General features: G+C 45.7%; 2 long non-coding RNA genes across 6 annotated transcripts; one reads left to right on the forward strand and one right to left on the reverse strand.

The window, feature by feature from the left end:
• Positions 1-19,407: 19,407 nt before the first annotated feature.
• Positions 19,408-50,738, reverse strand: LOC143839485 (uncharacterized). Of its 5 annotated transcripts, XR_013231728.1 has the most exons (8): positions 50,326-50,738; positions 37,463-37,510; positions 36,971-37,057; positions 34,755-34,886; positions 33,129-33,307; positions 24,225-24,329; positions 21,002-21,100; positions 19,408-19,941 (listed from the first exon to the last, which is right to left on the reverse strand). It is a non-coding gene; the product is annotated as an uncharacterized LOC143839485 (long non-coding RNA). The 5 variants fall into 5 exon arrangements; XR_013231725.1 differs by lacking the exon at positions 24,225-24,329 and having other exon boundaries at positions 50,326-50,731; XR_013231726.1 differs by lacking the exons at positions 21,002-21,100; positions 24,225-24,329 and having other exon boundaries at positions 50,326-50,720.
• On the forward strand, positions 29,529-30,713 carry LOC143840617 (uncharacterized). Its single transcript, XR_013232261.1, has 2 exons — positions 29,529-29,914; positions 30,487-30,713. It is a non-coding gene; the product is annotated as an uncharacterized LOC143840617 (long non-coding RNA).
• Positions 50,739-58,860: the final 8,122 nt, after the last annotated feature.

Consider the following 58,860-nt stretch of genomic DNA (forward strand, 5'->3'; position numbering starts at 1 on the left):
AGCTACAAAGCACTTTTGTATTATCACAAACTTTCCCTCGCTTTTGATTGGCCTGGAAATACCAGTCTGCCTTTCTAATTTTGTCCCTTGATGTTTCAGATTCTCTTCTAACCATACCTTTAAAAGTCTTTAATCTTTAAAGGTCTGAATTGTTTTATGCTTTGGATTTGACTGTGTTTCTTACAGTCTCTTTTGACATGTGGGGTGCAAGAAAGGATAATGGACCAATATTGCTCTTTTGTCTGCTTTATCAACCTACTAAGTGGTATTTGGTACTTTATTGCATTTGTTGTGATGTCTAACCCTTGGACACTCATTGGCTGAGCTGGTGAGGTAGTGGAGAATGTTCATGATGTGATTGTTCTGGCTGTTTTTTGAAGGCTTGCAGTTTGGTGAGGATTAAAACTTCACACGGACCTGCAGGACAGAGGTGGGAAAAGACTGAAAACTGGGACATTAAGATGGAGGCATCCAGAAGCAAAATGGCAGAATGGACTGAGAGAAATTTTGGGTGAAAGGAAAGGTTGCATCAGAGAAAGAGCAAAGCAGACAGAGGAAATGGGATTGAGAAAGGAGACAGTGTGGCTAATGGGGAAAATAATAAATGAGAACCTGATTGGAAGACAGATGGTTGAACATTATGGGAAGAGAATAACTTGTCTAAAATCAGAGGATCCATAGCTAAGCAGGAACTTTCTTGGGATCCCCAAGTCCTAACCTTTGCAGAGCTCACCAACTACATGAAAGACTCAGCTGACACTTTCTCAGGTTGCCATCCATCCACCTCAGGCACCCAATGAAGGGCCTCTGAAGATGTGATCAGGTAGGTTCATATGAGAGTAGGTGGTCCTTAAGGTATATGCCCCACCTTACTGTTCTAAACATGTAGCCAAGAGCCAAAACAGATGTTACACATGGCATGAGGTTGCCAGCGAGAAGGGCAGCCTTGTGTTTCCTCCCGCTACCTTGCCTATAACTTCTAAATCTATTCAGCACATAGTGAGTGTTATCAAGTAATCTCTTTTCTTCCCCTCCCCCCCATAATGAATAGTCAATGTTGGAGTGAATGGGCAGGAATTCTTAATATGATGATATTGTGTACTGGGTTCTTAGGGGACTGAGACAATGCAGAGTCAGAAGGCTGTCATTTATTTTAATTATTTATTTATTGAATTTATATGCTGCTTTCCCATACGGCTCAGGGTAGTTGACAACGTGGTTAAATCACAATACAAGAATGTAGCCCATACTAAAAGTTCATCTCGATAAAACTGGATTGACATTATTAATCCTTTAAAACACGTGAAAGCACTGAAAGCATTTAAGACCATAAATTAACAGGGTGACCGGACCTTAATTGACTCACTATCAATATACACATTGAGTGCACATACATCGCACATAAACACATTTGCATCTCGTATGAAAATGCCAGTGTACGTTCACTTCACAAATGAAACTGAGTGGGGACCGGTACCTGGATAAATGTGCCATTTCTGTCACACGTTCAGCAACATGTGTTAAATGTCATAGAACCATAGAATCATAGAGTTGGAAGGGGCTGTACAGGCCATCTAGCCCAACCCCCTGCTCAACACAGGATCAGCCCAAAGCATCCTAAAGCATCCAAGAAAATTGTGCATCCAACCTTTGCTTGAAGACTGCCAGTGAGGGGGAGCTCACCACCTCCTTAGGCAGCCTATTCCACTGCTGAACTACTCTGACTGTGAAAATCTTTTTCCTGATATCTAGCCTGTATTGTTGTACTTGTAGTTTAAACCCATTACTGCATGTCCTTTCCTCTGCAGCCAGCGGAAACAGCATCCTGCTCTCCTCCAAGTGACAACCTTTCAAATACTTAAAGAGGGCTATCATGTCCCCTCTCAACCTCCTTTTCTCCAGGCTGAATGTCGTATGATTATTACTCATAAAGAAAAACCCAGTGGACACAGACTAAACATGCATTCACTGAAAGTTGTGAACAAAGATATGTAGCAGGACAGGACACATGGTTATTTAAAAGGCATTCCTTTGTCACTGGGATTAGAAGATGTAATTTACTTCTTAGCACCTTTGTAAATCAGGCTGTTTATAATGACACTGAGATATAGATTTGTTGTCTTAATTTTATCATCGTCCCAGTAGTGCATCCCATTTCCAAATGAGCTCTCTTCTAGCACAGGTCTCTGGGTGCTCAAGTGGAGTCACTGAAAAACTAAGAAACTGGGATGGAATCTATTTGCATAAAGCTTAAGGTTGCAATCCTTGATAAGATAATTCAGGATTAAATGCCATTGATTTTTTTAATCACCAGGGCAATGAGACTCCTGCCAAAGGACCTGTATTTAGCACTAAGCTTTTTTTCTTCTTCTTCACAAGAACAGCTTATGGAGTACTGAACCAGAAAACAACAGCACCTCTCTCTCCTTTACACTTGCAAAACACCCAAACAGCAAAGACTCCTGCCTTGGAGGACATGTAGAAGAGGAGGTCTGCTGTGAATTTGGCTTCTCTAGCTTGCACAGGATCTAATCTATATACTCAGGCAGTCTTCAAGCAAAGGTTGGATGCACACTTTTCTTGGATGCTTTAGGATGCTTAGGGCTGATTCTGCGTTGAGCAGGGGGTTGGACTAGATGGCCTGTATGGCCCCTTCCAGCTCTATGATTCTACTCCTGAACTACCGGTTGAAATGACCAAAATTCAAAGTATATAAGACAGATCCTGTGCAAGTTACAGCAAATTCTTTACCATAGAGTTTAGGGGAAATTCCTAAAGCAGCACCCAGAAGTGACATCACACCCTTCCCAAACTTCATCTGCCCCTGGCACCAAACACAAAATGTCCCAGAAATTTCTGAGGCAGTGATGTGAACACTACAGTGCTCATGGGAATAGAGAACAGGCTCAGGCATTTGCTCTGTACTGCATGTTCACATCATGCAGATGATGTGATAATTGCACACCAGTATGGGGGGCAGGGCCAGAGCAGTTGTGCCTGATCTCCCTTCCTGCACAGTCAGTCAACGCATGGATGAGACAGGGATAGCATCTCTTTGGAAATGTGGGGTGAAATAGGGAAGAACAGGGCAATAGTACTAACATGTTACTCCGCCTACATTAGCTCCCTAGTAAGCAACCTCTGTCCCTGCCTAGGATAGATCAGGATAGCTCCATCTTATCAGATCTCGGAAGCTAAGCAGGGTGGGCCCTGGTCACTATTCAGAAGGAGAACACCAAGAAATACCAGGGTTGTGACATATTACTGGTGAATGCTTCTTGCCTTGGAAACTCTTTAGGATCACCCTTAGTTGGCCTTGATGATGTCTCTATTCTTTTGCATTTATTATGATGGCGTTCCATGTAGCCTAGATTTGCTGTGCTGATCTCGTGCAGAATGTTTACAATGCAAACATTCCAGCTGCTCATAGAACAGTTGGTTCCATCAGACATTTCAACTTGAGATAACAGCATGAGGGGAAGCATAAACCTTCTGACCTCATGCTGCTTTCCCACTCAGAATTAGCCCCCCCCCCCATTCACTGGCTACTTAAAAGCAAAGTAAAAAAAAAAAAAAACAAAGTAAAACAACAGAAAACACCGGAAGCTCCTTTAACAGAACTCCCAGCATCTGATGTCCGTATTGGTTACAACTGAGGTACTATTAAGAAGATTGTTGCATCCGTGTAACACCACCTCCTTGGACAGAGAACTTGTCTCTTACCTGCTATTAGACATAAAAACAGAGCACTTTTTCACTGTCTGCTTTAACTTTCGGCCCTCCATATGGTGAATCCTCTCGTGCTCAGGACCAGGAATGGGTCATCCATTTAACTTAGCCCTGTTGGCCAGGAACAAGCAATGTCACATCCCAGAAGCTGCACTAGTTAGAATCATAGAGTTTGTTTGTTTATTTATTATATTTATATGCCGCCCTCCCCAAAGGCTCAGGGCGGTTCATATAAAACAGAAACCATGCAGATAACTTAGATTAACAATAATGAATGAAGAGAAACAACAAACAACATGGAACAGTAGAAAAATCTGGGAAACATTAAATTAACTCCTACTGATAGCCCAGTGGGTGGGGCAGAGTTATGGTGCGATGTGATGACACGGGTCGACCTCAACCAAATGCCTGGTGGAGGAGCTCCCTTTTGCAGGTGCTGCGGAACTGTTTAAGTTGGAAGGGACCCCTAGGGTCATCTAGTCCAACTCCTTGCAAAATGCAGGGAATTCACAACTACCTGCCCACCCACAGTGACCCCAATTCCATGCCCAGATGATGCTCCCCCGAACCAGAATCCCTGGCCAGTCTGGCCTGGAAGAAATTGACCTTCTGACCCCAAGGGGGCAATCAGCATTTCCCTGGGCAGGCAAGAAAGGGCCAGAAGAGCCAAGCACAGACACAATCCCCTCTGCCCACCCACTCACAATCTGCCTAAACTCACAGTTATTGGACAATTCAACAGCAACAAGGATTGATTTCAGCTCACCAGTTGTTACCTCCACCCTCACTGCCACCCAAGTCAGCTAGTGAGCAGAGGCCCACTTTGGGCACAGCCGACAGGGCCTTAGCTGAGTGGCCCCTACAGTGTTGACTTTCAGTGTGGTTGGGTCGCTCAGCTTGGCTGGTTCATGGGCCACAAACTTCCCAGACTGCCCCTTAAGATCCTGCCCAGAACAGGATCCATTTGCTTTCTGTGCCTCTGCAGCATCTCCGCACTGGGGGACGTGGTGCCTGCTTCATTGCCACTTGTCAAGGCCCAGAGCTGGGTGAAAGTTTGAAGCATGCCATGCTAGATGAGTGATCCTAATTAGCAGCGACTGCTATTAAGGGAAAGCACGGGTGGTATTAAGGACTCCGTTTTCCATCAAGCTGTTCTCACTGTGCTTGATGGCTCGGTAATTATTACAGATAATTTATAGGCATTTCATAAACAAACAATTGGAAATGAATTGGAGAAGAAAGTTTGGGCACAGAGGGGGAAGAGGGCTTTCTTAAAAGGCATCACGTTTTGGTGCTTGCATCTCTCGGGCGGGGGCGGCTGTGCAAGATGCTTTTCTACTCTTGTTTTCTGTAAAATGTCTGGATTGTTTTGAAATGAGGAAGATGTTCTGCCAGGGTTGCAATCATCAATCTTTTCTTTCCCCTCCTTTTCTCAAGGAAATGTAATATTCTCATAAACCGAGGGGTGGTGGGTAGGGTGGGGGTAGGTAGGGACTGGGAATGAGGAAAACACAGGTTGTTTTGCCTGAAATTATACTTAAATCGCCTTCGTTCCAAAATACCTATTTGTCACAAAGGATGTTGAGTTACGTTGACAGCCCAGCTTCCCATTCTATCATTCCGAGCATTTGTGGAGAAATATTTCTTTGCTGCCGATATTCTGGGGGGTGCTTTTATTTTTATATTTATTTATGTTTCGCTCCAAGGGCAGCCGGTGATAAATAGCAGGGAAGATCAGATTTGGCAGTGCCTTGGCATCTCCCAAACCAGAACTGTCTTTTTACACGCGGGGAATGTCAGGAGGCAGCGCCCATTTTAAAACAGCCCCTTGCAGCATGCATGCTAATGTAATTCCGCATGACCTTAAAGAATCAGTGATGGGTCGGGAGGGACCTTGAACAGAGAGACTTGCATGGAAGGATTGCAGCTTAATCAACCAGGAGAGGAACTGAAGAGGAAGAATCGGTTTTTATACCCCGCTTTTTCACTACCCAAAGGAGTCTCAAAGTGGCTCACGGTCTTCTCCTCACAACAGACACGCTGTGAGATAGGTGGGGGCTGAGAGAGCTTTGACAGAACTGCTCTGTGAGAACAGCTCTAACAGGACTGTGACGAGCCCAAGGTCACCCAGCTGTCTGCATGTGGAAGAGCGGGGAATCAGACCTCACTTTTCTGAACAGAAGCCACTGATCTTAACTGCTCATATTTAGCATACAGTCTACAAGTACCCCGAGATCTCGTTGGCCGAGATTCAGGCCCAGATTTACATGAAAAGAGGCCCTAGGCTATGCCACTTATGTGGCCCTTTCATCTCCCATTTTTAAGTTTGTAATTTACATGAGAGATAATAAAATAATAAAATACATCATTAGTGTGATATATATCAATATGTTAAATGAAACATGTTGTGGTTGGTACTAACCTTTATAAAAAAAATGTGGAATATAGGCCCCTCTTGATCTTGAGGCCCTAGGCTGAAGCCTAGTTCGCCTATAGGAAAATCTGGCCCTGCACACATTGCTACACAGAAGTGCCCCCCCTCCCAATCCAATATACATATTTCTCATTTTTGTGACCCAAATGAAGCTGGGTGACCTTGGGCCACTCACAGTTCTCTCAGAACTCCCTCAGTCCCACCTACCTCACAAGGTGCCTGTTGTTGGGAGAGGAAGGGACGGAAACTGAAGGCCACTTTAAGAGCAGGAACATACCTTCATGTGGCTGTCTTTAGGGGAAGAGGTGTGCGGGCTGCAAATACACATATACCTCCAGGGATGTACTCTGCTGGGTGGTTAAAACATCACAGATCCAGATCTGATGAAGGGAAAGTTGACTCTTTAAAGCTTATTCCTCAAAAGTGCTCCTGGGCTCAAATGCAGAGGTATCACGGATCCCCTCTCACTAATGACGATTTCCTCTCCTCTCAGACGCGTTTGTTTTTAACGGCAAAAGCAGGCTTTTCAAAGGACAAGAAGAAGTTCTCTTCCTTGTATCCATTCCTCTATATTCTCTTTTTCAAGCTAGAAAGAGAACAGGGGGAGGGGTGGAAAACCAGTATTTCATCTCTCTACAGATACAAGTGTGGAGAAAAATGTTCCTTCTAATGCCTTCTCTACACTAATGCACACAGATGCACCAAAAACACTTCTTAAATTAGATTATTTTCTCCCAGAACTTTCCCCGTAATATTTCCTCAACTTTCTCTCTTCTTGCCATTTATTTAAAATATTTATACCCCTAATAGTAAAACTGGGAACCTTCCCTCTGAATGCTCTGGCCGCTTTCTTACACTCGTCTGTTCCTTCCCCCCCCCCCCCCCCCCATGGCAAAGCTAATTTTTTCCTCCTCCCCCTCTTCTCTGGAAAACCTTCTCCAACTGTCAAAATTGTGCTGCTTTTACAAGTGCAATTTTCAAACTAGACAGAGCATTGAAGGTTTCCTACCTCTCTGGCTATTTCCAGCCCTACAGTAAATGGAACCTGGGAGTTCTCTAGTGCTCGTAACAAGCTACACAAGAGAGCTGGGAGCCATAATGGGAAGCCAGCTAACACAGAAGCTCGCTGTGCATATTTAATATTAGCAGGAGTAGTCCAGGTGGAAATCTAGTATGACAGTCCCCTCTGACAGTCCCCTCTGCTTCCCACCATGCCCAAGCAAAGGGTGGTCTTTGCTCCATAGGAGGTGGGTGGGAGCTGCTGCTACCACTGCAAACCACAGGCTCAAACACTAGACAGGAAATGCACAAGCAGCAGTAGGAGCCTGCTTGTCTTTGTTCTCCCCTCCCTCAAACCGGGGCTGTGGGTGGCTGGGGCTGCTCTCAGAATGGGGCCCTGGGCAGCTCCCCCGCTGCCCATTGCTGCCCTGGAAGATCAGTAGGTTTTGAAACCCAAGAAGCAGAATATTTACAACTGCAAAGGCAAACTGAGTAATCAGTTGGATGGATCAACTGAAACTTGCTTTAGGATGCTTTTGGGCTGATCCTGTGTTGAGCAGGGGGTTGGACCAGATGGCCTGTATGGCCCCTTCCAACTCTGTGGTTCTATAAAACCGGCAGGGGAGGATTGACAACATGAATGAACTAAGCAACACATTTTGGGGGAAAGGCAATGACTTTTACTCTGAATGGACAACCAATCATTTTTTTTAGAACAACTATGCATTGTGATATCAAACATAATGCATCTCTAGTAACTCCTTGCAAGGGGAGCCATCCGGTGAATGGTTTAGGATTGCATCTGATTCCCGTGCCACAGTAACACGGAGATTTTCAGGACCACTTCTTCCACTATACCCCCCAAAGAGCATTAAGATCAGGTCACCAGCACTTACTCAGGGTTTCTGGTCCAAAAGAGGTAAAACTTGCTTCTACCAAGTGCTCTCCCTTGTAGAATGCTCTCCTTGGGGAGATCAAGATCCTCCAAGACCTCCAGCAGTTCTGGAGGGCCTGCAAGGCAGGGCTGTTCTGCCAGGCCTATGGTTGAGGCCAGGAAACTACCATTGGGGAACTGCTGACCTTCCTGCCCAAAAGCCCCACTTATGAAACAACAATCCACCCATTAAACCAACTCCCTCTCTGTAATGGTTTAGAGGAGGTGTCTTTTAATGATTTATACATTACTTAATTATGTAAACTATATTATTGCACATTTTAGATTATCATCACCCGCCCTGACATCACACACATAGCAGCATGTTAAGACATCAATTCTCCATGCTCATTCAAAGATGATTTACATATTAACAAATCAGTTCGTTCACCTGCTAATATTTATTGCTGGGAGTATATCACAGAGACTTGTACTGCCTTTCTCAACATTTTTACCACTGAGAACCGTCTGAAACATTTTCAGGCTTCAAGAAACCCCAGAAGTGGCACCATTGTGTCGAATACGGCTAGAGAAGCAGAGCTGTGCATATACTCACCCGGGGACCCTCCCCTTCCCAACCCCTCCATGTCCATCATTGGCCATGTTGGGAGAGGGGGCAGTCAACACGACCGAATTTGATCATATCAAGAAATGTTAAACAATTTTTAAAATATATACACAATTAACTCTCACCCATTCAGGAAACACTTCCATTGCCATCCATCCATCCATCCATCCATCCTCCATCCATCCTCCATCCATCCATCCATCCATCCATCCATCCATCCATCCATCCATCCATCCATCCGCTTCTATATCGACCTTCATGAAAGCCCATAAAACCCCTTAATTATACAAGAACTAAGAATAACACCAACCAAAAGCTGACGGCATAATTTCTTCCACCTGGTAACAGTTCTAGCCAAATCAGCATGGATGTTCCTATTGTTCTGTGCATCTGTGGCAGGTCATACATATGAGGAAGGATCCATAAATGTCATTTCAGGTCATCAAGAAGCCCCAGGGTTTCACGAACCCCTGGTTGAGACAGCCTGGACTAGTGTTCAACACTTGCTCATAGTCAACTCTTTCTTAAGTCAAATTAAGTCACCAAAAATCAACTATTTGTACTCCTTTGATGATAGCTCTTTCTACTTCTAGTGTCCACATGGTGCACCACCTTATCTGAACATTCTCTGTATTTGCTGGCAGGGGCTCATGGGAATTGTCGTCCATGTACATCTGGAGGGCCACCGTTTGCCTACCCCTGGTCTACTCTGTCAGGTAGCTGCCTTGTAGGATCTCATGTGGAGATCATTCACATCACATAACTGGAGAAGCTAGGGACTGACCACCCCTGAGCCGCACTCCCCTTTCATCCTTCCTTCTTATACCGCCCTCTTTGGGTGACATTTTCCTCACAATTTGTTTGCAAACTCATTGGGAAGAGAATCTCTTCCTCTCCCTCTTTTTCGCTTATGAAACTGTGACAATCTCTGCATTCATTCCTACCTTATCACAATGATGATGGTTTATCTTTCAAAATTTGACCTGGATGCCCTCAAAAAAGTTGCATCGTTTCTGTAGAAAGACCCAAATGTCTGCTGGGGAGAATGTAAGCAGGTGGGATCTTTCTATTATGGTTTGTGGCAATGCCCATCCTTCCAAGGGTTTTGGAGCAAAGTAGATATGGGGATTTGTAAGATCTGTAACGTAAAGTTAGAGCTAGATCCCAAATGGCTGTTATTGGATTTACCTTTCAGTGAGGATATTGATACACCAAAGTTTAAGGTCATTTCAGCTTTATTGGTGTTGGTACATTTGTGTACTGCAACAAACTGGAAGAGGAAAGGACCATTGGGGAGAGGAAAGGAATGATGTGTGTAAGTCACTTTGGGACTCTTCTGGGTAGTGAAAAGCAGAGTATTAAAAAACAGTTCTTCTCTTCTCTAAACTATTAAAGAATGTATTTGTTACTTTTAATCGGCGTGGTGCAATGGTCAACTATGGTGGGCTCTAATCTGGAGAGCCAGGTATGACTTCCCACTCCCCTACATGCAGCCAACTGGGTGATCTTGGGCTAGTCACAGTCCTATTAGAGCTGTGTCACAGATCTACTAGAGCTCTCTCAGCCCCACCTACCTCACAGGGTGTCTGCTGTGAGGAGAGGAAAGGAAAGGGGTTTGTAAGCCACTTTGGGACTCCTTCAGGTAGTGAAAAGCAAGGTATAAAAAAACAGTTCTTCTCTTCTCTCAACTATTAAAGAATTTTATTTAACCAACGTTCATGATGATAAAGCACAAGATTTGTGGCAACAGCTTTCTAAATGCCAGCATGCCAGTCTAGTGCAAAGTTCTACTTGTGTGTAGATTTAAAATGCCGCATTTAAACCCAACTTCCCGGACTGTTGCCTCATCCAACATGCTTCAGGGTTCCTCCACTGAACTTCTTTGCAGAACCAGCTTGTTAAATAAATGAATTCTGTGCTAAGAGCAAATCTGAGATCCAGGTCATGAGAGTCCTTGCCTTTTTCTTTTTTTAATATCGGGAAGAAATATTTTATGCACATTTAATAACATTTATTTGTTTTAATACTTCTCTCCCTCCGAAGTCTGTGCTCTGGGGACTTGTGTTAATGAAAGCATCTGTCTTCACAGATGTGGAGAGAGAATGGAAAGGCGGAGAAATGAAAGCTATACATATCCTCTAAGCTGCTAGCAGAATGCAAAGCATGCCACAGGTGGTGGGGCAGAAGGGTTCAACCCAGGGTGTGCACATGAATGGGTATGTGTGTGTATGGGGAAGAGACCTAGGAGCAGAGTTGATTTTTTTTTACCCCTCTGGCTTTTCTGAGATCACTGGAATGCAAAGCAGAAAATGTATCCTTGATACGCATTTCGTGGGCCCAGTGTTAGAGAATTACCTGAGCGCACATGAGAATGTTGACAGTCTTCAAGCAAAGGTTGGATGCACACTTTTCTTGCATGCTTTAGGATGCTTTGAGCTGATCCTGCGTTGAGCAGGGGGTTGGACTAGATGGCCTGTATGCACCCTTCCAACTCTATGATTCTGTGATTCTATGATTCTATGATTCTATGTTCTTCAAATGAAGATGAACAGGTCTGAAACCCACCAGAACAGAAGACACACACCCCTCTTGAGAACCACTTATGAGGCAGTCTGCAAGCAATACAGTATGTGCATGTCCCTTCTGAGGACCCAGCCCAAAGGGCTTCTTAGGATGTGATAAGACCTGGAATGAGGGCTCCCATTCCCCTGAGCAATCAAGAAACAAACAAAAATTGGGGTACACAGTACATGGAAAATACCAGATCCCCTGGATCATTGAACAGGCTATGCACACCTTGAAAAAGTCTCAGTGGATGTCCTAAATGAGTTCACTGTGGAGAATTATTCTGAGTCAATTTGTTATTTATTCCCTTGAGAACTTGGTAATATTACATTACTCCTCTTCGGTCCATTGTAGAAGCCAGCCTGTAAAACGGGGGACTGCTGGATCCTCATTTGGACTTTGGTTGGAAGGAACCTGTTGGACTTCTGCAGAACAGTTTTTTGTATTACGCTTGTTACACTGTTGTACACAAATTTACATGATTGTATGGCTCATCGGACCCATGTGCTGAACGGGGGTGGGAGATTGGAACTCCAATAGTACTGCCATCTGATGAATTTGTTAAGGGTTTTATATTATCTTTTATTGCTTTATTGTAAACTGCCACGAGACAGCATTGAAAGCAGTGGTATACAAATTCAAATATAAACAAACAAACAAATATTACTTATCATTGTCTTTAGGATGCTTTATAAATGATTATTTTGCACTTTTGGAGATGTTATTTACTGTAGTTTCAGAGCCACTATTAAACAGCCCCCCCTTCCCCCCCCGATATTCTCCTAACCAAGCATGGCAAATATCCATGGGGCAGCAGCAACCTAACTTGTGCCAGGCCTGCTGAACATCTGGAAGAAGTTCCTGACAGTTAGAGCAGTTCCTCAGGGGAACAGGCTTCCTTAGGAGATTTTAAGCAGAGGCTAGATAATCATCTGACAGAAATGCTGATTTTATGAACTCAGGCAGATTGTGAGTGGGTAGGCAGGAAGGGATGTGCCAGTGTTTGTCTCTCATGGTCCTTCCTTGCATACCCAGGGAATTGCTGATCGCCACTGTGGGATGGTAGGGGAATTTCCCTCCAGACCAAGCTGGATTTCGGAGATTTTTGGTCTGTGTGGGGGAATCACTTGGACATGAAATTGTGGTCAGTGTTAGTAGGCAGGTAGTTGTGAGTTCCTGCATTGTGCAGGGGGTTGGACTGGATGACCCTGGAGGTCCCTTCCAAACTCTATGATTCAAAGGAAGTTTTCAGAATAAGTAGTCAAATCATCCATACGTTGGTAGTGGCGAGCGATATCTTTCATTTTTCTCAGACCATCATTGAAAAACCTTTATTTGTGTGTGGAAAAAACAAATCACATTTCAAGGGCAGGACACATACTTCTTCCACACTGCAAGTCCTTGTAAGTTCTCTATTTAAATGCAACCCCTTCCCCCCCCCATACATTTTCCACTCTATTATGAACCGGGCAAGAGACAAGGGAAACATCAATACATTTCCTCGCATGCGACCTTGCCAGGGATCTTGATAATGAAGAACTTTTCTGGCCAATTCATCTTTTGGATCTCCAGCTGTGATAATATACATAATAATGCAGAGAGAGAGAGAGAACACTTTCCAAAACAATTATGGCTCAGCTCAGACTATTTATTATATATATATATATATAAGAGAGAGAAAGTGAGAGAGAGAGAGAGGGAGGGAGGGGGAGGGAGGGGATGAATCAGTCCCTAAAATGGCTCACTGGATAATTGACACAGTGAAAATCAGAAAAGGTGTAATGTTAGATTAGCAACCGTTCCCTGCAAAGGTTATCTGGGAGATAAGTTTTTGCCTCTGTGAAAGGAGAAGGGACTTCCGTAGCGAGAAAATCCTATTACGGGGGGGATGGATGGACAGCGAAAAACCTCTGGTTCCTGTTCTTGCACTGCCACAAACTAGATTAGAAACTTCATCTGATAATCTGAGCAGGATTGGTGGTCCGTGTGGAAACAGATAGCCCTGCTATTTATATGTCAGATCCCAAAACTACTTGATAGCTGGCGCATTTGTTTCAGAACAGAGGTAGAGTCTTCAGTCTGGATGCTGGATTTGGGCTGATTGTGATTTCCGAGCATTCTCCATGAGCAACCCCAACCCATTAAAATGCTCTCAAGTACCTGGTAAAATCTGCAGATCAAATACCATTTGTTTTGAGTAGCCACAAAGAATTATTTCTGTTATGGGAGCCACTTCCATGCAATTAAAAGCCCTGCCATTCTGATAGCATAGGAAAGCGAAGGTTGCATGATATGAATAATAGAATCAGAGAGTTGGAAGGGGACATACAGGCCATCTAGTCCAACCCCCTGCTCAACGCAGGATCAGCCCTAAGCATCCTAAAGCATCCAAGAAAAGTGTGTATCCAACCTTTGCTTGAAGACTGCCAGTGAGAGGGAGCTCACCACCTCCTTAGGCAGCCTATTCCACTGCTGAACTACTCTGAATGTGAATTTTTTTTTCCTGATATCTAGCCTATATCGTTGTAGTTTAAACCCATTACTGCATGTCCTCTCCTCTGCAGCCAACAGAAACAGCATCCTGCCCTCCTCTAAGTGACAACCTTTCAATTACTTAAAGAGGCCTATCATGTCCCCTCTCAACCTCCTTTTCTCCAGGCTGAACATTCCCAAGTCCCCCAACCTATCTTCATAGGGCTTGGTCCCTTGGCTCCAGATCATCTTCGTCGCTCTCCTCTGTACCCTTTCAATTTTATCTATGTCCTTGAAGTGAGGCCTCCAGAACTGCACACAGTACTCCAGGTGTGGTCTGACCAGTGCTGTATACAATGGGACTATGATATTGATGTGATGCCCCTGTTGATACAGCCCAAAATGGCATTTGCCTTTTTTACCGCTGCATCACACTGCCTGCTCATGTTTAGTTTACAATCCACAAGTACCCCAAGGTCTCGTTCACACACAGTGTTACCTAGAAGCGTATCCCCCATCCAGTAGGCATGCTTTTCATTTTTCTGACCCAGATGCAGATATGGAGAAATCTTGTCTCCTTTCCATGCTATCATCGCTTGTTCTTGGCACGGGCCCACACTGAAGCCGGTGCTGCACCCAGAAACGATAAACCTGAACTATACATTTATCGGTTCTGATAATGATAGATTCAAATGGGTAGCCAGCCGTCTTGGTCTGAAATGGCACAATAAAACCAGAGTCCAGTAGCACCTTTAAGACCAACAAAGATTTATTCAAGGCGAGTGCTTGCACTCGAAAGCTCACACCTTAAATAAATCTTTGTTGGTCTTAAAGGTATACTGGACTCTGGTTTTATTGTACCTTCTACCAAGTATCGCAATAGAATCCCCCTTTTAAAAGAGGACATTTGGTAACTCTATAGCATAGAAATTAGTCCAGAGTTACCATGAGTATCACTAGATGCAAAAAAATGCCAGTTACCAAGGACCCATCACCAATCTAGCATCCTACACCCTACAGTGACCAGGCTCCCCTGTAGTTGCATCCAGAGTGGTATGCTGTTCTTGGGGCTGGTTGCAGATTTTGGAGGTCCAAGGCCTCCCTCCTCTGCTCACCCTCAGGCCCTCTTCTCCCACTCTCTAACCCCCAAGTCCACCTGCCTCCCTCTAGCCCATGGGCCCTTTCCCTGCCTGCCTGCCAGCCCTTCTACCACCAATGTTCACAACCACTCACCCTGCCTGCAGCTTCTACCCCCGTGACATTAGCAATGCCAGCAGAGGAGTGGTCACAAGTGAGTAGGGAGTTCCTGCTGGCCACCCGTAGGGGGTGGGGTGAAGGGGATAGGGCGCTCAGATCAAGGTTGGGAAAGTGCTGGAGATTTGAGGGTGGAGCCTGGGGAAGGCAGGGACTTCAGTGGGCTACAACACGATGGAATCCATCCTCCAAAGTATCCCTTTTCTCCAGATCTCTTTAGTCGGGTGATCAGCTGTCATTCCAAGGGCTTCCCTAGAGGTTGGCACACCAGCTTGGTGTAGTGGGTAGGAGTGCAGACTTCGAATCTGGTGAACCGGGTTTGATTCTGCACTCCCCCACATGCAGCCAGCTGAGTGACCTTGGGCTCTGTTCTGACCGGGCAGTGATATCAGGGCTCTCTCAGCCTCACCCACCTCACAGGGTGTCTGCTGTGGGGAGAGGAAAGGGAAGGCGACTTCTTCTTCTTCTTCTTCTTCTTCTTCTTCTTCTTCTTCTTCTTCTTCTTCTTCTTCTTCTTCTTCTTCTTGCTTCCCTCTGTTGATCGTTGTCACGTGACCAGAGAAAGCTGAGAAGCCAGGCAGTTTTCATTAACGTTATTTAGCCTTTGAGGTTTTTGTCCTTTTTTAATGAGTTGTTGCCTCTGAAGCGATCCAAGGTTCGTGTTGCTTTTGTTAGCGCATTTGCTGTGTTTAGCATGTCTAGAGCCTCAATCAGTAATATGACGCCACTGGACCGGAGAAGTCCTTTACACTCGAAGAATGACTTGTCGAGTCCCCGCAGCTGTGTTTACTGTCCGACAGGCGTTGCCCACGAAAGGGAAACGGGCAAGCGACAGCTCTGGCACCAGCGGCAGCCGCATATGAAAGACAAGCTGTCATTAGGGCTGATATGCTTGAGATTCATAAATGCCGGGTCTCTGGATCGGGGCCAGGAGCAGTGCAGGGGTGAGGATAGTCAGAGCTGAACATGGCCGGTCACATTGTGTCTGACTGATCGAATGTCTGTAAAAAAAAAACCCTGTTTGCTCCGTCTCTTTACACACCCAACTGCAGCTGAAACTTGCCGATCAAGAATCTGGAACATCAGGAAGAGGCCTAGGGTGAGATCCTGCTGGCCACGTGTGGGATCTAGTAGAGGGGACTTAGCTAGGGTTGTCAGGCTGCCAACAGGGAATGGGGAAGAAGGGACGGAAGCTCTAGGGGAGTCTTTCTCAACCAGGGTTTTGTGAAACCCTGGGGTTTCTTGGCAGCCCTGGAAGGGTTTCTCAAATAAGTGGGAGTAAATATGGGTCATATGGCCACATTGACCCACCCATCCCTCCCAAAGGGGCCTGTGATGGGTCTGGAGGGGGTGCGGACAAGAGGGGCTCTGAGCAGGCGTGTCCACAGCTATATTCTGCACCATCATGCCCCTTCTGGGGTTTCTTGAAGCCTGAAGAATGTTTCAGGAGTTTCTCAACAGTAAAAAAGCGGAGAAACCTCTAGAGATTTGGGGGTGGAGACTGGGCAAGAGAAGGGCCTCAGTGGGGTACAGTGCCCTAGAGCAGTGGTCCCCAACCTTTTTATCACGAGGGACCGGTCAATACTGACAATTTTACTGAGGCCGGGGGGGGGGGGGGAAGGTAGCCTTTTGCCGAGGGAAGAAGAAGAGTTGCTTCTTATATGCCACTTTTCTCTACCAGAAGGAATCTCAAAGCAGCTTACATTTGCCTTCCCTTCCTCTCCCCACAACAGATACCCTGTGAGGTGGGTGAGGCTGAGAGAGCCCTGATATTAATGAAGAAGAGTTGGTTCTTATATGCCGCTTTTCTCTACCCGAAGGAGTCTCAAAGTGGCTTACATTCACCTTCCCTTTCCTCTCCCCACAACAGACACCCTGTGAGGTGGCTGAAGCTGAGAGAGCCCTGATATTACTGCTCAGTCAGAACAGCTTTATCAGTGCTGTGGCGAGCCCAAGTTCACCCAGCTGGCTGCATGTGGGGGAGTGGGGAATCAAACTTGCCAGATTAGAAGTCGGCACTCCTAACCACTACACCAAGCTGGTTCTCAGTAAACATCCCAATCCTGTACTCCCATGAAAGATGGGCCTCAGACACATGGAAGAATGGGAGACCTACTTCCTGTAAACCTCGTCTGCAGGAAACGGATGCAGATTCCCACCAGAAGAGGATTTTGTGATAAAGGGTACGTCATGTCCTTATCGGCTTTTTCAAATAAACCTCATGAAATCACAACGCAACACAGTTCTCGCCTGTCCAGGGCTATGGAATCGGTCTTCGCGATCCGTCCGGCATTAGACAGAAAGCACTCAAACCCTGGGAATCCGGCAGAATGTGGCTTATGTCAAAGGAAGGGATCAAGTAACGCCCCCGCAGTCGGCATTTCAGCATAAGTCGACCTCCAGCTGGCTGGAACGGATGCTTTGTCGCTAAGCTTTTGTGAGTCCACCCAGAGTGGGGCAGTGTTTGCTAAGCCAACTCAAATTCTGTGCTCTCTGCATCTGCAGCAGTGGAAAAGCGTTTCTCCCTGCATGTTAGAGGAGTCTTGCAAAATCTGGGCGGCGGGATTCTTTCATGAATCGCATTGGTTGCAGAATGGGTTCCCAGGACCCCTGGGCTTTGCAAAGCTCTTTCCAAAACCCCCTGAGTAAAAAGATGCTTCTTAAGAAACTGCTTGCTCAGCACTGGTAATGCTAAGGGCCCAGAAGGACATCAGGTATACTCCAAAGACAAGCAGGATGGGTGACACTTGGGTTGCCAGCTCTGGTTTGGGAAATACCTGGAGAGTTAGGGGGTGGAGCCTGAAGGGGTGGGCTTAGACGTCATCTTCCAAATTGGCCATGTTCTCCAGGTGAACTGATCTCTGTCACTTGAAGAACAGGTCTAATCCCCGGAGATCTCAAGACAGTGTGGGCAACACCAGTGATGCCAGCTGTTGGGATTGGCTACCATGGGCTAGGGCTGAAGTGCTAGAGAAGGTGGGCTAACTTTCCCCATGCCATTTCTCCAGTTGAAAATGCCTTTTGAGGGGGAAATGCAGGTTTTCATAGATACCTGTCTTTCCTCCTGCTGCGTCTCAAGCAGCTGGAGAAAGGTTTATTTTTAATGTAAGAAAGGTGAAGATGGACATTTTTTAAAATTTATCTAGCAATTTTTTCCTGCCCTTCCTCCAAAGACATCTGGGAGATGAGTATTTAGCATAGTTAGATTAGGAACTTTTCCAAATACTATCTTCCAGTGTCCTGATTGGCTCATTTGGAGACTTCCTGCTCCTTTGAGAACACTTCCTTCCTGCTTGCCTCCATGAACAGAAGAGACAGAATGAATGCGGAACAGAACAGTTAGATAGTCAGGACTTTCTCCCTTTCTCCTCCTCTTGTATACATAGTTGCTCTTCTAATATTTCATCCTACTCCTCTAATTTTTCATCATCACAACCTTCTGATCAAGATGGGTAGCCATGTTAGTCTGTCCGTAGTAGTAGAAAAGAGCCAGAGTCCACTAGAAACTTAAAGACTAACAAAATTTGTGGCAAGGGATGAGCTTTGTGAGTCATTGCACACTTCTTCAGATTCTTTGGTACCTGAAGAAATGACTCAAGAAAGCTCATAGCGTGCCACAGATCCTGTTAGTCTTTAAGGTGCTACCGAACAACCTTCTGAGGGAGGTTAGATTGACTGGCCAAGGTTACCAATGGAGATTCCAGGGCTGAGTAGAGGAGTTGAACCATGTGCAGCCCTCCAATGTCCCCAGACTCCACCCCCTTCAGGCATTTTCCCAAACCGGAGCTGGAAACCATAGGCCTGAGCCTAGGAAATGGGAAGCAACATCAGCTATGTTATGACATAACTTCCAGAAAACCTGGAAGTGATGTCCAATGGCTATAGGATAAAGCCTTAGAGTTTCTGATGATTCCTAGAGCTACCTAGGGGCACTTCCAGGTTTACCGTGAAAGTGGTATTGTGATGAAGTTGATGATATTGGTTGTTGTTTTTTTTTTAAAGATGTCTTCAGTGTTGGGCAAACAAGGCTGTTGACCTCCTGACCCAATCCCCACTCCAACATCACAGTTCCTATCAGCACAATATAGAACACCCCCCCATACACACACACACACACACACACACACACACACACATTTGACACTTACCAAGTTGAAAAAAATGGGGTTTGGAGCCTCCTAAAAGTTTTTCTTTTAGGAGCCTCTTGTGGCGTAGAGTGTTAAGGCAGCAGTCATGCTGTCTGAAGCTGTCTGCCCATGAGGCTGGGAGTTCAATCCCAGCAGCCTTCCATCCTTCCGAGGTCGGTAAATGAGTACCCAGCTTGCTGGGGGGTAAATGATAATGACCGGGGAAGGCACTGGCAAGGCCACCCTGTATTGAGTCTGCCATGAAAATGCTGGAGGGCGTCACCCCAAGGGTCAGACATGACGCGGTGCTTGCACAGGGGATACCTTTACCTTTACCTTTTAAAAAGTTTTTCTGATGAGCCCCGAATGATTCAAAAAGACCCAACTGCAGGGTTGTTTCCTTTTCCTCAGTCATCTGCAGAACTCCATTTACTCTGAAGACCAAATTTCGGTATGTACATACACACATTTCGATATAAATGTATAATATTATTCCATACGGGGCTCAGTTTGGCCTCCAGAATTGCCTCTTACATGGGCGCTGTGTTGTAAATACAATGTATTTTAAGCCTTACTGAGTCACATTTTATGTTTTCACAAACCTACGGTTTCGACGTTGCCGTGCCAGATTTAAACAGAATCCTCGGTCAGGCTTCTGTTGCGACCATCTGCCGCAGACAAGAGAGTTTTGAAAGCGCACTCTTCGCCTTCACTTTGCAAGGTCTCAGGAGTCTCTGAGGGAAAGCAGCGGTTGTCTTTATGAGTGAGGCCGCCACTTTTGGAAGGAGGCAATTTGGAACAGGCCTGGAGTCTTAAAGCTCCCACCCTTTAGCCTGAAGCTGACGGCTGTCCAGAGAGACTGAAAAGGGGAAGCAAAGAAGGGAAATAAGATGGAGAATCCAGCAGGCCGACTAGCTTTTCCTCTTTCATGACCATTTGAATTTCTGCATTTATTTATTTACATCCCCAGTGGGGACTCAAAGCATCTTAGCACCTGGTCCTCCCGTCTTCCATTAGCTCACAGCAACAACCCTGTGAGGCTGGTCATGTGAACACTATGCAATGGGTCACCCACTAAGGCTCCATGGCAGAAGCGGGGATTCAAACCCGGGCCTCACAGAATACCTGCCTGACACTAGGAGCTTGTGAGAGCCATGTTGCCACACTAGTCTTTTAAAAAATCTATTTCTTTTTACAACTGGGAAGTGTCTGTCATGAATGACCAACACGGACAGTTTTAGTTCTCCGATGTTTTTGTGAAATGCAACTGAACTCAAAGGGACTGATTAGCTGTTTTAGCAAAGAAGTATCATATGGCTAAATTTGGATATTATGCCACAGTTGACTAATTTGACACAATTTGCTTCTGCCTTATATCTCCACAGTTATGAGGGTTGTTGTTTTGTTTTGTTTTGTTTTGTTTTGTTTATATACCACCCACCCCAAAGGCTCAGTGAAGACATTCCCTGGCAGGGGCTCCTGGGAATTGTAGTCCATGGATATCTGGAGGGCCGCAGTTTGACTACCCTTGGTCTAAACAATACATGAAACCATTCATAGCACATATATAACTGTAACAATAGTATTAATAACTGATAATTATGTGCAAACAGGTCCAGAGCACATTGATGGAGTTCTGGGAGGGAGGCAGCAGGGGCCCTTCAGACGTTGCTGGTTATGCCTGGCCTCAATTGAATAAATCTTTGCTGGTCTTAAAGGTGCGATTGGACTTTTGTAATGATGCCATACAAGTCATGTTTCACTTTCGTCACTTAATCCTTACCCCTCTGTCATTATAAACAACACCCCTCTGGCTCCACTAGGATGGGTCTGATCTAGCAATGTCTGTACATTTGGTGAGGCTGCCTCCAGTCATGACATCCTGTCACCCCGAAAGCCACAAAGAGATGCTTGCTTGCCTTTTTCTAGTGACGGCACACCATCCGTTCCATTTTTCTTTCCTCGCTCTTTCCAATTATAGAGCCCGGCTGGTGAGAAGCTGTCTCAAAACGTCTGTGCTATAAAGAGGCAAGAGTGACAGAAACCCTCCTGTCAGAACCACTCTTTTTCATTCCCCACCTTGGACCACTTTCTGCCCACAGATCTCCAGCTGCCAATCTCTGGGATGAGCAAAGCTGCAAACAGCTGACAGGGAAGGATGCAGATAGGTGAGGAGGGATGGGTTTCAGCTGCTGGGAAAATAATTCCCACATGAGGCAGGACTGCGTTGTTTGGTGGGGAGGAGGGATAAAAACAAGGAGTGGCAACCCACTAAAATACCTAAAAATGTCGACCCATTTACAGTGCAATGGCATGCAATAGTCATGTGGGTTTCAGGACACTGTAATTAATAGATTTAGGCTGCAGTAACTCAACAGCTGCCTTTCTCAACTTTTTTTTACCGTTGAGAAACTCCTGAAACATTCTTCAGGCTTCAAGAAACCTGAGAAGTGGCAGCATTGTCCCAGAATTATTTATTCAAGGCACCTCAGAAAGTTTACCCCTGATTTCACTTGACTTTTATGTTGAAAAAATTGTTTATTTCCAAATTTCCAAAGTACCAACTCAATTGTTAAAGGGGACTCTTGAATCCTTCTCCCAAGTTCCTGGGCTAAGCCAACAGTAAAATATCAGATTCAAATGTGTAGCCGTGTTGGTCTGAAGGAGCACAATAAAATCAGAGTCCAGTAGCACCTTTAAGACCAACAAAGATTGATTCAGGGTGTGGGCTTTCACCCTTCATCAGACTATGAACTCAATCCTAGAGGAGATCATTCCTGACTGCTCTTTAGAAGGCCAGATCCTGAAGATGAAACTCAGATACTTTGGCCACCTCATGAGAAGGAAGGACTTCCTGGAGAAGAGCCTAATGCTGGGAGCGATCGAGGGCAAAAGAAGAAGGGGACGACAGAGAATGAGGTGGCTGGATGGAGTCACTGAAGCAGTAGGTGCAAACTTAAATGGACTCTGGGGAATGGTAGAGGACAGGAAGGCCTGGAGGATCATTGCCCATGGGGTCTCAATGGGTCCGACACGACACCTAACAACAACAACAAATGAACTCCTTACATGACAGGGAATATATCACAGTGTGACAGGATGGGACAGCCAGAGTTCTTCAGGAGAGAAGAAAACAGATAACTAGAGTGGCTCAATCCCAAAGGGCAAGAAAAACAGAGGGAAAATCTTGCCTCTGAGAGAGGGAAGTTTGGGGGGTTGTGTTTTTAACTACTAATAACCCCCCCACCCCCCACCCACAATACAAGTTGTACAGTATCATGGGGGGGGGGAGCACTGCAAGCTTCTCTATAGAAGGAGTTCCACAGTCTCAGGATAACTGCAAAGGACCCTCTGTCTCCACACACCACACTTCAGATAGAAAGGACACACAACGCAAGGGCCACCAAGGAAGATCGTTGTGTGTAAGACTGATGGAAATGATTATAATCTTCTATCTAGACCAGGGGTAGTCAACCTGTGGTCCTCCAGATGTTCATGGCATTTGCTGGCAGGGGCTCTTGGGAATTGTAGTCCATGAACATCTGGAGGACCACAGGTTGACTACCCCTGGTCTAGACAATCATTTGGTTATTAGTCCATTATTAGGTATTGGCTTTATATTGACATCTGTATTGGAAGACCAAGAACCAAACTCTGTCTCTTCTCTATATAAAGAAAAGCTGCTTGCTTGGCTATGCTTGGCTATGCAACCCTTCACCTACAATTGAGTGCTTTTTAGATAGGCGGCTAAGAAATTATGTTTGAGCCAATCCAGGGTCGCTTTAACTTCACATTGTTGATAACGCAGTGTTGAGTAGAGACTGGTCCTGCAAATGGATGGGGATTTGCAAATAGGGTCTGTTGGAGGCCGTGTGCTTGGTCTAGGGACCCTGGCCATGTCAGTGGAAGAGATCAGGGCCGCTTCGAGACTCCTTTGTGCAGTGAAAAGCAGGGTATAAAACCAACCCTTCTTTCTTAGAGGCCTACGGACCTACTAGGTCTAAGACGATTCTTAAGATGTCTTGGACACAAACTATTTAGGGGTTAAATTCAGCACTGTAAATTTAGTCTTAGAAACAGCTGAAAGTCCATGAAATTGGTGGATATGTGTTCCAAGTGGCCTGTCTCAGTCCGGGCTCTACATTCTGACCCAGTTAAAATTTCTGGATGTGTTTCAAAATAATTCCTATACCGAGTGCATTACAGCAATTTAACACAGATGTGGCTAAGACATTAATTATTTGAGTTAATGTGACATTTGTTTCCAGATTCACAGGTATAACTGCAGGGATCCCCTACCAAAGGTAGTCAAACTGCGGCCCTCCAGATGTCCATGGACTACAAGTCCCATGAGCCTCTGCCAGCATTCGCTGTCAGGGGCTCATGGGACTTGTAGTCCATGGACATCTGGAGAGCCGCAGTTTGAATACCCCTGTACCTATTGAACATGATCTGCAATACCTCACACAGAGGAGTAGATTCTAATGATATCTGGAATTCTTAATGCATTTTTAAGCAGCACGAGCACCTTCTTACTTCTTCTGGGGCTTCGTATGCAATAATGCTAAATTATACATTGCAATATAGTATCCTGTCCAGGTAGAACTTAATGAAATGGAGTGTTTGGAAGAGAAGCAACAAAGTTGTGCTCACAGAATTCCCGAAGGGCAATGCAGTTTCATTATTTCTTTTTTCCAAAGGTGCATATTCGCAATGATTGCATGTAATCACTGAATCCTCTGTTTTAATTATATGTGTCAGATGTAATTTATCAACAGCGATGTTATTAACCGCTGCATTAAGAAGCTGTATTGCTTATGATCACTACGAGGCCCCTGAATCCTGCCCTTTTGGCCTCCAGAAACTCCAAGGATGCTTTTTAGATGCGATTAATTGAGGAACAGGTGGGGCAAACATTATTTGCAATGGCTTCACTTTGATTTCAGCTTCTTAAACAAGCTGTGAAATGGGCGATCTGAAAAATGTCGCTAAACAACACCTTTTCATGTAGAACAGGCAGACCCCAACCCCCGGTCCAGGGACTGGGACCGGTCCGTGGATCAGTCAGGGCTGCGACTCTTCCTCGTTTTCCTTCCCGGCTGCTGCCTCAGGGGCTGCTCTGCCACTCTGCTGCTGGCTCACCTTTGGTGCTCTCCGGTGGCCGCCGTGGCTGGGGCTTCCCCTCAGCGTGGCACTGCGCAGGTACTGCTGACAGCACCCCCCAGCGGGTGGCGGGAAGTCAGGGTGCTGGTGGGAAAGCAAGTGGAATAGGGGCTCAGGCGGCGGCGTCCCTCAGGAAAAGTCTACCCCCCCCCCAGGCCTGAATAAAATTGTCAAGCATTGACCGGTCCCCGGTAATAAAAAGGTTGGGGACCACTGGTGTAGAAGATCTAGCCTAAGAGGAAGGAATACTACCGTGAGTTGAAAGTTTTCGGAAAGCACAACCCATGACACAATGTACTGGGGGGAAATTTGAGAGAGGGTGGCATGTTAGTTGGTACTTATATGCCACTTTTCTATACCCGAAGGAGTCACAAAGCAGCTTACATTCCCCTTCCCTTTCCTCTCACAACAGATAATCTGTGAGTATGCCTAAGGAGGTGGTGAGCTCCCCCTCACTGGCAGTCTTCAAGCAAAGGTTGGATACACACTTTTCTTGGATGCTTTAGGATGCTTAGGGCTGATCCTGCGTTGAGCAGGGGGTTGGACTAGATGGCCTGTATGGCCCCTTTCCAACTCTTTGATTCCTTGATTCTGAGGGAGGTGAGGCTGAGAGAGCCCTGATATTACTGAAAAAGAAGAGTTGGTTCTTATATGCCGCTTCTCTCTACCTGAAGTAGTCTCAAAGTGGCTTACAACCACCTTCCCTTCCTCTCCCCAAAACAGACGCCCTGTGAGGTGGGCAAGGCTGAGAGAGCCCTGATATTACTGCTCGGTCAGAACAGCTTTATCAGGACTGCGATGAGCACAGGGCTACCCCAGCTGGCTGCATGTGGGGGAGGAGTGGGCCATCAAACTCATCTCACCAGATTAAAAATCGGTAATCCTAACCACTACACAGAGACATATTTTGTTCTGGCCTAATTATGTGAGTATTAGAGCCCACGTGATCAGATTCACAATAGTTCCTCTCACACACCAAATATTACAGTAGTTTAGGAGGTCTAGCGTACATTTATTAACTGCTATCTTGTAAATGGACAGCATGCATATTTTGTATGCATTTGAGTTTCTAAGGGAGATGCCCCAGTTAATACAGTGCTTTTTAATCCTATAGTTTACAAGTTGCATCAAACACACGGACATCGGTCAACTCTACCCTCCTTGTGGGTCAGTTTCATCTGGATTCCTTCTCCACAACTGACCAGGGTGTTCCTAGGTCCCCATACCCTAGGGCTGCTAACCCAGGTAGGCTTCTTTCTGCCCAGACAACTAAGCAGGTGACTACAGGTCCCTGGATATTATGCTGCGTCCCACCAGTTAGCTGAATGAGGCCACTGGCCCATTTCCTCATCAACCTTCAATTTTTCAAAGATTCCAGGAATACTCTCTGCACCCGTTGGTACAAAAGACAATACTTATAAAATTAGGGTTGGGGCGGGGTTGGGAGGGATCGGAGATCCCTGAATTCTGCTTTTAACTGTGGATGGAATAATTCTCTGCCCTGTGGTTTTCAGATCCCCACTGGATCATCAAGCCAAAGTTCTTTCATTCAAGGTCCTGTTTTCCAAAGTGGCCATTCTCAGGCTTCTAGGAAGACCTCCAGACACACAGAATGATAATTAGCCATTGAGAGGTAAACTGCCTCTGAATGTGGAGGTTCTATTTACCCATCGTCACTAATGACCACCGCTGGGCCTCACCATCTCCCAGTCCTCTACCTCAGTCTCCTTCACAACCATTAAACTTCTGGGAGGGACATCGCGGTTCCCGTCCACTGGTTCTCCAGCATCTGGTGGAGGACTTCCTTTGCCCACCCCCTCTCAGCCAGACACTCAACTCAGTGTTTTGCATCTGGGTTTGATCATCTGAGTGCTGAGAGGACATCGGTTTCTGAGCCTCCAGGTGGGCCCCGGAGATTTCTGCAGGGCTGCTTGTGAGGTGACTGGGAAATGTCTGAAGGGAAGGTGAGAGGAGGGGGAATTTTTCTTTCTCCTCATCTGGGTGTGAAGAACTCAATTTGGCAACCGGGTGACATAAAAGCTGGGTAGGAGTGGCAAACTCTGACCTCCCGTGGCATCCCTGACACAAGGACACAGCCGCAGCCCATGACCCAGAGGCAGGAGGGGGCGGGGCTCATTTCCATGCCCTTGTGTGACATCACAGGGCCACTCCCCCAGGGAGGCCTCATTACCACGGGGACAGTACCGACTGCAGAGGATGGCCTGCTCAGAGGCAGGCAGTCAGGCCAGCCTGGGGTGGAAGGAGGCTGTGAGTAGGAGGTTGAGGACTCGAGTCCCAATTGATCCACTCCGAGTGTCCCAGAGGAAGGCTGGGATCCCATGGAAACAGAGGGATCTGTGATGAAGAGTTTGCTGCCCTCCCTGAATGGCTGGTGCGGAGCTCTTCCTCCAAAGGAGCAGAGAAAAGAGCCTGGGAGGACCCTCCCTCTGGCCAGAGTCCAACAGCCCCAGAGTCCTCAGGCAGGCCTTCAAGCCCTGCGTCTCTCTCTGCTTCCCCCCAGACACAGGCAGGCCCCCGGATCCAGGCGGCCAAACAGAGGGGATGCGGAGAGGAGGAGGCTGATCCTGCGGAGGGGAGAGGCGCCCAAAGGCAAGTTGTCCCACTCTGTGGGGCAACTTGTAGTGTAAGCAGTGGTAACTGGCAACTCGAAGCTGGCGGAGTGCCACGGTCGGAAGCGCCTGATGACGTTAGCTGACGGAAGCTGGCAGAACCCGGCTGGTTGGAAGGGGGCGGAAATAGGCGAATGCAGCTGGGGAGGGTGTGTGTGTGAATGTGTGTGTGAATGGGGTGTTCCATAACTGAGGGGCTTTCCGCCGTCAGCATGGGGCACTGGTGTGAATGTGTGAGTGAATGGGGGTGTGTCCGTTGCTGTGTGGCTCCCCGCCCTCAGCGCGGCGCACTGGTGTGAATGTGTGTGTGTGAATGTGTGAGTGAATGGGGGTGTGTCCGTTGCTGTGTGGCTCCCTGCCCTCAGCGCGGCGCACTGGTGTGAATGTGTGTGTGAATGTGAGCCAGTGGCCATTCGCAGGTGGAAGTCCGTGGAGGCCGGCTGACGGACCCCGGTGGATGTTGGCCAACTGAGGGCTGTGGATGTCCCTGGAGGATGCCGGCGGAGGGGAGTCCACGATCCCTGCTTACCGCCCTGTTTTTGCCTTGCAGGGATGCGTCCAGCTGGACTTTTGGAGAAGCAGGGACACGAAAAGGATCCAGAGGACGTCTTGGGAAATCTCCCTGTCTCTACGTGCCACCACCAGATTGGCCCTGGCAGATGTCTCCCATGGGCTTCAATGTTTCTGCTTTTCATTAAAACAAGCCGTTCAAATTATTCTGCAGCCTTATTTATGATTAAAAGGCAACTCTATGTAATAAACCTTGTTCCCTTCCACCTGTAGTTTCTCTCCTGATTTATTTTGGATTACTGGAACTTTTCCTATTTTGGGTTTAAACATTTGTGCGCAGGTTTTATGTTTAAGTCACCCATATAACAGCAAGGAGTTTTATTCCTCAATTCGAGTCTTGCAGGAGGACTTCACGGGGGTTCAACAAGATGTTCAGGGGAGGAGCGTTTCAGTGTCAAAGCTCACTCTGTCAGGTCTGAGGGGGTCTGAGTGTGGTTTTCATGATGGAATATATTGCTCCCCATCTCCCTGTTGACCTCTCCAAGGGAAGCTTATTATGTTAAAACATTGGAGAAACAGACATGATTTTATAACCTGGGTAATATCTTAAAGGCCCAAGGGAAAGATGGCACGTGGTACGATATTTCATGTTAACAGATCCATTTCCCCATCAGCTTCCTGCTCCTCCCTCAACCTTCCTTTTTTCTAAGCTTCCAAGGCTACTCTCTGCACCCCTCAGTACCAAAGAGTATACTTATGAAATTAGTGGGGGGTGGGGGTAGGGAGGGATGGGATGGGATGTCCCTGAATTCTGTTTTTAACTGTGGATAGAATAATTCCCTACCCTTTGGCTTTCAGATGAAGAGCCCCACTGTATTATCAAGCCAAAGGTCTTTAATTCAAGGTCCTGTTTTCCAAAGTGGCTACCCTCAGGTTTCTATGAAGCCCTCCAGCCAAACGGAATGATAAACTGCCACGGAGAGGTAAACTGCCTCTGAACGAGGGAGTTCTACTTAACCATCATCACGCAGGCCCACCGCTGGGCCTCACCACCCCCCAGTCCCCTGCCTCAGCCTCCTTCACAACAGTCTGAACTACTGGGAGGGACATGGCGGTTCCCGTCCACTGTCTCTCCAGCATGTGGTGGAGGCCTTCCTTTGCCCCGCCCTCACAGCCAGACCCTCCTGCCAACAGAGAACAGCCAGGCGCTTGTGCTTTCTTTCTCTTGCGCTCCCAGGCAGTGTCCGCTGTGTTTGCTGCTGTTCTTGTTTTGAAGAAAAACCCTGAAAGTCAAACTGAGCAGAAGAAGGAAATATGGATTAAAAGCACTTTCTATGGGGATTCCCTTGGCAATCTTACTGCCCATTTGGGGAGACCGGAAGTCACTTCACAGACTATGTTCTTGGAGTAGACCAGTCTCCCCAGAAGAGATTACGAAATTCAGAATTTCATCTAACTCTAGGATGGTGCTTTTGCTATTTTGGAGTAAGACTCTCCTTATACGATTCACATGGCTTTCCTTTGGACTGAAATAATCATGCATGATATGTTTTCTCAATGCAATTCAGTTTTGTAGCTTTTGAAAGAGGGTTATTTATGCCCCTTCTACATGTACAGATAATATCAGAATATTAGACTTTTTGCTTCTGGAGTTGGTGGACAGGACCATCCAAACACCAAGTCAACCATGGTTGTTTTCAGCTGTTATTTTTAATTGGCAAGAACAGTCATCATGGCTTGTTTGGGAGCCTAAATTCAGTTTGGCGTCAGGGTTGGATCCTCCAAGCGCAGAGAGGGCATCGGTTTCTGAGCCTCCAGGTGAGCCCTGGAGATTTCTGCAGGGCTCGCTTGTGAGGTGACTGGGAAATGTCTGAAGGGAGGTGAGAGGAGGGGGCATTTATCTTTCTCCCCAACTGGGTGGGAAGAACTCAGTTTGGGCACCAGGTGACATAACAGCTGGGTAGGAGGTGCAAACTCTGACCTCACGTGGCCTCCCTGACACAAGGACACAACCACAGCTCATGACCCAAAGGCAGGAGGGGGCGGGGCTCATTTCCATGCCCTTGTGTGACATCACAGGGCCACTCCCCCAGGGAAGCCTCGTTTCTACGGGGACAGTACCGGCTTCAGAGGATGGCCTGCTCAGAGGCTCAGAGGCAGGCAGGCCAGCCTGGGGAGGAGGGGGGCTGTGAGGATGAGGCTGAGGATGGGAGACCCAAGCGACACACCCAGAGCATCCCGGAGGAAGGCTGGGATCCCATAGAAACCGAGGGATCCGGGAGGAAGCGTTTGCTACCCTCCCTGAATGGCTGGTGCGGGGCTCTTCCTCCCAAAGAGCAGGGAAGAGAGCCTGGGAGGACCCTCCCTCTGGCCAGAGTCCAACAGCCCCAGAGTCCTCAGGCAGGCTTTCAAGCCCTGCGTCTCTCTCTGCTTCCCCCCAGACACAGGCAGGCCCCCGGATCCAGGCGGCCGGCAGAGGGGATGCGGAGAGGAGGAGGCTGATCCTGCGGAGGGGAGAGGCGCCCAAAGGCAAGTTGTCCCACTCTGTGGGGCAACTTGTAGTGTAAGCAGCAGTAACTGGCAACTCGAAGCTGGCGGAGTGCCACGGTCGGAAGCGCCTGATGACGTTAGCTGACGGAAGCTGGCAGAACTCGGCTGGTTGGAAGGGGGCGGAAATTGGCGAATGCAGCTGGGGAGGGTGTGTGTGTGAATGTGTGTGTGAATGGGGTGTTCCATAACTGAGGGGCTTTCCGCCGTCAGCATGGGGCACTGGTGTGAATGTGTGAGTGAATGGGGGTGTGTCCGTTGCTGTGTGGCTCCCCGCCCTCAGCGCGGCGCACTGGCGTGAATGTGTGTGTGTGAATGTGTGAGTGAATGGGGGTGTGTCCGTTGCTGTGTGGCTCCCCGCCCTCAGCGCGGCGCACTGGTGTGAATGTGTGTGTGTGAATGTGAGCCAGTGGCCATTCGCAGGTGGAAGTCCGTGGAGGCCGGCTGACGGACCCCAGTGGATGTTGGCCAACTGAGGGCTGTGGATGTCCCTGGAGGATGCCGGCGGAGGGGAGTCCACGATCCCTGCTTACCGCCCTGTTTTTGCCTTGCAGGGATGCGTCCAGCTGGACTTTTGGAGAAGCAGGGACACGAAAAGGATCCAGAGGACGTCTTGGGAAATCTCCCTGTCTCTACGTGCCACCACCAGATTGGCCCTGGCAGATGTCTCCCATGGGCTTCAATGTTTCTGCTTTTCATTAAAACAAACCATTCTCATTCTATGCAGCCTTATAGTTATGATTAAAAGGCAACTCTATGCAATAAACTTTGTTCCCTTCCATCGGTAGTTTCTCTCCTGATTTATTTTGGTTTACTGGAACCTTTCCCATTTTGGGGTTTAAACGTTTGTATGCATGTTTTAGGTTTTACGCACCCACATCACAGCAAGAAGTTTTATTGCTCAATTTGAGTCTTGCAGGAGGACTTCACGGGGGTTCAACAAGATGTTCAGGGGAGGGGCGTTTCAGTGTCAAAGCTCACTCTGTCAGGTCTGAGGGGGTCTGAGTGTGGTTTTCATGATGGAATATATTGCTCCCCATCTCCCTGTTGACATCTCCAAGGGAAGCTTATTATGTTAAAATATTGGAGAAACAGACATGATTTTATAACCTGGGTAATATCTTAAAGGCCCAAGGGAAAGATGGCACGTGGTATGATATTTCGTGTTAACAGATCCATTTCCCCATCAGCTTCCAGCTCCTCTTAGGATCCTCCCTCAGCCTTCCTTTTTCTAAGCTATATAACAGCAAGGACTTTTATTGCTCAGAGATTCAAAGACGTCTTGGAGACCCCTGATCAACCTCACAGAGTATTATCCCCAACACTTTTTTCGGGCAAAGGACACAGAGTTTCAGTCAATGACCTTGACTCAGAGCTATCCAAATGGATATCTAAGTCTTGTGTTGCCATCTCCAGGTTGAGACGTTCCTGGAGATTTGTGTGTGTGTGGGGGGGTAGATACTGGGGAAGGAGGGATTGGGTGTGGAGGACCTCATGCAGTGCCACCTCCAAAAGCAATCATTTTCTCCTGGGGAATTGGTCTCTGTTGTTTGGAGGTCAGCAGGAATACCTGGAGATTTTCAGGCCCCACCTGGAGGTTGGCCACCCTACCAATGCACATCCTTATCTTGAGATCGGAAGATGCTGAATGCTCAGGGTAAACTCCTGTTTTGATTTTGAAGAGGTTAGCAGTTCGTTAGAAGACACAGATGTCTACAATAAGGAGCAGGAGTTTTTAGAGCTCCTGTCCTCAAGACTTTCAAATGACTTTGCGATGACAGCATGGTGTCGAGGTTAAGAGTGTCATCCTCTAATCTGGAGAAGCAGATTGGATTCCCCATTCCTCCTCCACATCAAGGAGGGTGTGACTTGATCTTGCTGAACATTTGAACCTCAGATTTGTTTTTTGCACCCTTCTTTGTTATGGGAGTGGATTTAAAGCGCCTCTGGACGAGTTTGCATTTTGTTGTTTTAATTTGGAAGCAGCCTCACTGGCTGGCTTTCCGGGGCAGTTTATTCGTAGGTCTCCCCCAGAACCTCCCTCCCAAAACCTGGCTGCAGTTAGAGGAACAGAAAGTTCAGAGAAGAGAATCTGAGACTCTTGCAGAGCCAGAATTGTAGCTGCTGAACGTCACAAAGGGCAAAATGAAATCCTTGATGTGAGGCAAAAGATTTGGGCTGCCGACCATGCCTTTCCTGGGATTATTGATTCAGGCTGATAAGGGTCTTTGGGTATTCTATTTTGGTGCCAGCAGCCAGCCAGCCAGCCAGCCAGCCTTAGAGGTATGTCTTGTGCTTTGTCAAATTAGATATAAGATGCTGCACACTTTTAAAGAGGAAAGCATGAGCTTCCCCATATTTTATTTTAAAAAAATATTGGTACTGTTCCCATGCTGCTTCACTTTATCCCTTGATTTCTGTGTCTTTCATTTTCCCTTGGGGCTTTCTCCCACATGTGTGTGTGTGTGTGTGTGTGTTTACAATTTCTTGTGAGACCACTTTTTCCCTGATCTTTTTCTGGAAATCAATTTTGAGTCACTCCTTTCCTCCTGCGTAACGTTTCTCTTGGATTTCTTTGTTCCACCTACTCCCACCCACCTCCATTCCCCCTTTTCAATCATTAGACCAGGGGTAGTCAAACTGCGTCCCTCCAGATGACCGTGGACTACAATTCCCAGGAGCCCCCTGCCAGCGAATGCTGGCAGGGGGCTCCTGGGAATTGTAGTCCACGGACATCTGGAGGGCCGCAGTTTGACTACCCCTGCATTAGACTGTCGTCACTCTCAAACCCCTCTCTCTCCCCTCCCCACATAGAAGATGAGCAGTTTCATTAAACTATAGGGACTAGAATAGTTTAAACCCACTTCTGCAGGTCCTGTCCTTTGCTGCCAACAGGCTCCCTCCCTGCCTTCCTACAAGTGTCAACCTTTCAAATACTTAAAGACAGAAATCATGTCCCCTCTCAACCTCCTCCTCTTTACTTAAATATATTATTCCTCATGTTTCTGTTCAGTAAGATCCAAAATGGCCTCCAACTTCATCCTTGTTCCCTCCGTTTTATCCTCACAACGACAACCCGGGGAAGTAGATTAGGTTAAGAAAGAAGATCCCTCAGTGAGGTTCCATGGCAAAGTGGGGATTGAAACAGGACCTTCCAGACCTTAATCCCAAACTCTAACGCCTCCACCGAACTCACCTATGGGCTTCTACTGGGAGCAACAGAAGTTAAGTTGATCCCTGAGCGGAAGGCTGGTGCATTCAGCGGCTGTCTTGTCGTTCTCTTGGTTGCATGGGTAAGATGGCTTGCTGCTCTGCGACAGGACATAGCAAAGATGTTCAGCAAAACGGCAGCTGTGTAGCTGGAAGCCTTAATTTCTGGGTGTTTAAAAAACAACAACAACAAAAAAACCCACCATCACTACTAAAAAAAAGCAGAAAAGAAAAGCCCACCCCCGCATTACTAATATGTAAATAACCTGTATTTAAATGGCTGCCATTTAAAATGAATCAGAGCTGTATTCTCAGCTACCTCCGATGGAACTTGCTGCATCACATTCTTGCTCACCGTAAAGAGCTTTAACAAAAACAAACATTGTGCCCCTCCATTGTCAGAGAATCGGAAAGCGTTTTAAATGGATTATGAATCACTTAGTGGCACTCTGCAAAAAAGAAAGAAACCCGCATCTTGCACTAAAACGTTGCTTCCTTTGCAAAGACAGTATTTCTTCCCATCCTGCAGTAGACATCTTGGGGCCTTGGGGGTCATCTGGCTGGTGAGATGGTACTTGGTCACTGTCCCTAGGAGACAGTGGCTTAGTGGTAGAGCATCCTGCTTGGGGTGCAGATGGTTCCAGGTTCAATCTCCAGTGTCTCCAGGGTGTAAACTGCACGGAGTTTTATTCCAATCCCAGGTCGATTAATTCCCTGCCGTCTACACTGAATGTGATTTCCATTTTGATTTCGGGCGATTTAAATTTTCCTTCTGCAACAAGAAGGATTGATCCGGAGTGACCTACCTTTATTGTGTGATATCTTAGAGTGCTTTTAATGCTCAATATTTCAAGAATCGAATTGAGAAAGCAGGCTGTTTTGAATTTGGGCTTTGCTCCATTGTAGAGAACCCCTGATTAGCCAAAGCTGCTCATTTGACAAGCTTGCCTTAAAGGAGAAGCCCCTAATTTCTCTCAACTTCTGTCGGTCTTGGATTTTTTTCTCGCTCCTCTGCCTTCTTCAATCCTCTCTCCCCCCCCTCCAAAAAGAGAAAGAGGCTCCCTGCTTGGCTTCTCTCCCCCCCCTTCAAGAAAAGAAAGAGGCTTGGCTCACCCCCCCCCCCTTCTGAACTACCCTAACCACGTGCAGAACACTTTTCTGTTTCAATGGGGAGGGGGAAGAAGAGGATCTGAATTCAACAGGATTGACAATGGAATAAACAAAGTATGTGCAGACTCTGCCCAGGAAAAGGGATCACACAGGATGTGATGTGAAAGACCTCTGCTTGAGACCCTGAAGACCTGCTGCCCATCTAGATAGCCATCTGATGGAGAGGCTGATTCTGTGAAGGCTCAAGGGGGTGGCAGGTTACAGTGGATGAGCGATAGGGTTGTGAGTGTCCTGGATAGTGCAGGGGGTTGGACTAGATGACCCAGGAGGTCCCTTCCAACTCTATTATTCTATGATTCCATGATCTGAGTAGACAGTACTGACCTTCATGAACCCAAAATGTCTGATTCAATAAAAGACAGCTTTGTGCATGTATCAGTTCATGTGTACACAAACACCCTTAATTTGCTAAGTTCTATTTTTCTTGGTAAAGGATTGTTACCTTAGTTCAAGAACTGAGAAGTTGTCTCCGTGATGGAGAAAAGAGTCAGCTGTAATCCAGTCTGAATCTGGCGTGTGGCTGTCCCCATCTTTCAAAGATTCACTTCTTCGGCCCAGTTTCCCTGCATACAGCCTAAGAGTTCAAGGAAAGCCACTGGAAGAACTGACTGACCGTTGGGGATTTTTGTCAAAATTTGTTGACCAGTAAGGTAATCTGTCTCTTAACACATTGTTTCTGTGTTAGGATGTTTTGAGTACATTAATAAGCAATAACCTTCAACAATGAGGAATGTACTTGTGTCTGCTCTCTCCACCCACTACAGTTGCTATCTCTGGACTGGGAAATACCTGGAGACTTGGGGTGTAGCACCTGGAGAGGGTGGTGCTTGGGGGAGGGGAGGGACTTCTGCAGAGTCCACCCTTCCAAGGAACCGTTTTCTCCATACATAGTTGCCTGGAGATCGATTATATTATCAGGAGATTTCCAGGTGCCACCTAGAAATTGGCAGGCCTGCAACCCACACATTCAGTAACAGTATAGAGGGGTCATGTGGAGAGGGCTGGTTATTCCCCCTCCCCCCCCCCCATTTTCCGGTTTTGTTGCTGCAAGCTCCTGGGAGAGCTTTAGGCCCTGCGGGAGCTGTCGGCTTTCCGCAGGGCCTGCAAGATGGAGCTCTTCCGTCAGGTCTATGGTTGAGGCCAGGGCAGGAAGAAGCATATCATCCTTCAACCATCTTGATGAAAATTGTTGACATAGCTCTTTGCCACCTGGTGGCAGGCATTCTGTTACGGGGAAGGATTGTTTTCCGCCATGTGGAGTTTTTCCGTTGGGTTTTAATGGGTTTTTATTGAGGTCTTATTGTTGTGGGGTTTTTATCTTGTAACCTGCCCCAAGCTGGAGTAGCAGGTAAAAAATGTAAGGATGGATGGATGGATGGATAGCGCTATTGAACTGAGCAAAATCTTGTCCTTCCCATAGTATCCTCTTCTTCCTGTAATCCCATATCATCCTCAAGAGGTCAAGGGTACTCTTGACAGTCTGTTACAGTGCTTACCCTAAGAATGGAAGAACAAAATTGCACACAGTGAAACTCTACAGAATTTCCTTTGTCAGTGGATTGGATCCACAGTATTAGATCAACTTGAAATAATATTTTTTTTTAAAAGGCCAGTGTGTACTAAAAAACAGGAAATGCCTGTTTGGCTTCTTGTTTCAGTTTTCTGGCTTGAGAGCAGTCAGCCTTGAGGACAGCTGTTTGGGATTAATGATATTTTTATTCTACTTGGTTAGGAATTTCTGGCAGGCCTGGCCAAAAACTGGATGGGGCCAGGTAAGATAAGATAAAGAGAGTCTGGGCAGCATTATCCCGTGTAGTCTATCTTTAGGCCCTATGTGTGGGATATGGATGACACGGGAGAACTATGTGGAAGAATTGCAGGGGTGAGTGTTTCAATACAGGAATGAGATTAAAAGGGAACAGAAATCTAAAAAGTACCATATATAGAATAGGGGGAGGATTATTTGGGTCTGTGGGACCCCCAAACCCCCCAGATCTGTTAAGATGTTTAGAGCTGGGATCTTTCAGATATCCCAAATGTTTTTGCTTCCAACACAATCAAACTGGGAGGGAGGGAGACAGAGACAGAGAGAGAGGGAGACAGAGAGAGAGAGAAAGAGGAGAGAGAGAACAGTGGCAAAACTGCTAAAAACAGATTAGGGGTGGTTCATCTGAGGCTCTTTTAGGCAGCCCCTTTAAAGTGGGCTGCCCCAAAGAGCTGGGCAGGCATCCAGTCCTGGGCTACCCAACAGAGCCCAGCCAGGAGCCAAGCCTTCAAGAAGAGTTCACTCTACAGGCTCTACTGGGACAGTGCTGAGCAGCCTGGTTTAGAACAGACTGCCCAAGAAAGCCCACCAGGAACTTTCCCTGCAGCCTTTGCTGGGCAGCCCGGTTTAGAACAGACCACCCAGCAGAGCCCGCCTGGGAGCTGAACCTTCAGGAAGAATTCTCCTCACAGGCTCAGCAGGGGCTCTGCTGGGCAGCCCAGTTTAAACTGGATTGCCCAACAGAGCCTGCCCAGGAGCTGATCTTGTGGGGAGAAATCTCCCCAAAGGCTCTGCTGGGCAGCCCGGTTGGCTTCATAATATCTTTAATTATATACCTCTTTTGTCTATAAATTGTCTATTTATGTAGATTTGCTTGGGCCTACCGTACTTACCCTTTTAGAGTCATGGAGAGACGAGGGCCCTGGCCCTGTTTATTGGCCTGTACATTTCATTGTTGAAACTGTGGAACTGTGAGCTGCCTAAAGACACAAGGGAAAGGAGAGTAGAAATGTCTCGAAAAAGTTAAGAAACGACACCTTTGATAATTATTACATTGCTTAAGTGTGATAGGACAGGATACAGGATCGTAGACCTGTATGGCTCCGCTCCACACTGAATGATGTATTCCACAGTCTTTAGGAGATGGTGATAATCTAAAACATACAGGAGATTTGTTCAAAAGGTGCGGCCCTCCAGATGTCCACGGACTACAATTCCCAGAAGCCCCTGCCAGCATTCGCTGGCATTCGCTGGCAGGGGCTTCTGGGAATTGTAGTCCGTGGACATCTGGAGAGCCGCAGTTTGACTACCCCTGGGTTAGAGAGTTTGCAACACTGAATACATAGAGCTGCCTTATAAAGTTCACCAAGCACAAAGTTATTCACCTGCAGACGTTTTTTTTTTCCGGGGTGAGAATGTTCTTTTCTGCACAGCTGCCAGAAGAAGAAGAAGAAGAAAAAGAAAGGTTATACATACTGCTCGGCATCCTTTTTTTAGCTGGAGATGATCCCGGCAGCATCTCCGCGCAAAATCTTTCCCCTTAAAAATAAAAAAATCAAACCTCTGGAGGCAGAAGAGACCTCTCTCCTGGCAGCCCATGACCCAAAACCTTTTGCAAACCTCAAATCACGTGGAGCGCTAGGGGCTGCGACAGCTAAAATTACTATGTCTGAAAATTCTGAGCATATGTCACTGCAAACAGCCAATATAAGGTGAGAAAGGGACTCTGTCTCCGCTTGTTTGGTTGATTGGCTTCAGGGGAGAAGGAAAAAAAAAATGTCATGCCGCATGCAAGCTGGTTTCCTCAAACCGCTCATGGCTGAGAAAGTTCTTGCGTGACCCCTTCCTGTGCTGTAATGGATGGTGGGCTGACAAAAGACACCTTTTCATTTCAAGATGAGAGCAGAGCCCTCTGACATTCCAGCGCTCAGCCCTCTGTCGAGAGCAGGTGTCTATCCTGCTTTGAAACGTCAGGAGGAGGAACAAGGGGTAATAACGGACTGCCCAAGCAGCAGGTCCCAGATGAAAAGGGCTCTTTGGAAGAATTTTCGCACACTCAGCCAAAATTAGGTAGATGCCACAAGTGAAAATTGTATTTTCGGAGCGAGAGAAAATGCAGTCACTTCTTCGCAGAGTGGCTGGCAGGATATTATTGCCTTGGGGGAGCTGCTCATACTTGTGTGGCTTTCTTTCCTTATTGCAAGGCTATCACCATGAAAAAATCTCTAGTACAGGGGAATGACTCAGTGATTTTCATAAACATTTTGGTTAGCGCCAAACAAGGGGCCTTCCCCTCTTTTTTTGGTATTCTTTTGGTGTTTCTTAGTATCTGCCACGGAGCGATGTGACTCTGAAACCCTGAAAATCATGTTGGTCTCTCTGATGCTCCTAGACCTGAACCTTTAGAACACGTTCACTTATTAAATGTTCCGATTGCCCTCACTTGCCATCTCTCTTGCTCTCTCTTGCTCTTTGTGACATCAACATGCACCAAGATCTGCCGTCATATTGCCATGAGACTGTGCTATTCATTGAGAGGTTCCGAAAGGCAAGCCCAGGTGCATCCCCAAACTACAGAGTAGCAACTATATTCTCCTTTTGTTTAGCACTTTAAGACAAAATTACAAGTGGGTAAGATGCCACAGGACTGAATCTCTATCATGCTAGTAGCTAAGAAACAGACATGCATGCTGCGGTGCCCTTGAGGAGAGAGAGTAGCTGTTTCTCTTAATCCTGTGGATAACTGGATCACGTATCAGGCCTGTGAATGGGTTTAATCCACTCCACTAAGTGGCTTGCTAAAGTAAAGGTAATTCTTTGACTAGCTCGTCTGGCAGACATTCGAAATCCATGTCACTCTTTATGCCATTTGGCTATTGCCATCCTTCTGGCCGAATATAGGGAGCAAAGCGAGTAGAAATCGCAGGGCAGGAGTCCCTGGTATGGTGTCCGCTGACACCTTTTCTGGCACCCTCCAAATGTTTTTAGAAAGTGGCCAGGGCCATGCAGTACTTTTAAACAGCAGGGCTTCTGATTGGCTCTTCAAAATTTGATTGGCTGTGCAGACTTTTTAAAATGTTACTTTTGGAGCAAGGACGGTGTGACTGAAGGCACTGTGCAGCAGCCATTTTGTGGCTGACTATGCCTCCTGAGGCAGCCAGTTGTGGGCGGCCATTTTGTGCCTATGCCCCACCACACCATGTTGGAATTCCCAAGGTGACTCAAGTTCAAAAAGGTTGGGGATCCCAGCATAGAGAACCTCCAAATAGTAGCCAATGAAGAAACTAGTGGAGGTTCTGTGTTTATAGATGAGGAAAAGGCTGTTACATGCATTGGAGTAGGGCGAAGAATCATTGACTGCAATTCCAACATTAATACCTGAGGAAACTCTTTCTCCCTAATTTGAACCCATTTCTCCTTGTCCTTGGTCAATTATGCACAACAGGAGACCTCACAAAGAGTCTGGGGGAAAAAAGACATTTGCTGTTTTGATTTTGCATTTGGGTTCACCATGGAAAACCCATCGGAGAATATTTGATTATGCATGGCACTCACACATTTTCTGTATCGTTTCCTCATAGTATTGTCAACTTGCTTTGTTAATGATTTTTTCCTTTAAGTCGGTTCCGGGGACACGTCTTATGGCATGCATAAATGTTATTGCGCTTTCTGTCTCCTACCCTGAACCGTCTTACACCAATGGCTGAATGGAAAGCCCATGAACTACGATTCCCATGAGGCTCTGCCAGCAGCAAGTGTTGGTCAGGTGGCATTGCTGCTGACCACAGCCTACCAATGAGTTCCTAGTACAATGGATGAAGTACTCCTTCAAATCCTTTACTTCAGTCTACTATTGTATGCAAAAAGCCCAAAAAATTCATGTTTTAAAAGGGGGCAATTTAAAAAGGGCCAATTTAACAGTGTTAGTGATCTGACTTCAATGAAAAACTGTGAGTGCATAACCGCTCCTTGTCTCTAAAACTGCAGTAGAAGAAGAAGAAGAAGAAGAGTTGGTTCTTATATGCTGCTTTTCTCTACCCAAAGGAGGCTCAAAGTGGCTTACAGTTGCCTTCCCTTCCTCTCCCCAAAACAGACACCCTGTGAGGGAGGTGAGGCTGAGAGAGCCCTGATATCACTGCTCGGTCAGAACAGTTTTGTGCTGTGGCAAGCTGAAAGTCACCCAGCTGGCTGCATGTGGGGGAGCGCAGAATCGAACCCGGCTCGTCAGATTAGAAGTCCGCACTCCTAACCACTACACCAAACAAATTGGCCCCCTCTTCAACATGTCTACCTTTTATGCAGCTAAACACAGCTATCATATGCCTTCCTCTCCTCTCCAAGCTACATATGCCACATTATCACTGAGCTTGAAAAAAATGGCTGCTTATTGGGAAAATGGCTACTTAAAACTTGATCAGTAGCAATTTTAATTGAATAAAGTTGTCATGTATTGTGCCAAATGTTAACATGGCTTCTGCTTCCCCGGATTCCCGGTTCACACAGGCATATCTATGATTTGATTTTTCTACAATTGATTATTGTGTATGAGATTACTGACAGCAAATAGGGGAACTGAGACTAATTAAAAAATTGGCTTGGATCCTAACAACATTTTCCACTTGCAGATGCAGGCCAGTTATTCATATAACTGTGGACTGTTTTCAGTCTTTGTGACATATTTCAATGACGGGCAGGGATGAGACTTAGCAGCTATCCTTGTTTCAATCGTAGTTCTCCCCTATGGGAAATAAACTTTCAATTATTGCGGCAAGATTTTTGGATTCTTCAACAAAATTCCTGCACTTCCCAACACTTTTGTTGCATCAATGGCATATAAATAATGCAAACAGGGCAAGCGCATGGACATCATTTCATCAGTGACTATAAGAAGAATGAGACTGGTTAGAGCACCAACCTACAGAATCCCAAAGAAATGCAAACAACTATATTGGCTCATCCATATTTTGGTGCCTTCAGGGTGTCTTCATTATTCACAGGCTTCCTGCACAGGAGAGTGTAATTTGTAGCTCACCTTTCTGCATTCGTAGAGTTCATTTCAATTTCCAGTATCAGACCCAGATAATATTTTTTTTATCTATTCCTGTGTTTCTTGGGAAAGCTTAAAGATTAATCCAAAAACTAATTTTCTTTCACTTAATTGTCTCTTTCTCTCATCATGAAGAAACAAGTCATGGGAAGACATATTTGACAGATAATCCTGCAAGGGGGGGGGGGAGAAAGATCTGTAATTGGCATACAATGAATAAGGTTCCAATTAATCCTGTGATAAGAAGTAAATCAACAAGGCTTATCCTCCGACAATAGACAACACGCACTCCTCTACCGGAAGTATTCCTATTAATAATGCTGGTAATAGAATGAGAGAGGTTTAGAAAAACAGAAGGGAAGTAATAAATGGCTAAATGGACTTCCATGAATTTCTGCATTGCTAATTCAATTCTAGCCCATCCTTCAAAGATGAATTTAATACGCAGAGCACAGGGCAGATTTTATTCAGAGCTCTACATATAGTCAACAGATATTGGCTTCAGGCTTTATTAAAAGCTAGTGAACCTCATCTTTTCTTTAGGGAGAGACAAATGCAAAGTCGCCCCAGGTCCCATTCACTCACCAAAGTCTTCCCTCTTTTCTAAATATCTCTGCTGCCTAACATAAGTGGAGCCTGCTGGATTAGACCAATGATCCATCTAGTCTAAGGTGACCAGATTTCAGTATTGGTAAAGCGAGACACCATTGACCGGGGGGGGGGGGGGTTCTTGATTTAAAATTTGGTCTATATGGAGCAACAAAAAATTTCATAGAACGCAAAAATAGTATTGTAATATATATATATATATATATCTTTAATTTCAACATAAGTACAATTTGCCAGGTGCCCCCAGATGTCCCTCCAAAAGTGGGACTATCTGGTCACCTTAATGTGATCCAGTGTGCTGTTTGTGAAGGGCTAATTAGAGTTAAGAGTAAGGTGACCTGATTGTCCCACTTTTGGAGGGACATCTGGGGGCACCTGGCAAATGCTGAAATTAGAAAATATATATTACAATACTCTTTTTGCATTCTATGCATTCTATGAAAATTTTTGTTGCTCCATATAGACCAAATTTTAATCAAGAACCGCTCCCCCCCCCTCCCGGTCAATAGTGTCCTGCTTTACCAATGTTGAAATCTGGTCACCTTAGAGAGGCAACAGGTCTACAGGAATATTTGTATGGTGAGTAATAGGGATTTGCTGTGCTTAGGCACTGGTCTTGATAAATGTGGTTAACTATGTTGCTAATATTTAGCCTTTTTTGTGGCAGCCATTTTGTGCCTGTGCTCACTTGTGTCTGAATTCCAAAAATGCTCGGGACCCAGCTCTGTCTCCTGTTTGTACCCTTTTTTTCCAACATATTGATTTTACTGATTTTTGTTTTATTGCCGAGAGTATTTTGGTGTAACATTTCTTGAAACAAATTATTTTTATTGATGGATATGTGCAGCTGGCCACACCAGCCAAGACTTAGAGAGACCTAAAATAAACACTCCAGACAAACCAATAACTAAACTCTCTTTCTCTCTAACACACACACACACACAGAGGGAGAGAGAGAGAGAGAGAGAGAGAGAGAGAGATTCCTGGATAACAGGCGTTCCCATTGATCAGGATACTGAAACGTCTTGTAGGCAGGATTTTGTCGGAATGAAGGGAAGGCGAAGGCCTGCTTTTTTCCATTGCTCACCACTCAACATGTAGTCAAAGTCTGGCTGGACCGTTTGATGAAAAGATGGCAGAGTGCAAATGCTTTCCTAATTCAACATTTCACCTTAAAGAGAATGCCTTAGAAAGCAGAACCATTTTTCTCCACCTTGCCCTTGATTTCAGTTTTTATCCTTGAGCAACCGACCCCACGGAAAGTGATTTTCCTGGCCACTGCCATGTGTCATAGCTATTTTATTCCTGATTTCGCTTTTTTAATGACCTTCTTCTGAAGCCAACCTGCAGACGTCCCAGCCTCTTGGTGCCTTATGGGCTTTGTTTTCCATTTCCATGCTTCTTTCAATCTTTGACACCTTTTTTGTTGTCCCACACATCTCAGCTATTCAATTGCCTTGGCAGTACCTACAGTCTCTCTCTCTCTTTAAACCAATGTAATCTGATGTCAGGTCCTTTAAGTGGAAAATTGATTTTGGCAGAGCTGATTTTGCATCTTTCCAAGTGCTCCAGTTGGACAAAACAGACCTAGCTCTGACATTTCACAAAGGAAGTTACATGTGTCAGGGCTTTCATGTTTTTGAACTTCAAGGTCAAGCTGCCACAAAAGAGTTTCATTTGCAGGATACGGCTGTTCTGCCCACATCTGAGAAAGGGCATTGTAGAGCAGGAAAATGTGCTGAATAGGACAGGTAATATGGTCAAGGCATTGGACTTCCTTACTAGGAATGGCTACAGTGTTTAGGTCCCCCCCTCCTAATTATATAAAACAGTGGTCCCCAACCTTTTTATCACCGGGGACCACACACCGGGGACCACTCAACGCCTTTTACTGAAGCCCGGGGGGGGTAGTTTACTCCTCTACTCTCAACCACTGCCCTAGCGCTCTCTGATCGCTATGGTAATGTTTAAACATCCCTTCAAAATAAGATACAGACATGCCACAACAATGAAGTGTGTTGTAAAGGGCTGGGGGGGGGTGAAGTAAAGGGCCGGGGGGGGAGAAGGCGTCCTTCGGGGCCCACCTCCAATTAGTCGAAGGACCACATGTGGTCCGTGGCCCACAGGTTGGGGATCGCTAATATAAAAGACAACCAAGGGAGATACAATAGAACTTTCTAAAATTATGTATGAAGTAAAGAAAGTGGGTGGGAAGAACTTCCCCCGTCCTCACATACTGATAGAATTTTCATGGGGCACCCAGTGAAGTTGATGAGCAATGAATGTAGGACACACAAAAGGAAGATGTTCTTCACTCAGTGAGTAATTGGGTAGCAGAATTCATTGCCAGTGAATGTAGTATAAGGGGAAATAGATTAGTCACATAGTAATGAAGCTTGAGAAAAGCCAGTGGAAGGTAAACTATTATTATTATTATTATTATTATTATTATTATTATTATTTTGATTTATTTCCCGCCACTCCCAAATGGCTCATGGCGGGTTACAATGTCTTAAAACCCCTTTAAAACTCCCATTAAAAGACTTAAAACCATCCCAACATGGCAGTGCAATAACAAAATCCCCTTCCTACCCCCCAGAGGAGAAGGAGGTAGTGTGGTCTGTTTGAATAAGAACGGAACAAGCACATTGTATATCCGTAAAGCAGCACCACACAAAATTCTAAAACTTATAAATGTCACAGATTCTTATGAAGGTTCCTTGAGCTGAGAACCCCAAACAGTATGTTTCCCTAGCCGAGCAAGGAAGCATGAGCAGTTAGAGTAATTTCATGATGGAGAAAAAGAAATACCCTGGGTTAGAGAAGGACCACCAAGGTACCTGATCATCTTTCTAGGGATAGATAGCCTGGGCCACTGGGTGTCAGTCCTGGATCTAAACTAGGCTGCAGGGCAGGAACTTTTGATGTTATGCAGGGCCTGCAAAACGGAGCTCTTCCGCCAGGTCTTTGGTTGAGGCCAGGCAGCAAGGAAGATCAAGGGCTCCCTCTACAAGGGTGGTAGTAGCAAATCTCAACAGCGTCCTCTGTTCACCCTCCCCTCCAGAATGGCTTTTGGGATTGGTTATTAGTTGGGATATATTTTAACGCCTCATATTATCCCCAATTTGGTTTGTATGTGCTTTGTAGTTTTATGTATGTGTTAGGGCAGAGGTAGTCAACCTGTGGTCCTCCAGAGGCATTTGCTGGCAGGGGCTCATGGGAATTGTAGTCTATGGACCTCTGGAGGACCACAGGTTGACTACCCCCATTTACTTCGAGAGTACTCATTTACTTCGAGAGTAGTCAATGGGGGTTGACTACCCCCATTTACTTCGAGAGTACTCAAAGAACTTTCCAGAGAACTTGCACAGCCCTTGTCCATCATCTTCGGAACCTCTTTAAGGACTGGAGATGTCCCGGAGGACTGGAAAAGAGCAAACGTTATTCCGATCTTCAAAAAAGGGAGGAAGGATGACCCGGGAAACTACAGACCAGTGAGTCTGACCTCTGTTGTGGGGAAGATAATGGAGCAGATATTAAAGGCAGCGATCTGCAAACATCTGGAGGACAATTTGGTGATCCAAGGAAGTCAGCATGGATTTGTCTCCAACAGGTCCTGCCAGACCAACCTAGTTTCCTTTTTTGACCAAGTAACAGGTTTGCTGGATCGGGGAAATTTGGTTGATGTCATTTACTTGGATTTTAGTAAAGCTTTTGACAAGGTTCCCCATGATGTTCTGATGGATAAGTTGAAGGACTGCAATCTGGATTTTCAGATCGTTAGGTGGATAGGGAATTGGTTAGAGAACCACACTCAAAGAGTTGTTATCAATGGTGTTTCATCAGACTGGAGAGAGGTGAGTAGCGGGGTACCTCAGGGTTCGGTGCTCGGCCCGGTACTTTTTAACATATTTATTAATGATCTAGATGAGGGGGTGGAGGGACTACTCATCAAGTTTGCAGATGACACCAAATTGGGAGGACTGGCAAATACTCCGGAAGATAGAGACAGAGTTCAACAAGATCTGAACACAATGGAAAAATGGGCAAATGAGAACAAGATGCAATTTAATAAAGATAAGTGTAAAGTTCTGCATCTGGGTCAGAAAAATGAAAAGCATCCCTACTGGATGGGGGATACGCTTCTAGGTAGCACTGTGTGTGAACGAGACCTTGGGGTACTTGTGGATTGTAAACTAAACATGAGCAGGCAGTGTGATGCAGCGGTAAAAAAGGCAAATGCCATTTTGGGCTGTATCAACAGAGGCATCACATCAAAATCACAAGATGTCATAGTCCCATTGTATACGGCACTGGTCAGACCACACCTGGAGTACTGTGTGCAGTTCTGGAGGCCTCACTTCAAGAAGGACATCGATAAAATTGAAAGGGTACAGAGGAGAGCGACGAAGATGATCTGGGGCCAAGGGACCAAGCCCTATGAAGATAGGTTGAGGGGCTTGGGAATGTTCAGCCTGGAGAAAAGGAGGTTGAGAGGGGACATGATAGCCCTCTTTAAGTATTTGAAAGGTTGTCACTTGGAGGAGGGCAGGATGCTGTTTCTGCTGGCTGCAGAGGAAAGGACACGCAGTAATGGGTTTAAACTTCAAGTAAAACGATATAGGCTAGATATCAGGAAAAGGTTTTTCTCAGTCAGAGTCGTTCAGCAGTGGAATAGGCTGCCTAAGGAGGTGGTGAGCGCCCCCTCACTGGAAGTCTTCAAGCAAAGGTTGGATACACACTTTTCTTGGATGCTTTAGGATGCTCAGGGCTAATCCTGCGTTGAGCAGGGGGTTGGACTAGATGGCCTGTATGGCCCCTTCCAACTCTATGATTCTATGATTCTATGATTCTATGATTCTACTGGGGGTTTATTACATGCTGTAACTCGCCTCGAGCCTTCAGGGGGAGACGAGTAATAAATTTAAACAACAACAGCAATAATAATGGAAATGGCAATACAGTTGTTGGAAAGCATAGTGGAGACCATGCCCACTTGGGGTCGCTCCCCTTCCCACCCTCTCCAGGCCCATTATTGGTCATGGGGGGGGTGGTCCTTCCAGGGCCATCAAGAAAGGTTAAAAACTGGGTGGCATTGATTATATATGTATCATATTGCTTACTAATAGTGAATTAGACTAAATGACGTATATGGCTACTACCTTTTTGAACTTGTGCACGAATTTTCGTATGCAAGTGAATGCACCTCACATGGAAAGATTTGCATATGAACTTCACAAATCTGCTATTAGGTTTCTCATTTTCTTCCCCTTAGATATTGACCCATCCATTAGTTCCTCATTTGAAAATTCCACATATCTACTTTTCTGCTGCTTGGCAGACACCGTTGTACAGTGAATTATATTAATACAATACATCAAACTGTATTGCTAGGGATACAGCAATAATCTAATGGGGGTGGGAAAGTATATCCAGCACACTGGGTAATATTTTAATATGAGTTTGCTTTTATCTGTTGTATATACACTTCACCCGTGGAAATTCATTTGCTTCAAGACTAGATAGATAGATAGACAGACAGACAGATCTAGTTTTCTAGCCTGCCCTTCCTAAATGCTCAGGATCATAGATCATTAAAATTATTAAATCATATATAAATACTATTAAAGCATTTGATTTCCATAGCTTCTCAATTAGTTCAGGTTTAGTTTAGAGGGCAGATCTTCTCTCACGTTGCAGTGGTGAGGCCAGCACTTCTTGATGATCCATCAGGGCTCCAACCATGGACTTGGTGGAACAGCTCTGTCTAGCCCTATGGAACTGAATAAAATCCTGCAGGGCCTTGATCTCTTTTGGCAGAGTGTTCCACCAGGCTTGGAACAAGGCTGGAAATGTCCTGGTTGGGGTCAGCCTCACTTCCCTTGGGCTGAGGACCCTGAGCAGTTTTTGGTTAGATGTTCTGAATGACCAGGGAGGGTGGGGGTCTAGTAGATAAGGCACTCCCATAGATGAACTTATATCTACTATCAATCATCGGTGGAGAGAAAGAAACTCTAAGATTTGACTGCCAAGTATTAACTTTAAAATATACTGGGTATAGACCAGGGGTAGTCAACCTGTGGTCCTTCAGATGTCCATGGACTACAATTCCCATGAGCCCCTGCCAGCAAATGCTGGCAGTAGAAGCTGAGCTGGCATATATCTAGTTTTCTATCTAGCTATATAGTTTTTCGACAGCTGTGGTCAGTCACTTTGCTACCATAAGACTCAAGCATCGTGTTGAACAGCTTTGCAACCGCACAGCAGTCGGGGTGATAGAGTTTCCTTCTACCTTGTAGTTGCTTTTGTTATTGACATGGTAGATGAAATCAATTTTCCTTCAGGGTCATGGATGGTTAGGTCAGGTAATTAAATGATGCTGGGAACTGAGGAGGGGGGCAGAGACCCTGATGCTTATGAAGTTGTGTGACAATATGCATGTACAAATAATGTTAATAACATGGATCTAGACAAACCCAGACTGGTAAAAAAAAAATCAAGCTGAGAGAAAAAGACCTATCCAATGGCAATACAATAAATGTATTCATAAAAGTAAGAAAAGTGTCCTTTTTTGTAGTTTTCCTTATCTTTTTATTCTTTAGGACTTCTGTCAAAACGGAATCCAGGTAATATCCGTTTTCAGTGAGAGTCTTTCATCAGTGACAAGTCCTGAACATTAAATAAGAATTATTATTATAATATCAAAAGAAATTATTGCAATAAATCCAATAAGTAAAGAAAGCCACCTACCTCTGCCTTTTACACAGTTAGATTCCAGTGGCACAACAGAAAAAAAAATTGGGGGTGGGGTGGGGAGAGAGAAAAGGGACAAAGTATATTTCTGGGTAAAGGTAAAGGTATCCCCTGTGCAAGCACCGGGTCATGTCTGACCCTTGGGGTGACGCCCTCTAGCGTTTTCATGGCAGACTCAATATGGGGTGGTTTGCCAGTGCCTTCCCCAGTCATTACCGTTTACCTCCCAGCAAGCTGGGTACTCATTTTACCGACCTCGGAAGGATGGAAGGCTGAGTCAACCTTGAGCCGGCTGCTGGGATCGAACTCCCAGCCTCATGGGCAGAGCTTTCAGACTGCATTTCTGCTGCCTTACCACTCTGCACCACAAGAGGCTCTATTTCTGGGTAGGCAAGCTTAACAGAGATGTAAAAAGATTTCAGAAAGGAAAATGAAGTACCTTTCATGGCAGAACTGCAATGCTAAAGATGTTTTCTTGGAAATAAATATTGTTAGGCAATATTCATGTTTATATAGCACACATTAATCAAATTCAAATTACAGTAAGGAAAAGAGCTTTCAAACACATATTAAGTTGTCATATAAATATTTCTGTGGAATGCACATTAAACAGGCAGAACATTCTCTAGAAAATGGTGAGGTTTTGAAGCACTACAGGCAGAACTCTCTAACGGTAAGGGAAGCGAGAACAAACTAAGACAACCTGGTCCCTGGACACAAAGGAAACCCAGTGCATGTTGTTTTTCCAATTTGTACGTCCAGCTAGTCTTCTCTGGCTTTTGGATTGCCACGTACTGAGAAAATAGGGGTGGAATGCAGACCTCGAGCTGAAATTGACAATTTTTATGTAGTAGAAGAAGTGTTGGTTCTTATATGCCGCTTTTCTCTACCCGAAGGAGTCTCAAAGCAGCTTCCAAATCGCCTTTCCTTTCCTCTCCCCACAACAGACACCCTGTGAGGGAGTGAGGCTGAGAGAACCCTGATATTACTGAGGAAGAAGAGTTGGTTCTTATATGCTGCTTTTCTCTACCCAAAGGAGTCTCAAAGTAGCTTCCAATAGCCTTCCCTTTCCTCTCCCCACAACAGGAATCCTGTGAGGTAGGCAAGACTGAGAGAGCCCTGATATTACTGAAGAAGAAGAGTTGGTTCTTATATGCTGCTTTTCTCTACTCCAAGGTGTCTCAACGTGGCTTACATTCACCTTCCGTTTCCTCTCCCTACAACAGACATCCTGTGAGGCTGAGAGAACCCTGATATTACTGAAGAAGAAGAAGAGTTGGTTCTTATCTGCCACTTTTCTCTACTTGAAGGAGTCTCAAAGTGGTTTACATTCATCTTCCCTTTCCTCTCCTCACAACAGATTCCCTGTGAGGGAGGCTTGGTCAGAACAGCTTTATCAGTGCTGTGATAAGCCCAAGACCACCCAGCTGGTTGCTTTTGGGGGATAGGGAATCAAACCCAGCTCGTGAGATTCAAAGTCCACACTTCTAACCACTACCCCAAGCTTGCTCTCAACATTTTGACAAGTTTCAAGGGCAAGGAATTTTGCAATTGGAGCTACTTAGCCCTTCATGACCCATCCTGTTCCTTTAGTAGGTCTTAATTCACCACAGACATGAAAATGCCCTTTCACATCCAGCACTTGAAGGACAGTTTTAGCTCTCCAAGAAGAGTAAGCATTTGGTTTATTGCATCAATTTTTTTCATACCCCTCTAGAACTTTTGGAAAGAGCCTTGAGTGCTACTTCAAAACCATCTTTAACTATAAACTCAGTCTTGCAGGTGATCTGAGTTTGTCTGGAACAAGAAATCCCAGCACCTGGAATTGAAAGCACTAACCTTTGAAACAAAGCACCCTCTGACTTCCCCTCATGGGTCAATGTAGACATTGGCAGGCCTCCTTCAGCTTGCAGGTGTCTGTAATTGGGCCTCCTTGCCAGCCCCATCTTTATCTTTTGTAAAGGCTAGATTCAAGAAGGTGGTAATTGGCTAGTCATGAGGACTTGTGCTCAGTCCTGTAACTAGATGGGAGGGGATGTTTCCATCTTCTGGAGGGTTCCATCAAGTGAGCTCCCTGATTGGGTTTGGGAGATCACCTGGTGCCAGATGGTTAAGGACTCTAATTAAGCCATAGGGAAGCCAGGCTAACTTTGTGATTCAACTTGGCAGTGGCTCTGTGTTATGCTTCTTTGTGATGGACTGCTGAGTAGGGCACGTTTAAGCCTTTAGCTTGGACTATTTTGTTCTAAGATGGTGTGCCATCTAATACCAGATATTGAAGTATTAAGTTGAAAGTTAGCTTTTGTCATTTTCTTATTAGAAGATTACAATGACTGTGTTGCCTAGTAAAATACGGAACCAGCCACAAGCCAGCTTGGATGGGAGTGGTGGGAGATATGGTGGTTTGTTTGGGATACATTTCAGAATCCTTTCTCCCTTCTTCATTTTGTATTTATTCAGGGGGTTCAAGGCTCTATTTTGTTCACTGCTTGCTTGGGATTGCTACGTACTTCAGTGGATAGCTTTGTTTCAGTTAAGCTGATGAGCTTGTATAGCTTTTTGGTTCAGTATGACCAACTGAGGCAAAATAGGGCCCTAATGTACAGCTAGGTATGGGATGGTCTCCTAAGCTTTGGGTGGAGATCTCTTGGCCCATACCAGTTATGCTCACAGCTGCTGAGATGGGTGGCAGGTGATAAATATTGGGGGAAACGGGGTGTGATCAGCATCTGTAGTTACACTATAGAATTGGGGGTGAATATTAGATTGCTGCCTCTACTCCTTCCAGGTCATGCAGGAAGTGATGCCTCTGGTGACCCCTATAGTAAGTCTTCTGCCAGTTGCCACCCTCATGGGGGAGGGCATGCTAGGAATTTAGACTGGATTCAGAGAAGATACTTGAGCTTTCCATTTCATGAGTCTGGGTTCATTTATTTTCACCATGGATAGAATGGATCCTAAGAATCCATTCTACTTTTAGTGGAAACTTTCTCAAAGGAGTATAAAGAAGTAGGAGATGGGTGTCACCATTAACGGGACACATTCATTGGAAACCATCCCGTTATTTAATTTGGCTTGTTAACTTACTCTTCTTCCCATTACAACAGGGGTAATCCACCTGTGGTCCTCCAGATGTCCATGGACTACAATCTCCATGAGCCCCTGCCAGCAAACGCTGGCAGGAGCTCATGGGAATTGTAGTCCATGGACATCTGGAGGACCACAGGTTGACTACCCCTGCATTACAAAACATTCTGCACACTCTCCTCCATTTTGTTACTCTTCATCCATTCCCTCCTCCCTTTCCACCCTTGCTCTTTCTCTAAATGGTCATGTTTATCCATGGCCAGAACTCTTGCTGCTCTCCCTGGAAGATTTCCTGTGCCTTGCGCATGGAGGGTCAGAAAGTAATATGCTGGCCAAGTAATATATAACCCAAAAATGTTCCTGAAAAGGCAATCAATCCCACAAGGCCTGCAAGATGGAGCTCTTCCGCCATGTATTTTGTTGGGGCCAATAATTCCAATAACATCAAATGGGCTTCCCACAGACAAACCCCCTCCATGGAGAATGTCCTCTGACAGGTGCATCAGAAAACTGCTGAAGTGTTGAGATTTTAATATTCAGATTTCTTTATTCCTTTTATGATTTTTAATACCCATGTTTTATTGAGGTAAATATATATACTTTGGCCACCTCATGAGAAGGAAGGACTCCCTGGAGAAGAGCCTAATGCTGGGAGCGATTGAGGGCAAAAGAAGAAGGGGACGACCGAGAATGAGGTGGCTGGATGGAGTCACTGAAGCAGTAGGTGCAAACTTAAATGGACTCTGGGGAATGGTAGAGGACAGGATGGCCTGGAGGATCATTGTCCATGGGGTCACGATGGTTGGACATGACTTTGCATCTAACAACAACAATATATTGCATACTGCCCTGAACCACATGAGAGGGCAGTATATAATTAATAATAATGACCCTCTCAATGATAGATTTTTTGCTATGATCTTCAACAAAATGTTCCAATCTTTCCACCCGTGAATGCTGCCTATTGGAATACAATGAGGCTTCTATCATACCATGATGCAAAGTCCCGGTGCCTTTTAGTACAAGACATTCAGAAGCTCTTTTTCTTCTTTCTGTGTCACCTATTTTTGTGCCCGACTTAATCGCTCGTGTGCTGCTTTTTCCTTTGTTTGTGCTGCCGTTCTGTCTCCCTCTCATACACACTTTGTTTTTTTGATAATTCATGCATGAACTGAACCGTTTTCCGACAACTTAAGTACTGCTTATCAATTTGAAACCAAAACAAAACGCACACACGAAAAAAAGGGCTGCCCAGACTCAATATGCACATTGTACATATTGAACGAAGCAAATCCGAAAGCGGTTTTGTTTGTTTTTCAGTCTGGTCCTGCCCACTGGCTGCTGCTCTAATTTAAAAAAAAGCCCAGCACAATAGAAATCAAGAGGCAAGATGAAAACAGAAATGATTAACAGTCTGGCTCGGTACAGTGGTGGGTGAGTGCTAGGACAGCTATTACAGGCTGATGGAACAGGAGGGTCTGGAGACAAGGGATTGGTCACTTGGTATATTTGAGCCCTCAAAATGAGCCCCAAACAGCTTAATTGGTGTAGTGGTTAGGAGTGTGGATGAGTCTTTTGAACAGACCTCCCCAAACCTGAGAGCCAAAGGCCACATATATATAATATAATTTAAAGAAGGACAACCACTGAGGAAAACAAAATTGAAAATGGTTTAATCTAGAGGCCGTTCTGGTTGTGCTTATACACATAAATATATAAGAAGAGATAAGAAACGTTTATTTGTATTTATTGTGGAATTGTTTAATATAGCCCGGGATAGGTTCTGTTTTCTGTTACAATAATTTTGAACCGTCCCTTTCTTTTCGTGGTGGACTTCTAATCTGGCAAGCCGGGTTCAATTCTGCGCTCCCCCACATGCAGCCAGCTCGGTGACCTTGGGCTTGCCATGCACTGACAAAGCTGTTCTGACCTAGCAGTGATATCAGGGCTCTCTCAGCCTCACCTCCCTCACAGGGTGTCTGTTGTGGGGAGAGGAAAGGGAAGGCCACTGTAAGCCGCTTTGAGACTCCTTTGGGGAGAGAAAAGCGGCATATAAGAACCAACTCTTCTTCTTCAGTAATATTAGGGCTCTCTCAGCCTCACCTACCTCACAGGGTGTCTGTTGTGAGGAGAGGAAAGGGAAGGCGACTGTAAGCCGCTTTGAGCCTCCTTCGAGTAGGGAAAAGTGGCATATAAGAACCAACTCTTATTATTATTATTATTGGAATTTTCCACCTATTATTTCTGCCAGTTATAGATTGGGGTTGAATTTTGGTTATTCCAAAATGGCCAAACCTGTCAAGACTCTCTCGGTGATCAGAAAGAACAGGCAAACTGCAAAGTGATGCTACAACCAGGAGCTTCCCCGGACAAGCAGAAGTCTTTCACTTAACAGCCATGGCACCCTGATCAGAGGAAGTAGAGCTGCAGCAACCTCCAAGGAGTGCAATATTTTATTTCAGGTTTTTAAATTTGATTTATATGCTGCCCGACCTAGCGAACCAGCTCAGGGCACTGTACAGAGGCAGGCAAAACAGTTTGTTAAAACTGATTAAAAATCTAAAGAGAAATTTAAAATTTAAGATAGGATCTACTAATGTCAATACAGAAAAGCAGGCTCAACAGTCTTCTGTTTGTCCGGAGCCAGAGAATGGTCTGGGGGCATCATTCTGACAGGGAAGGCCGAGTAGATGTTACTACTCATATCCTCCAGCGAATGCATGCATTCCCCAGCAAGGGTTTTCAAGATGGCGGCCTGCCAGCCGTTCCACACCTGCATCCCGGCAGGATTCAGCGCCTACCCAGAAAATGGGTTTCTGGATTCAGTTCCTGTAACCATCCAGGTTGGGGATAGGTTAATCACTTATTCATCAGTATGGCATTCTGTTACCTCAGACCAGTGGGTCCTTGCCACCATTGTTTATGGTTAGAAGTTAGAATTTCAAGGTTTAGAATGGTTCCTTTTAAAAGTTATTAAAACCTGTCAGCCCTTGTGGCTTGTTCAAAGGATGCCTATTTTCATATTTCCATTCATCACATATTTTGGAGGTTCCAACTGTTTAAGTGTGAAACAAGGATATGTAAATATCCTCCCATTAGGGTTAAAATGAAGAGAAAGAAACAAATGCTGCAAAAAGGATCTTTGAACAGCTCCTACACATTTCACATTCAGCTTTGTCTGGGGGAATTTACTTTTATTCGTTTTTTCATTCCTTTCCATATATTTGAAACAGAGTCTCTGTTTCAAGCACCTTACAATCTCCTTCCCTCCCTCTCCCCAAAATAGCCACCTTTTGAGGTAGGGAGGGCTGAGAGAGTTCTGAGAGAACTGTGACTGGCCTGAGGTCACCCAGCAGGCTCCAGGTGGAGAAGTGGAGAATTAAACCTGGTTCCCCACATGAAACTTTGCCAGTCTTAACTACACCACACTGGTTCTCAGCCTGGATTCTTAGTTGAACATTACAGGCACTACAGACCATCTGTGGCCCATAGACTACCGTTTAAGGATCAGTGTGCCGTTGCCCTGATTCACTCTCTGACCAGGAGACTGCAAGTCAGTCAAAGCATTCTGCTGGCTGCCCTTGTCTTGTATCTGCTTATCATTCCTCTCAGCACCTCTGTCTGCTGTGTTCAAAGTTTATTTATTTATTTGAATGTATAATCCGTCCTCTCCACCAGAAGTGGGCAGAGTGACAGAAAACTTACATTATGGTGCAGGCTAGTCATGCTAAAACCAGAATCCTAAAGCCAGAACCGTAGGACCCTGGGTGGGGTGTGTTATAGGAGGGAGGCCGAGTTAGATATTCTTTTATAGTTGTCGTTCCAACTTGTTAACGAAGAGCTCCTAAAAGCAGTTCCATCAGTGCTCTGCCCTTTCCAGAAACCTTCTCTCAACTCTGTTTTTTCTCTCTGTGTTATAAAAATCATCTCTTCTGGATCTGGCATAGGTTGTTCCATGCAAACAGCTGACATTTTCTGCTTGGTCCTCCATTTTCGGCTCTGTCTATTTACCCCACTGTTCTCTTAATTAGCATCGTGCCGGATCCCGATCGGGCACCCACTTTGTATTCTGCACCTCTGATAATTGGGTCACTGTTTTCTCCTCCTCACTGACCCACTGTCTCGGAATATCACTCTTGCAGCCTTTAATTAGAGCAAGGCAGAAATACGTCTGCTTTTACCGCATGAAAGTCAGTCAAAAGTCAAGACATTTCGGCTGACTCCCGCTCTCCAATTTAAGAACATTCTTATAAGATGGGGTCCATTTCTGACAGGGCGTCCTGTCACGTTTCACCGCCTTCTTGGATGAGTTATAGCAGCAATGCTTAGCATAGATTACCGCCTTGGATTCCTTGCAACAGTCTTATAAGATTGGCCTATATTATTTCAAAGATTGCCAGCTGCAGGAACCAGTGGGAATCTGAAGGGGGTGATGGGGTCACACCAATGGTGGTTTTTAACTTCCTTTTTGTCCCCCCCAGTGGGCAACTGATTCTTCCTCAATGACTGCCACTCCAAAATCTGTTTCATTTAGCAGTTATAAATCAAATAAAGCAAATCACTTGGCTGTAAGCTCTGTTGTCTTGAGGCAGTTCAGTCCTATGTGCCCAGATCTCCTGCCCCCAGTGGGTAACTGGCAACCACAAAAGAAAGAGGGGGAGCTGAGGCTGAGAAAGTACAGCTTGCCTGGGGCCAGGACAGAAGTGAGATTTGAATTCTAGATCTTGGCTCATGCTATTTGCCATAATTTTACTTCAGAGTCTTTTGTGTGGGCGTAAAGTGTTATCAAGTCACAGGTGACCCTGTAGCATTATCAAGGCAAGAGAACACAAGTGGTTTGCCATTGCCTGCCTCTCCATAGCAACCCTGGTATTCCTTGGGGGTCCCCCGGCTAGATACTAACCAGGGCCAACCCTCCTTAGCTTCCAAGATATTCAATGAAATATTCAGCCTCCATCAGGACTGGCAGCCACATTCCCTTCCTCCATAATGTCTCCCTGACCTTCTTGCATGTTGTGAGATCATGATGCCCTGTGTTTCCTCACCCGCTCTTCATCACTGGCTGGCATTACTGGGAGGGAAAAGGAAATGCTAACCATCATGGCATCACAGTATGGGAATTGTAGTCCATGGACATCTGGAGGGCCGCAGTTTGACTACCCCTGTGATAGGGGATAGCAAGGGAACGGAGAGCTGTACGCACAGCTGCCATTTTTGACAATAGATGTGTGTTTGATGGATAGCCTGGATTCTGACTACATTTTCCGTCAGCAAAAGCCATTTCTGCTTGTGGAAGAGGGAGTAACATAGAATCATAGAGTTGGAAGGGGCCATACAGGCCATCTAGTCCAACCCCCTGCTCAACACAGGATCAGCCCAAAGCATCCTAAAGCAAACATTTTTCATTCATTCTCCTCCACCCAATATTACCTACACTTTGTCCTCCCATATGGATCCCAGGGGCCCACTGACAACCAGGGGGCTGACTGCAGCAGGAAAGGGAAAGGCAGAAAGTTCTCTTCAAGTTTCCTTCATTTACACATAGCCATCCTATGGCAGTCTTCAAGCAAAGGTTGGATACACACTTTTCTTGGATGCTTTAGAATGCTTAGGGCTGATCCTGCGTTGAGCAGGGGGTTGGACTAGATGGCCTGTGTGGCCCCTTCCAACTCTATGATTCTATGATTCTATCCTGGGCAATCTCACTAGCGGGATGTATGAACTTTATTACTCACTGTTTGAGAAATTATTTGGCCCAGGGGCTAGACTTGGAGGATTGTGTTTGCATTCCACTCCTACTTTGGATTACTAAACCTGCAAGGCTCCTTGTCTGCCGCAATTCTCTCTATGAAAAGTTCAGACTGTATTTTCCTTTTTCACAGAGGTACTGTGAGGACATACAAGTAAACAACCCTCCATATTAAAAGTGCAACACAATTAATCAATAGCAATAATTTACTCTGCTACAAGCCTAGTCAAATGTAGCTGCATCTCACGGGAAGCCCAAGAGAGAGATTATTTACAGATGCAAAGGCCTCTCTCTGGAACCTTGTTATAGCCCCCAGCCAGCCTCAGTAAAGAGAAATGACAGGAATCAATAGAAGGGCCTCCGCTGTGGTTAGGCCAGTGTTTGATGTTTCCAGTTTGCTGCATGTAAACAGATGATAGTCTCTTATAGGCCCAACAAGCAAGCAAAAGAGAGGGAAAGTTGAACCATACTGAAACATAGAATAAACTACTGATGTAGACCCTCCAGAGTTGGGGAGGGGCTGTGGCCAAGTGGGAGAACATCTGCTTTACAGGCAGAAAGTCCCAGATTCAATCCTTGGCCTCTCCAGTTAAAAGGGTCAGGTGATAGGCTATGTGGCCCATGGTTTGGCTTTTATTAAACAGTGGTTCTGAACCTGGGGATCGGGACCCCTTTCACAGGGTCATGGCAGGTTGGCTAGGGAGTGCAAGCAGCTTGGCAGGGGAGGGGGCGCTGTTGCTGCTCCTCCTGTAGGAGCCTGCCAATTTATATACAATTGGTTATATATATAATACAATTGGTTATATATATAATACAATTGGTTATATATAAATTGGTTATATACAATAATGAACAATGGATCTTCACCTTTAAGACCTTATATGCTATTAAAGGCTTGTTGTTACCTTTAAGACCAACAAAGATTTATTTGGGGCATGAGCTTTTCGTCAGATTGCTTGCACTGGAAATCTCACACCCTGAATCAATCTTTGTTGGTCTTAAAGGTGCTGCTGGATTCTGATTTTATTGTGCTGCTTCAGACCAACACGGCTACCCATTTGAATGGATCTTCACACCATTGTTCAGTTTTGGTTTAATTTATGTGAAAGAACCCTTGCATAATTTTATGGTTGGGGGTCACCACAATATGAGGAACTGTATTAAAGGGTTGCGGCATTAGGAAGGTTGAGAACCACTGCACTAAGGGCTGAACTACCTGTTACAGCAGCCACAAGTCCAACCTGTGGCTGCAAACACAATTTTAAAGGAAAACTGCTGCAAGGGCCCAATCCTGTGCTGTGGTGGTATCGGGCAGTCTTGTTTCTCCCTCGCCTTATCGAGTGCCAAGACGACATTCCCCCATGGCTTTTTGGCACTTGGAAAGATGGGGGGGGGGATCACTGGGTATTGTCACAATGTGGGATCTTGATCATTTCTTAACAGCTACATTTTCTTGTAAAATAGCATGGGCCGCCACAAGTTGGCCTGCAGCCACCATAACATACCGTTTGGTTCTAGGAAGAGTTCATTTCCAGATA

The sequence above is a fragment of the Paroedura picta genome, chromosome 6 (genome assembly GCF_049243985.1).
Source record: "Paroedura picta isolate Pp20150507F chromosome 6, Ppicta_v3.0, whole genome shotgun sequence".
NCBI classification, from domain to species: domain Eukaryota; kingdom Metazoa; phylum Chordata; class Lepidosauria; order Squamata; family Gekkonidae; genus Paroedura; species Paroedura picta.